Source organism: Diprion similis, chromosome 9 (assembly GCF_021155765.1).
Source record: "Diprion similis isolate iyDipSimi1 chromosome 9, iyDipSimi1.1, whole genome shotgun sequence".
Taxonomy (NCBI): Eukaryota; Metazoa; Arthropoda; class Insecta; order Hymenoptera; family Diprionidae; genus Diprion; species Diprion similis.
In genome coordinates this window covers 10,821,285-10,892,653 of record NC_060113.1, presented here as the reverse complement: position 1 = coordinate 10,892,653, position 71,369 = coordinate 10,821,285, and the positions used below count along the sequence as shown (strand labels likewise).

At 41.6% G+C, this 71,369-nt stretch overlaps 6 protein-coding genes and 1 long non-coding RNA gene across 7 annotated transcripts in view; 4 read left to right on the top strand and 3 right to left on the bottom strand.

The window, feature by feature from the left end:
- The window catches only part of LOC124410342, a 14,969-nt gene extending 9,013 nt beyond the window's left edge, over positions 1-5,956 (bottom strand). The window contains exon 1 of the long non-coding RNA XR_006929596.1: positions 5,819-5,956. This is a non-coding gene — a long non-coding RNA (uncharacterized LOC124410342). The remainder of the gene's footprint in view (positions 1-5,818) is intronic.
- Positions 5,957-15,158: 9,202 nt separating this feature from the next.
- LOC124410188 lies at positions 15,159-16,667 on the bottom strand. The gene is made up of 5 exons (XM_046888358.1): positions 16,588-16,667; positions 16,312-16,492; positions 16,083-16,197; positions 15,308-16,035; positions 15,159-15,263 (listed from the first exon to the last, which is right to left on the bottom strand). The coding sequence occupies exons 1-5, from the start codon at positions 16,665-16,667 to the stop codon at positions 15,159-15,161; spliced, it is 1,209 nt and encodes a 402-aa protein (XP_046744314.1).
- A 10,760-nt stretch (positions 16,668-27,427) lies between these two features.
- LOC124410187 lies at positions 27,428-28,382 on the top strand. The gene is made up of 3 exons (XM_046888357.1): positions 27,428-27,641; positions 27,712-27,780; positions 28,149-28,382. The coding sequence occupies exons 1-3, from the start codon at positions 27,428-27,430 to the stop codon at positions 28,352-28,354; spliced, it is 489 nt and encodes a 162-aa protein (XP_046744313.1). The 3' UTR covers positions 28,355-28,382.
- Positions 28,383-29,539: 1,157 nt separating this feature from the next.
- Positions 29,540-33,228, top strand: LOC124410186. The gene is made up of 6 exons (XM_046888355.1): positions 29,540-30,295; positions 30,461-30,644; positions 30,762-30,916; positions 31,088-32,267; positions 32,361-32,613; positions 32,814-33,228. The coding sequence occupies exons 1-6, from the start codon at positions 29,540-29,542 to the stop codon at positions 33,226-33,228; spliced, it is 2,943 nt and encodes a 980-aa protein (XP_046744311.1).
- Positions 33,229-38,175: 4,947 nt separating this feature from the next.
- LOC124410185 lies at positions 38,176-39,396 on the top strand. The gene is made up of 2 exons (XM_046888354.1): positions 38,176-38,382; positions 38,536-39,396. The coding sequence occupies exons 1-2, from the start codon at positions 38,176-38,178 to the stop codon at positions 39,394-39,396; spliced, it is 1,068 nt and encodes a 355-aa protein (XP_046744310.1).
- A 17,970-nt stretch (positions 39,397-57,366) lies between these two features.
- Positions 57,367-59,093, bottom strand: LOC124410184. Its single transcript, XM_046888353.1, has 4 exons — positions 59,010-59,093; positions 58,188-58,897; positions 57,682-58,135; positions 57,367-57,528 (listed from the first exon to the last, which is right to left on the bottom strand). Exons 1-4 carry the CDS (start codon positions 59,091-59,093, stop codon positions 57,367-57,369), a joined length of 1,410 nt encoding a protein of 469 aa, XP_046744309.1.
- Positions 59,094-62,109: 3,016 nt separating this feature from the next.
- On the top strand, positions 62,110-62,490 carry LOC124410183 (thymidine kinase 2, mitochondrial-like). The gene is made up of 2 exons (XM_046888352.1): positions 62,110-62,155; positions 62,225-62,490. The coding sequence occupies exons 1-2, from the start codon at positions 62,110-62,112 to the stop codon at positions 62,488-62,490; spliced, it is 312 nt and encodes a 103-aa protein (XP_046744308.1).
- Positions 62,491-71,369: the final 8,879 nt, after the last annotated feature.

Below are 71,369 nucleotides of genomic sequence, written 5' to 3'. Positions count from 1 at the left end.
ACCCCGCATTACCTCGCTAAAGAGAGGGAAATAAGGCAATAGAGCTTTGAGCTTTTTAGCAAATGCAAGACAATAATAGCCATTAATATCATCAGTTTTGGCTTCATTATTTATCAATTCAGTGCATTCACGATACATGCTGCTTACCCATCGATACGAATCACTCCTCTCTAGATAACTAGAATTCAAAATTGGTTCATCAGCCTCGTCCTGATCAATACTTTCAGCAAGATCCTCATCACCCATACCCGGCAATGGATCACCTCGGATGTACGACGAGAGATATAATCGAAAATGCTCAGCTAACCCGCCAGCTTCCCCATTAGCGTTGAGAGCAAGGATGAAAATTGATTTGGCTATCTCAGTGAACTCATCGAAGTCTTCTTGCTTTCGTAAAATTGCTACCGCTCTTAGGTCAAAATTACGCACACCGTTTGGCTTGTCCGTTAAACATTTCCACCTAGCTACCATGTTAGACAAGTGGCAAACGTCGAGTCGCAGAAGGCAAGGTGGTACGTTGCGGGTGTCGAAAGGATTAGTCAACAATCGAAAACACACATCCAAATAGTGCTTTAAGCTGGGCTGTTTAGCAAATGCTTGAGCGACAGCTCCAAGAAGTGCTTTGTCAAAATCTGTCACAGTTTCCTTTGGTATAGAGGATGCAGATACCTGTGCAGATACTTGCTGACAGAATATCTTGAGCCACACCAGAATATCGTTCGTGCTTTGTGCGGCCGAAATCATTTGACATACCGGTACTGTTTTCTCGTCAACTTGCGGCACTATTTGATAAAGATATACATGCGGGCACAGGTCCCCATTGGGTAGCTTGATTTTTTTTATAAGCGAACCAGTTGCATCAATATAGACAGTGTCGTGGTAGTTGTAATAAACAGCTTCCTGCTCCCTAGTCCAATAGTACACAAACAATGGATCTAAACCGATTCGCTTGATCGCACCTTCATATTTAGAACTGTACTTCATCAGATGCAGACTTTCGTATACATCTGTTGATTCGACCGCAAGCAAATTGTCTTGCCTCTCCTGTTTTGCTTTTCGAAGGACGCGGCTGCTATACAAATTAGGAGGTTCTTCATCGCCAATCCGAGAAATGAGTCTGTTCGCTTCGTTCCTCCTCCATTCGCAAGCCAACGTATTGCCCTCTACTAACTGCTTTGAGACAGCAACCCTCTCGACTCCTTTCAATTGCCGTTTTTTGACATGTTTAATTGAGGGATCGAATCCCTCCATCAAACATTCCATTTTGACAACGTCACCACTCTGCGGTTCATTTATGATTTTTCCAAGAAAAGTAGAACTGCATTCAGGACACTTTCCGAAAACAGTAACGTAGATGCCGCTTTGTGAAATCATTGCGTTCTTGAAAACTAGGGCGCATGGAAGTTTGGTTTCGACTTGAACTTTTTCGAATATCGCGCTCGTCCATGCAAATCGTCTCATCATGTAAATTTCTCGCTTTCGACCGTTAGCAAACTCATACTCAACTGAGTCGGGCTGAATTTTTTTCCACACATGTGTTACATCGATCTTGAACTCGAGTGAATCAGCCATACTGATCTCTGCGGTTGAATTTGCAATGTCTGAAATGGCTGAAATATTTGCTTTAACGATATCATGAGCTATTATTACCTTGTCATGCATTTCGTAACGATTCATTTTTAGAATCGTGTGGATATTTTTTGGCGACACATTTTTAAATTCGGATTCAAGATCTGCCGACAATCGGAAAAAAATTTCAGAGCTGGGACGAACAACCTGACCATCGTCGTCAACTACATTGCGAAATTCTGGCTGCGGAAGCAGTTCCCATAATCGCATGATATGCGGTTTCCCGTTCATTTTGGCGTAAGATGGATCAGCAATCGCTAAGACGAAATCTCGGAGGGCTAGAAATGACTCGAAGACGCTGCGCTCTCGGTTTTATACCGCCGTATTCCCACTTTTTTCCTTCCAGCCCGGCGTACGCGCGCAGGAACAGTGGGGCGCGACAAGGACCTTGAGTGGTGGGGGGAGTAAAATTGTATATAAGTGCACCATACATTTGTGGCTCTTGACTTGAAAATGGCAGACATCCACCAAAACGGTGCTGTAGCCAACTTCCCATTACAGAGCTACGGTATGGCCCTCTGGTATTTATAGAAACTGATTGTGGGACCCGTACAGCAGCACTTGCGGACTTTCCAGACAAGCTTCCGCTATCACGCGACCGACAGTACATTTTGGCAGGTGTCATAGGTTACGTCGAAACGTACAATTTTAAATCGGTTGGTCATTACACTAGTTACGTAAGATCAGGCGAACGATGGTTATTATGCGATAATAGTCCAAAAAAGCCGAAACCTAGATGGGTGAACAGTGATGAAGAAATCGCAGCACCCATGTGCGTATACGTGATTGCATGAATAAAATTAATTCAGGAGAAAGATTGTTTGGTCATTATTACATGCACACAAAATGCAGCAAAACTTGAAAAAAAGAGAAAATAAATAAAATATAAAAAAAAGTATAACATATGCTACCCATAGTTATTAATTACATGCATGAATAATCGAACAGATGAAAAAATATTTGAAGGGAAGAAAAAAAAAAAATTAAAATTAAAAAAAAAGGTGCAATATTCTATACGTAGATGATAAGTACATGAATAATCAAACACATAAGAAGATATCTGAGGGAGAGAAGAAAAAAAATTAAAAAAAAAAGGTGTAATATGCTATACGTAGATAATAAGTACATACATAATCAAACCTTCACCATAATGCATGTATTACCATGGTGATTCATCAATATACTCACGAAAAAAAAAATACATATAAATTGAAAATATGGTAAATAATAAAAATAAACCGCGAGGATACGGTCCGAGCACTTCAAGTCATGATAAAGAGTTGTAATACTCACCTAGCACAACTTATGACAAGTCTTGAAATCGTGTTTTTCGGAAACCCAGGTTTTTTGGAAATCTTTTTCATCGGGTATACAGCGAGGATACGGTCCGAGCACATTGAGTCACGACAAAAAGTTGTAGTACTCACCTAGCACAACTCATCACAAGTCTTGAAATCGTGTTTTTTGAAAATCCAAGTTTCTTTGGAAATCTTTTTCACCGGGTAGACAGCGAGGATACGGTCCGAGCACATCGAGTCATAATGGAAAGTTCTAGTACTCACCTAGCACAACTCGGCACAGGTCTTGAAATCGTGTTTTTCGGAAATCCAAGTTTTTTTGGAAATCTTTTTCACCGGGTAGACAGCGAGGATACGGTCCGAGCACATCGAGTCATAATGGAAAGTCGTAGTACTTACCTAGCACAACTGAGCACAAGTCTTGAAATTTTCATTTTCGAAAATCGAGGTTTTTGGAAACCGTTTTTGCTCGGTGGAAATCAAGGAGACGGTTGAGCACTCTGAGTCGTTGTGGAAAGCCGCAGTTCTCATTTAGCACATCACAGCGGGTCAAAAATTCTCATGTAGAAGATGGAATATATATTTCGAAAATTATTTTTTGCCGTGCTTGGCGGAAAAGTCAATCGAGAACTCAGTTAATCGCAATCGACTAGTACAGCACAGAAAAAGTTTCGAAAATTCGAATTGATAAGATGGAATAGTTTTTCAAAATTGCCTTCCCCTCTTGCGCCGTCTCAGCGCCTGGCATAAAAATTTTTTTTCATTCTGAGCCGACGTTACATCCGAGCCTATTTTGCCTAGCAGCACACGTAAGCACAAATTGAGCTATATTGATTCAAATATAAATAAAAAAAAATTCAAATTGCGGTGCTCAATTTTGTTTTTCAAATACCGATTACTCGAAAATAGTTGGTGTTATCGAATCACGGTTTGCGGCACAGCGCAGCACAAATCCAGCACAATCCAGCACAACCATTGATTTGGAAAAAAAAACAAAACGGCGGTGCTGCCGTAAAAAATCAATTTTTCCGTATATTTGCTATGTTCTTCGAGATTTTAAGTTACAGAATACGGTACAATAAAGCACGAGCCTAGCACAATTCAGCACAACAATTACTTTTTGAAATTTTCAAAATCGCGGTGCCAACTACACGAACATCAAACCATCACGTAATATATTAGCGACACAGGCTTTCTCAAACGCTTGTAACGACCCGGGGGTTAAAATGGCCGTTGGAACGTCGGGTTTAACTTCCCTACGAGAGGCAATGGCCAAAACGCTCGAGGTGGAGGCCATGCGTAAACAATATTCTGGAGCGGGAAAACTCCGACAAGTTGAGGTGGTTGATAACACCTCTACAGAAAAAAGAGATAGTCGCTCGGAGGAGACCGAGTCTCTTAACCCGAAAAATAGTAAAAATTTCAATAATAATAGAAATTTAAGAGCTAAAAATAATCGCGGTTCTTTTCAGAACCAGAGTAGAAGACCCCAGTACGTCAATGAGGGAGTGGACAATGGGTTTACTACCCTCACTTGCATGTTTCGTAACCAAAAGGGCCATGACGTCAATCACTGCTTCGCGTTGAAACGCAAAGCAGAGACTCAGACGCAAAGCTCGAATTCAAACGCTTATAATTGGCAAAATAGAGAGGTGATCAGGGAAGATAATCCTCTACAGGCAGGTACCTCTTCTAACTTCTAACTCAGCAAAAAACTCTCTAACAAATTAACCTCTTAGGATTAACCTCTTTATCTGTGAAAATTATGGAAACATCGATATTTAGTGGCGATTGTTTCATCGAGGCTCATCGCAGGTTAGGAAATTTTCGAGATTTCGAGGCTCATTTACTCAGAAAAAGTTCTGCTCTTCTCGTTCAAGCGTTCGAACTCGGAGTAGATCTAATAGTTTATTTGCGAGTTTCCGCAGAGACCTCTTTTGCTCGGATCAATTCTCGTGCGCGCAAGGAGGAGTCGGAGATTCCTTTGCAACTGCTTAGAACTATTCATGATGTTCACCAAGGTTGGCTGGTTAGAGGCACTTTTTCTCCCTCTTCCGCCCCGTGATAGTTGTCAATGCAGAGGTTACAGCTGAACGGATCTATACAGACTTTACGGAAAGACTACTCTCCAATCCCTACTAGTCAACTCAACAGCAAAGAACACATGAAATTTGGTTTTATTTAGAGTCTCCCGCGTTGATTTTATTGTGCTGGGACGACATTTTGCTCTGTTATCCGGCGACAGAAGATTCAAGTTTTGTTTTGAAGGAGCTTTTGTTCTCGCGTCAGTTTTTGTTTCCTTCTAGAAGATTCTTCTTTGACTCGAGTTCTATGTCGGACCAGCTTTGATTTCTATTAAATATCTGAACGGAGCCACAATTATTTTTCATGGTCGACAAGTGATTATCTGATTTTCGTATTTTTTTAACCAATGTGTCAGATTTTACGGGAATTCCCAGGTCCCTTGACACAGCCTTTTTCCTGTCATCCCTGTTTCTTTCTGAGGACGCCCAGTGGTCAACGGCTCCGGATTTAATCAGATAAGGCCGTTCTTTTATCAAATATCTATACTTGTAATATTTAAATCCGAGTAATTCATCTTCAAATTCGCTAAGCAAATTTCGACCGTTCGACCTCCGTTCACGTCTGTCCTCCCAATTTAGGGTGTGCAGCTTCCAGAAGAATCCTGGAACCAGCTCGCCACTTTCCTTATTCCCGTTCCTCAGAGTGATGAGAATGCTCCTTTGGCCTGCGCCGATTTTAGACTTCCGCTCGAACCTCTCCTGTCCCCGTGGTCCTCTTCCCGGATCATTTTGGCTTGATTTGGATTTTCCTGATTTCTGGAATTTGGGAACTGGCCGCTCCTTCGGATTTTACACGAAGCTGAACACTACACACTTTTACACTGACCTTTGTGAAAACACGGCACATAAGATTTTAAGAGTTCAGTTTAATGCTCGACTATCTGCTCAAGGTTTTCTGTGGTTTACCTTGAGACTGTGGGCGAATGCCAGATAGCAGAGAGGGAGTCTGAATTTTCAGAGCCACAGCTCCGTCTCACCTGCAAGCACCGTCTGCTAGATCAAATTCACTATTGTTTCAATTTGTCAGAGCCAGGACGACTCTTTTCCTCGAGGGGGAGTAGTGTTAGAAAAGGTAAAATCACCCGTTTTACCCCCCCCTTTCTAATGATCTAGTAGCCAGCATATGACGCAATAAAACTAAGCCCTCGTGTGTCAAAAAGTGAAGACGGTTGCTGCGCCAACCGGTATTATTGTAAAAACAGATCTGTTTCAGACTTTGAGCTGATAACACGTTCTTTACAGCAAATACATTTTTCTCCAAGCATGTTTTTCATTTAGTGCTTTTCGATTGCTCGCCTGACTAAGCTTCTTACCCTCGTTTTTACTCGTTACGCTAAAGTGTAACAATATATATTGTAACACGGCGATTTGCACCGCGTTATATGACCTCCGATATCCCCGTTATCGTGAAAAGGCAGCAAGGATTATTGGCAGTCGATATGGTCATATATGTAATTTTAAGTTCTGTTACTAATTGCTTTCGATTTTGTTTCCCTTTCTTCCCACCTATCCCGAGATATCCTGAGAGATAAAGGCGGTGAGAGAGAGGAGGGAAAAGAGCAGCTACCGACAATCCGACACCAAGGGTACATCTACGAGGATGAAATCATCCTGGCAGGTGGCTCAACGTCTCGCAGCTAGTACCCGTGCCTTCCCCGCATACGTTTCCGAGAGCTACGAGGCTGCCGCCTACTACATCATCCACGGAGTCGAGAAATGCGAGCGAATCGGCTCGCTTGAACGACATGCCCACTTAGCTATTTCGTCGCCCTGGTCCGAAGAAATGAAAATTCGGCCAGATCATTCATGAGGGATGTCCACGGCCATAATGTGATGTTCACCAACAACGTCGGGAACGTTAAAGAGCCCCCTACTGGCTCAGTACCGCTGAAAGTACCGCCCACGTATCTTAAAGGGGTAAGGCACGGCGAAAGCTGAGTGTGCTGCGAGGCCTGCCAGAAGTCATGCCCAGGAGGTGCTGCCAACCGACGTCTCGCCAAAGAAGTTCTGCAGACAACGCCGTTGCGACAACGACGCTGCGCGGAAGAGTCCCCGAACGACTTACTTCTGGATCTCGCTTAGCTGTGAACAGACGTGCTTTTCTGTTCCTTACTACTTTTTTTGTCTGTAACGTTCTTTGTTCTCGCATTAATCCCGTTTCTGTTGTTACCGTACCTTATATCTTTTTGTATTTGATGTCAAGTGTTTGTGAGCCTGTAGACATTGTTAATTGCCAGGACTCTTTGCTTTTGTACGAGGAAGTAATTCCGGTTCTTCTAACGTAAGTGAGCTTTTGTTACCGCTCGAACCCCCGAGACGCAATTGCTTGTCTTTTGTCTTGATGACCGTTTGGGTCGTAATTTTCCGTATCTCGGGTTTTCGTGTGGCCTATTAATTTATTTAATGACCATTTCGAAGAGCCTAACTAACTACTAACATCCCTAATTTTGTTCCCGAATTTTTCTGTTAATTTTACCACGCATGGCCCCCTCTCCCCGCGTCTGCGTGGCGGCGGCGTCATTCTATTTTTTTGTGTTTTCGGGTAATTTAACCGCTATATCGTGAGGAAATATCGTTTCGATTATTGTTCTCGTTTAACTAAATATTGTATTTGATCTCGTTATCGTGTTACCGTTCATCAAAAATCGTATCTTGTATAATTGCGCAACAATCGTGTAATATTGCGCAATAGCGTCGGTTGCGGCCATCTTTGTGGCGTCGTTGTTTGAATCGTCCCCGCGCTATCTCCCGCTACCGCGTGGCGCTGAATTCGTTATATCGAAATATCGCGGTGAACCGAAGCCGCGCCACGCCACTGTGCCTTTCGAGAGCTGTCGAGTTACAAATCGAGCACTCCCTGGGTGGTTACGCCACCGTACCTTCTTCCCGTTGTGCGCCGCGTAACCGTAGGCTCCTCTTTAATGTAGATTCAGCGCGTGGGCAAGAAGCGTATATCTTGTATTGTTTTAAAATATCGTTACCGGTCATAATTTAATGTTAAGACTTTTGTTACTATTATTTTGTAATTAGACGAGTTCTTGTCTGGTGACAGCTGACGCTGTATATCCCGTTTTTGATTTCTTTGCATTATATTGAGTCTTTTGTTACCAGCTGTCACGTTGCGTTTGTTCCGTACCTTATTCCGTTAAGCTTTCTTGTATCTTACTTATCGAAGATTGTCTTTCAATTTTAGTTATCGATATTATTCTCGCGTCGTATTAACTTTAAGATTACTTGTATCTCGCTCATGGAAGATTGTTTATAGCCGTTTAAGTTACTATCCTTGTTTTGTTACGAGTTTATTTTTATCGTCCGTGTAATTCGATCAGAGAAGATTGTTTTATTTTCGTTAAGTTATTATTTCCGTTTCCTGTATCGAGTCTTTTAAATTATCCTTTGTTTTTGTCACCATTCTTCCTCAAGGACTGTGTACAACCTAGGTAATTTTGAGACCTACTTCCGTCCCCGTTAATAAACTAACATTTCGTTACCTTTACTCTTGGGCAATTTTTTTTATAATAGAAAAGTGTGTTGTCCGTTCACTATCCGGCCACTCCCCTCCGCCAAATACTGAGCTACCGAGTTCCCTTTTCCCTTTTTTCCCTTTTATCTTTCAGATTATCGTGGTACAGCGTACCTGGCGCCCAACAGATTTTCTTCCCGTTCATTTCGGAGAATTATTACTTTGCAGCCTGATTCACCGATTTAACCATTCCGTAATTTCGTGACGTATCGTAAGCCTCATTTGTCCTCATCCTTGCTGCTGACACGATCCTCTGTAGGCGTGCATCGATTGACGGGTCGCAATATATATTAGGGTGGGTCAAAAAAACCGACTATTTTCTTTTTCACTTTATACTCTGAAAAATCGGTTGCTATACACCTCTAAAAAATAGTCACCACATATGAGCTCTTAATTTTGATAGGACGGTCCTCCGCTTTATAGTTTCCCATTTGTTCCTCAGTATTAGAAACGAAAACCTAAAATATTATAGTACCAAAAATGAATTTGTTCATTCATTCAGTAAATGATGCAGTATTTTCAACTAAGTCAAAGAACCATTAGATAAAAACACGGAGATGCGTCCCCCCGATGATTGAGTTGACATTGAGTCACTTTGCCCCAAAAAACCATTGAAAAATTAGTTTTTGATTTTTTTAACAATGGCGCTCCTTCCCGAAAAATCTGAAAAAAATTGCAGAAAATCAAGAATGACGCATTGAACATACTGTGAAAAAAAGAAGCTAGTCACTTTTTAAACTCAATAAGAGATCGACAATTTAAACCTCAAAAGATTTTTCACAGCTCGAATTTAGTCCGAAAAAATTCGGAAGAATTCTCGATCATGTACATCAACATCCGCAATATATCTGATTTTTTTTCATATTTTTCAAAGTAAAAATGGCTCAGGAATCGCGAAAAAACGGAAATCCGCGTTATTCGAAGTTTCCAGCGTAATAATATAGATAGAGATTTAAAACTTGTGCGAACTAGGTTTTTGAGGTATCTCTAAAATGTGGCGTATAGCAAATCCACATTGGTTCAGGGGCATATTTCATATGAAACCCTGGCTAGGCCCTTCATATCTCTCCATCAAATGTTCGTTAAAAAATATCTCTCCTCATATTCTTGTAGGAAATTGAACGCTTTACAAAAAAGGTCTCACATAATTTTTCCGTAAACCTCACCGTTTGAAAGATATCAAAGGTTTAAGTTCGATTATTTAAAGACAAATTTCTGTTTTGCTCTGTGACGTCCCGATGCCGTCGGTCGTTGAAACAACTAAATAGCGTGTCCGCAGAAGGCACAACACCTGAACATCAGCAACACGCGATTGGAGCCCTGATTTTTGGTAGAAGACCCGGGCCCCCGCTACGAACAAGTACTAAATGGAGGAATGGACTGACAAGTGCCGCGAGTGATTTAATGTTTAATGATATAGGTCTTACCTTTGATCGATGAGAACTGCCTTTGATCCTTATGCTTCCCTGGAGCCTGATCGAATGAGGATTCCTTTTTGGGGGTTTAAGGGTAAACACAGTCCACAAAACACTTGTTGATTAAAGAGTATCAAAAGTAAAACGATGTATTGTTACAATCCTTTTGAAAATCGATACACTTGTTATATTCAAATATAATGTTTAAATTTAATATTTTTAACACTACGAGTCGAGCTTATGCTTTGATATTTAGAAGGTTTTGAGGAAACCCCTCTGAATGAAATATTAAGATTTTGAATATTATTTTACACGCATAATTATGAATAGTTTGAGAGTTGAATAAAATTAGTCGTTGATGTGGGATGTAAGTGAACTGTTTGAGAGTTATATTAAGAGATGGTTTTTGAATGTGACTGAACAATTTGAGAGTTGAATAGCGAGTTTTATTTTTGAATGCAGCTGAACTGTTTGAGAGTCGAATAGCAAGTTTTATTTTTGAATGCGGCTGAACTGTTTGAGAGTCCAATAGAAAGTTTTTATTTTTGACTATGACCGAACAGTTTGAGAACTAAACAGAAAGTGATTTTTGCCGCGATGCAGCTGACCGCTCCGGCCGCTGCAGGGTGGCTGTGCGCTTGCGCGATTTTTCTCTCTGCTGGCTGACGATGTTCACTTGGGCCCTTTGGTCATGCCAGAGTTATTTACTGTTTAGTCTATGCTGGTATTACTCTTATGAGCGGCGGTCCGACTCTGGGCTATGCAGGGAACCCAATATTTAAACATCTATAGAGTGTCATATCTTCAACTGCGCCATCCTCAACCCAAAGGACTGTATAGTACCACCCACCAAGTGTGGGAGTATCGTAGCAACAAAAGATATAGTAACTATTCGGAGAACTCGGCATCGAGTTGGTTATTAATTTTGGTTTGTAATTTCCTTTTGGTTTGGCGTGCCCATTTGAAGATAAGTTCATATGCCTTCAAGGCTTCTTACTAATTGTATTTATATAGTCAATAATATAAAATCAGGTTATAATATTATATTGATGTGTGCGTGTATTGGAATGTAAGAAAATATACTCTTTTATATGTATGTGTTTGTCTGAGGTATTATAAAGAAGGAAGAGAACAGCAGTTTAAAGATATAAAGGGAAACTTGCATAGAGGCAATTTTCCATTAGGCGGACGTCTCTCACGGGGACGTCACAGCTTATGAATTTTATAACTCGTTGAAAATTTTTTTTTATGAAATGCGCAGTACATGGTTTCGTAGGAAATTAACTGTTCTACAAAAATGGTCTGTTATGACTTGTCGATTAAATTAAGCGTTTCAAAGATATTCATCGTCAAACTCCAATGGTTGCAAATTTTAACAGTTTTTTATTATTAATTCAGAAAATTTTAATTCAGTCTATGACTTTCAGGGAAATTTATACGAATTTGAGTTTCTTTGGGTAGGGTTATTAGGGTCGCTGATTACGAATCCGTTTTCAGATTTGCAAAATTCGAAATTGCGGACACAATATGGCGGCCGTACACTTCAAATGACGGATTTTCTGACCGCAAAACGATTGCGATTGATTTGAAAGTATGGAAAAGATCTTGGGTTTTATGATTTGCGAAGGTCAAACAACTTTTTGCGGTTTGGTCTGCCATATTGGATCCGCCATCTTGAATTTCTAACATTTGAGTGCGGATTCGAAATCAGCGCCCCTGAAAACCCCCGAGTACCAACCGAGTACCTTTCGCTCTCGTCGAACGAGTTTTTGCACGTTTGGTCCGTCATATTGAATCCGCCATCTTGAATTTTCGAATTTTGAGTGCAGATTCGTAATCAGCGACCCCAAAAATCCTTGAGTACAAAATTTCAAGTCGATAGTGAGTAAGAAAGAATGTGTGCCGCTAAGGGTTAATAGCGAGATATAAATTTTTGTTTCTAATACTGAGGAACAAATGGAAAACTATAAAGCGGAAGACCCTTCTATCAAAATTAGGAGCTCATATTTGGTGAGTATTTTTTAGAGGTGTATAGCAACCGATTTTTCAGAGTATAAAGTGAAAAAAACATAGTCGGTTTTTTTTACCTACCATAATGTAGGTATATAATATATATATTGTGACGAGGTTTGATTTTCGCCGCTCTTGTTCACCCGGAGAAGTTTCCAAGAGTGAACCTAGTGCACAATGATTCAGCAACCCGCGATGCAATTTGCAGCTTACAAAAGCTATCGCGAAATTTTGTTGGGCACCTGGCGTGATAAACACGCCTCGAGTCTTTACCTTTGCAATTCCTCGGCTGTCCTTCTCTATGCCAGATAGCTCAGTACCGCGGAGAGGGGGTGGGTAGTTTTGCGGAGAGGAAGAACGGACACTGGACACGATACAGAATTCAACAAAATAAAATAAAATAATAAATTCAAAAAAAAAAAATTCGAAGCGATACAAAACAAAAGGAAAAAGAAACAGATACTCAATTCGCCTCCCGCGATTCCACAAACAAAATAGAAAGAAAATCAAATCTTAACTAGACTTAAATCTACGTGCGCTAGTCGCGTCCCTTGTCTCAACGAGATTAACAAAACAAAAATCAAAATACAGAAAATCTACAACGATACGAACACGCTACTCGTGATCGTCCTTCCCTTAATTATAAATATCGGCGCTATTCGTCAAACCCAAACAGAATTATCGCGCTGATCGCAAAACATACCCTATAAGTAACTCGACAGTAATTCTTACTTAACAACTTAAATCATAGCGATTCATCGCGACGCATCCGAAACTTCACTATCTTCCAAAATAAATCAAATAAGGAAACAAGAAATAATAACCCAGCCAAACGAAGCGCTCACACGAGCAGTAGTATGCAGGTTCTGGACCACCGCGTGTGCGTGTGTCCGTGTGAGGTGTGCGTGCATCTGTGTGACCGGCGTAAGCTGACTTAACGTGGATATGCCGGTTCTGGACCAACGCGTGTGTGTCCATGTGTGTGTGTGTGTGTGTGTGTGTGTGTGTGTGTGTGTGTGTGTGTGTGTGTGCGTGCGCGCGCGCGCGCAGTTCTCAACCCGCGGTTCTCAACCCCCGTTAGTGTTATCATCAGTGGGTGATTACCATCGCAGTGCGGGTGTGGGTGATTACCATCAGAGAGTGCAATGGTGAGTAGAACTCCCGTTTACGTCTGGTCAGCTGCTCGATCACGTCTGGCCAGCTGCCCAATTAAGACGCCGAGGCGGATTTTAACTTCCACATAAACCTGTCGTCCAAAATTACCATGTTTTCGCGAAAAACTTACAATGTCGCCCGATTAACCCCTTCGCATAAACCTGTCGGTTTTTCGCGATTTAGCGCATCCCAAAATGACACGATCCCCAAGATCTTTTCATCCCACCCCAGCATTATCGTTCTATAAAAGCAGTTCGCCAGCAAAAATCCTCAGTCCTAAAATCTCCTTCATCATGTCAGACTTTCATCTGAACAACAACGTCGGTGTAGTTGCGGCTCAACTCGACTGGACTAACCTTAGACGGCTGACCGGCGAGCCTCTGCGAGAACACTTTGCCCAGCAGTGAGCTCGAGTTCTTTGCGGCACAGTTAGTGCCGTCCGTGAAAAAAATGTACCAGGCTACATTTGCCTGCGATGTTTCGTCGTCCAGTGACTATACACAACGCCTTAAAATCATCTACCATCAAAATCGCTTACAAAACATCACTTTTTGCAGCGCCAACATCGAACACTTCGACAATAATGTGCTATTCCACATCTCGTTCGTGAAACCTGACTCGTTCACGTGTCGAGTTTGTGGAGATAGTTTATTCGAAACAACCCGGCCAACAGAGGGTTGTACCAAGTTCAAAGAACTGATGGTCGAATTGGAACATGTTGCTGAAAGTATTAATTTTTACTTTTAATTCAACGTCGGAACACGCCTCCAACACCGCACTCGCACATTCCCTGATTATATAATGACTGCAGTATCATTTCCGGCCGCATGCTCAAAGGTCATCAACTTCCGCCTCCTGATAGTCAATTACCCTGCCATTAATTTTCGCAAAATGCAGGTTTATAATTAGTCATTTATATGCTCTGCTTCCATATGCAACAGAATTGCATTGTATGCAGAACGTTCTCAAGTGAGTTATTGCTCACAGCCCATCATTGTTTCATACTCCCACCACCATTTTTCCCTGTATATAAAAACTTCATCATACACCGCCTGAAGTCACAATCACTCCGCAAGCTGAACGGTCTCCACGCAAGCTGAACAATCTACACGCAATGGCTGAACTGCAAGAATTGGTAAATATACACCGCGCCGTCGACGTTGATCGCATTCTAACCAATGAATTATATTTTGTCACAGACAAACTTACTCGAACTCATTTTTCGGAGACTTTGGTTTGGGTCAACTGCTACCCGAATGGGATGTAATACCGGAGAACGAGCCGAAGACTGGTATTCCCGAATCCATCAAACTACTCACCGACACACATTTCTGTTCTCTCAACAACGACGTCGGCAACGGAGAGGTTACCGTCCAAATTAAAATCTACAATACCAAGGATATTCTACGAACTGACAAGACTGACTGGTGGCGAACCGCTCTGTCCAACATGCAGTTCACAACCAACCGAAGCTCTCCCGAATATCAGCTTTTGGGTGACCTGACTGCGAAAGTTATCTCCCGAATCCGCGAACTCCCCGGCAAAAAACCTGAACGCAAACGCCGAACCACTCAAAAAAACAAATTTAAACCTTATTGATAAAAAAATGTATTGATGGAATAAACAACTTTATTAAAAATATGATCAAGTTTTTATTTTTCAGTGTGCATTTATTTCATTCATCGAAATTACTCTTGTCCTGAAATTCATTGTACTACAATCTCATGAGTTGCACGTTTTGAAACGCACAAATCCCTGCATGAAAGCTGCAATCAACGATCTTCTTGTCGTAGGATTTCCTCAATATTTCAATCGCTGGACAGCCCAGTTCCATCATATCCACCGCTTTCAAATTTTCCGCATATTCCTCCAACCAACAAATTTTTTCCAATCCCTTGACAAGCACCAACGGCGTTCTGCCCAGGAGATCGCGCATAATCCTTCTCAAGATGCCGTAAGTTGTCAAACCATCAGTCCACTGGAATCCATGATGATTATGCGTAAGATACTTCATTTGATGGCGCAGTTTATTCGACAACAGGTTTCAGGCGTATGGATCTCGAAATATGTCATGACTCATAGTCTTTGCTACGTTCTCATAAAATGCGACTTCTTTCACTACGAATTTATTCCTAACGCCGATAAATCCCTGCACATCCACGAACATACAATTCATTACAGCAATTTTCGAACAACGTTCGTTTGAGGTGTGTACTCGACGATTCGATCGTGCAGTATGAGACAATATGCAGCCATACCATCCTCTATATCCGTTTCGCTCTCAAATTCTATTCGTATGTCAACTGGAGCACTTTTTATAGATTCATTTTGTCGCGAACAATCTATCACTATTATTGGTGCATCCTTAATGTAAGTTTGCATATCCAGAATGGGTCTATTCACAGTTCCATAATACGAATACTGGAACTTAGCATACATATCGTACAGTAGAGCAAATTGTTCATTTTTACGGCTTACGTTTCGATTTTCATATGGATATGAATCGCTGTTCAGAAATAGCTTAACGTTGCGTAAATCGCAGTGGTCGAAATAACTCGCATGATTCTTCACGTTTTCCTTCCAATTTCTTTGCAATGCAAATATCACATATCTTGGTTTTTCCAGTTGCGTTGCTATTTTGATGGGCCAAACTTGCATTTTAGATTTCGGTAAATTGGGATATTCGTGCAACGACCAAGATCTGAAGCACATCTGTATCGGTTGATTTTTCTCCAATATTCTCAATAGCGACAGCTTTACAACATCCGATGGCATCACATGCGGTATTCTCCATTGTAATTTTGTTATTTCCAAACGCATGTCTTCCGCAGCCGCACCAGTTTTGTAGCAATTTTTATCGGTTCTGCTTCGTATGATAATGAGCTCGTGTCGAGCGTTAGTAACAATTTTCTTATAATCTTCTGCGCAACCCAGCACGGATTCAACGGAATACACAGGCTGAAATCACCCGTGTGATGGTTGCTTTTATATCCACCATCCTTCCATCCAAATATTTCCATGGCATTTTTCTTACTCTGATCCAGCGAAATATAATTTTTCAACGTAGATGTTATTCCGACATTCTTACAACGATCAATTTCCACACCATCGTATTCGTAGCGTATTTTATCGAAGAAAAAACACGGACAGTTTTTTTCCAGCTCAGAATAAATTTGATAATTTCTCGCACCCGCAACAATTTTGAAAGCTTTTCCCTGAATGTAGATGAAACTCTCACTCGGCAGCACACACAAATCCTGCTGTTGTATCAAAATGCATATCTCGTCGTTATTGTTGTAGGAGGAATTTGCATACGGATGATGTGCGTACACGATCGCCTGGTTGATGCTGTTGTCGTAGACCGGCGATGCATCGATTCTCAGGATGTTGGACATCATTTTCGAAGTTTAAACCCCAGCGAAATCAAAATAATCTTGCTTTTTCAAGTGAGCAAACTTACGGAATTTAGTGACCCTTTTGTATCCCTCGGCGATTCAGTACTGACCGAATCAGTGCTGGATGCTTGATTATATGCGTTGTTGTATGTTAGCATTTTCAATCTTCTTTCAAGTGAGGTCGTATAGTGATTTCTTTTCCTCTAAAATTGACCGGTGCTCCGCTCTGGTCAACTATACTCAGCGTTATGTTGTCAATCACGCGAACATTCACCGGCATGTAGATGATGCTCCGGGGCGATTCCGAAATTTTATAACCTGGTGGAACGTCTTGCGAAAATTCGTGTATCGTGTGAGCCTGCGAACTATTGCTGAATGCGCTATATGTTACGCTACACTCCACTTTAATGGAATTAACTTTAGATATTTTTATCGGGTTTGTCGACTCGTGCCATTCCCTTGCTTTACGTATCTCATCATTATCAAACCGTAACAATGGTGCTATCGAGTTATGATCCAAGAAATCAATGTCCCATCTACACCAAACTTCCGATTTAAGTGTATTATTGTTGGCTCGAATTATTATGTTTGGTCCTTCGATCACCTTTTTACCAGCGCTAACATTTTGTGAAACATCAATCACGTATTCCATATGTTTTTGCACATATTTGTTTACATCCTTAATGGTATACGACCCCGTCGGTATAGTAATTCGATTATTGTAATTATAACCCAAGCTGTTGCAGGTTTCATCAATTTTGGATATTGAATTGTATGATTGAAACGTGACCAGTTCCATTGAATACGATTTGCGGTGATTTAGAATTATTGGTGGAGAGTAATTCGCACTCAGGGTCGATGTATCACCCGTTAACGTGAAGGTTATAGACATGCTTCCTTCGCTGCGAGAAATTTCAAACACAACTCTCCGCAATTGGATGCGTTGTCAGACTGATGCCTGTCATGATTGTACCAGATAACATTCCTTCCACCGAAGTATCGCACAACTTCGTTCGGCGGTGGTAAATTGCCGAAACTGTCGTAATAATACACGTTGTGTCTAATTTTTTTATAAGCCACCCAATGTGTCCCTACTCCCGCATCACTATCTAAATTTATAATTCCGCTCTCGCGAACTCTGATTTGTTTCGGTAAATTGTTCCGCATGAAAACACCCCGGAAATGTAATATTTTCAGCATTTTGGCAAACTTCCACAGTTCACGGTCTGTAGTAACCCCTTGCGGAAGTTTCACGTTTTGGAGTTTTTTTAGCTTGTTAGTTGATTTCAAGAATAGCCCCCATCCTTTCTTGTGAGGTGCTAAATAAAGTCCCCTACCACGTCTACCCAATGCAATAGCCTCCATTGTCTTATTGTGACGTTCGTTTTCTTCCAATTTTTTAGCCGCGCTCGACGCATCATTCACTGCTTTAGCGATGCCGGCCGCCCCACCTGCCGACGATCCCGCGGCTGATAGCCCCGCAAATATGGGTATTAATAGCGGTGGAAAACCACCGTGCTTTGCAACCTTCAACACTCTGGGCAATTTAACATTCTTCTTATCCCCGCCAATTGCCTGTTTCGCTGCTTTAAGCGCTATGCGTATCGCGCTCCCTTTGTCTGTCGGTTTAAACTTTCTCACCGCCTGACGTGCGGATGTTATAGCAGCACGTACCCAGGGTTTTCTAATACCCATACCAAGTTTGACTTGAGCACGCATGGTTTTGTTAACTGCCCAACCTGCCGCACGTTCTGTCCACTTTGCTTCCTTGTCACGACTGCGTTGCAACGCTGCCTGAGCCAAACTTTTATCAGCCTCGTGTCTAAATTTTAGATCTTTGCTTTTCGCATAGGCAATATCATGTTCTCGACAGGCTTTGTCCAACAAATTCACTCCTGTTTGACCGCTGGCAAGACGCTGCTGCAAACGTGTTCCAGGACCGCAGAACTAATAACTCGGTAGATGTAGCTCAATGGGCAAATTATTCGTTGCGGTATTTAACATTCCACGTCCTCTGGGCATGTGTGCTATCAAGCGTCCGAAAAACAACTGATCAGTATGTAATCGCCCACTAAGACTCATGCAACAACATGAAATTTATAAAACAGTCCGTCACTTTACCAATCAAAAATTTGGACAACGACGTGCAACATGTGTCAAAAATTAATCGCCACGGTAAACTATTACCGACATCCGTAAGAAGTATTATTTGCGGATCGTCGAATTGTGGAAAAACCAACGTAGTTATCAGCCTTCTCATTAATCCCAACGGATTACGTTTCCAGAATGTATACATATATTCCAAGTCTTCGGCACAGCCAAAATATGAATATTTACGCAAGGTCTTGAATCGTGTACCTGGTGTGTCCTATCTTACCTATTTCAACAATTGTGACGTAACTTCGGTGGAGCAATCCCAGCCGAACACGATTTTTATTTTCGATGATATTGCCTGTGATAAGCAGGACGTGCTTAGGGAATATTTCTGCATGGGTCGACATAAATCAGTTGATTGTTTCTATCTGTGTCAAACATACACAAGGATCCCCAAACATCTGATTCGTGACGATGCAAACTTCATAATTCTTTTCAAACAAGACGCTTAGAACTTGCGGCATGTATTCGATGATTATGTGAATACAGATATGAAGTATGCGGAATTTGAAAAATTTCGCTCCATCTGCTAGCGTTCGAAGTATGGATTTCTGACGACTGATAAAAATAGTCCTATGAATTCCGGCCGATATCGCAGAGGGTTCAATGAATTTATCATAAAAACGTGATGTAACCCGCCTGAGGTAACAGTGTTACGTCTGAATGTGTGCCTATAACATCTTCAAGTATGCTGAAGACATCGAAATCCGAGACCGATTTGAAGCACAAGATAGTGGAAGCAAGCGATGCGGTAAGGAAGAAATATCAAGCATTGAAAACTGATCGCATAGCCGACAGCGAAGCGATGGAGAGAACTTCCAAACCGATTGTTGAGCCGCTGACTGCTATAGCAAAGGCATCTGAGTTCAAAGCGGATGCTATAAAGCCTGAAGTGTTTGCTGAAAATGATGATGATGAATTGGATAATAGCATGGCTTAGGACTATTACAAACAGACTCCAAACTCAGAATATCGCATACGAAAACCGAGCCAATCGCTTGTCAGGAAAGTGTTTCAACGCAGAGGGGGTCTGGAAAAATTTACACCCAATTCGCGTGAAAGCAGTGATATTGAAGATGACGCGAACGTTACGATTGAGCGAACTATTCCCGTCTTGCGTGAAACGGTTTACACGACGGCCAGTCACCGAATCTCATACGGAATCGCCGTGGTCGGCGTTGATGGAGCAGATGGCTGACCCTGATACTTCAACGCATATGGAACGCGCGTTCGAGGAAAACTTTGGCACTTTGGCCAAGAATTATGTGATGAATTCAATTCGCGATACGGCAAATACAATGGATTCGGTTTACGGAATCAGATTTGTCAATAATGATGGGGCCCCTGGTTTCATGATTGACTTTGAGCTAGATCATTCTAACGTTGAAAACATGCGATTCAAAACAACTCCGGGTATATTGGAACTCATGTTTGAGAAAATCCCCGACGAAGATATTTACACGGACGATGATCTTCGTAAATATCGCAACATCATAGATTCTACAAATGCCCACAAAAGAGGCTATCTAAAAACTGGTCAAGTATGCGGTAATGAATCCTACAAATATCGGAACATTATACGCAAGTTATTTCCAAGTCGGTCGGCACTCGGTGAAGGTCTCAACACGAGTAAACATATCGTGCGAAAGAATTCTCGATTGGAGTATACATATTGGGATGATCCAAACGAGTTGGTGGACAGGTTGTGGTTATTGAGTCGTTCCGAGGCTGCCGGTAACACGGCTCACACGAATGAGATTATCTCAATAGTGGAGGAATTACGCAAAGCTGATATTATTGTTTTAAGAATGAGTGGGGAGAAAATACAGCTGGTCAGAGAGCTACATGCACCGGCTCATCGTAACTTTAAGCGCCGACGAGTGATCGTGAAAGGCTTTAATGGCTTGTGGCAAGCGGATTTGGTCGAAATGCGGCAGTATGCCAAAATAAATCGGAATTTCAATTACATTATAACGGTCATCGACGTGTTATCCAAATTTGCGTGGGCTGTGGCACTGAAAAATAAGAGTGCTCAATCGGTTGTCGATGGATTTAAAGAAGTTCTTCAAAGCGGCCGTTCACATAAGAATCTTCAATCAGACGACGGTAAAGAATTTTTCAATGCTGAATTTAAAAAGTGAATGAAAAAGCACATCAACCATTACTCAACCTACAGCGCTATGAAGGCATCGGTCATAGAACGTTGGAATCGCACACTCAAGGATAAAATGTGGCGATCATTTAGCCTGAACGGATCATACAAGTGGATTGATATTATACAACAGTTGGTGGCGGAATACAATAAGAGCAAACATCGTACCACGGATATAGCACCGATAAAAGTGAATCGTAAAAATGCAAACCAGTTACTCGCAACAGTCTACAGCAACGTTAAACAAGTTAAGCCAGCAAAATATAAAGTAGGAGATTTTGTGAGAGTTAGCAAGTACAAGACGATATTCGCGAAAGGTTACACACCAAATTGGTCGACCGAAATTTTCAAGATTCAAAAAGTACGAAACACAAATCCGCGAACTTATCTTCTGATAGATCAGCAGTCAAACCCAATCCAGGGGGGTTTCTATGAACAAGAACTGGATTCCGTGAAATATCCCGACATATATTCAGTAGAGAAAGTTTTGAAAAGGAAAGGTAATAAGGTGTTTGTGAAGTGGTTGGGTCTGGATGAATCACATAATTCTTGGATAAATAAAGACAATGCAGGATAATCTCTGGTGTCGAATCTGTCAATATTATTGCGAATGAATTCATAAACGTCGCAAGATTTCATTTCATAAATGAGACTATCCGTATCGGTATACATTAACTGACAATTTGATTTCAACTTTGGTAACATAAAAAAATAGTAAAAGTCGTGAACGCGAATTTTGGATGAATCTAGAATGACCATTCCGGCGTACATTGGCTTGTTAAATATCACTTCGAGCCTGTTCAGCTCGCGATCGCGACGAAATTTTCATCGAATATACTCCGACTATGGAAATTTGGTCGCGATATGAGTGTTTTGGCACCGTAACGTCCATGCCATTTTTGCGCTAACTTGACGTCGGAATATTTACGAACATTTTCCATCGTTTCACCAAATACCGCGTTGTTCATCAGTTTGTATAGATTCTATTCGAATTTGTTGGCACTTTTGGCTCTCAACGCCGTGTTCAAATCAATATAACTCTTCAACGATGCTGATTGTTTGAATTGCAATATTCTATGAATTTTACGCTATATCGAACCGTTTTTCACACACTGTTGCAAAATACGATAATGTATAACATAACGTGTCTTGTTCTGCAACGTAGCTAAAAGTTTAGGAGTTTTCCCACCGGGCGGTTCTTGATGATTTGGACAAAAGGGTGAGTCTTGATGTAATACGTGAACATTGGCGGGGTATTCTAAATCTACCTCCAATATGTATCCATCATCAGACTCTTCACCGACGTGCATGAAATCAAAATCATGTACTCGATGCACCCATTCAAAATTTCTACAACGCAGGTACTGAGACATCGCCCGACCATATAAATTATTTACATCCAAGTAGAGCAATGATTTGGTTTCCAACTGTGGATTGTAGTCTGTCATGTATTTATTATTTGCTTTACTGTATCGATTCGAGCATTGACTCAATCCTCCACGCAAACCTCCTACAATGAACAGCAGCATATCAACGTCCGTGAGCAATTCCAGATGAATTTTTGTGTGGAAAAGCATGCAATCCCAAGTAAAACCAGGTAAAGTACAGTATTGTGCTGGATCTAGCTTATATATTCGGAGGCAATTATCGCGGAAATTTTGAAAGACGTCTGCAAGGAGCATGACGTCAATTTTCAGTGACAAATCACTATACTCGCCCAATGTTGTTACATTGGAACTGTGTCAAACGTTCTGTGCATGAGCATAGTCTTCGTCTTCAATATTTTAGTCGTTCAATACGTTATAAAATGATTCTTTCGAGGGTAATGAGCGTTCGTTCATTCGGTCAGCTTCGTTCACGTAATCATCCGGAAATATCCCTTTGCAGGTTAGAAGATTGAAATGCGAATCTGTGGCGTTAGGGAATTGACATTTCGAATTCGTTAAATTATTGTGCCGCAGGTAAGAGCTTAGTTCGGCTGAACTCGAACTCATATGCCGATAAGAATCGATGAATTGAAGTCTTACGGCGAGGCTGTGAAACGTCTGAGTGAATGCTATGTACTTTTCTTAGGTAATTGGTAGAACACTGAGCGAGGATGATTCAATATTAGCCAATTCACCGATTATGAAGTGCGCATCGTAACCACTCAAGTTGTGGAATACAACGTGTACGGTGTGATTGAGTTTGTAATTTAGATAACAATTTGAATGTGCAGGCCCGCGATATAGTCCTGTAACATGACAATGATCCTCCACGCGATCATTTAGATGCACAAATTTTAGCTCGCAAATGTGACATACTTCAGCCTTTTCGAATTCAGTCTGTTGTTGACCAGACAATTGATACATAGGTTTCTTTTGATTGAAGTATTCAGCTACCCTGACTGCGATTCCGTGTAATTGATGGGCTAACCATTTCTGACAATCGACACCTCGATAGGAATTGTAGTATGATAGCGACTCATCGTGACTACATTTAGAATAATAACCTACGCAATATGGTACATGTTTCTGATATACCTTCGCATGCGATGATTCAGAAAACTGTGAGGAATTCTCCAACAAACACTTAAGATCTGCGTCAACTATGTATGGTACTTGCATTTTGTTCGAGTAATTCTTAAACTTTAACTACTTGTTGGACTGATCTAAAAGCGTCAGTTTACAAGGTGTATCTGAACTGCAATCAAGCCTGTGCGCGAGCAATTTTGCTTCGGAGTGGAAGAAATGTAAACATCGATCACAAACATGGATTGCATGCGTACGTGCATTCAATTGACGATCGACTAGTCGCGATAAATTTTTAATCCAACAGAAGTGTGTTCTTTCATGAAGGAATTCATCGTCAAGGTTTTCACCGTGTAGCATAAGCAAGTTGATGTGTTCGATATTTGGATTTTCATGCTGACTGATGAGGAGTGGTAAGACTTGATGCCGCTTGCCCCGTTTCTCCAGAATATATACATTCACGGAAATATTATTAAGTTTTTCAAATTTCGGAATATTGTTTAATTTTGTGGGGAATTTGATGCCAGTGAAATTGAATACTTGATTGTAATGGGGGTAGGAAGTCACTCGATTCGCGTGTGAAGCAGCAGGATGTCGAGCGGATACGCAAGCCCAAGCAAAACAAGCCTTATCGGCATTTTGAACGTGAACCACGGCCTTTTCAACCTTAATATCGCTCGGCAAGTCTATTCACATCGAACCTATCAACGGCTCATACTTGTTAATGTTAACTAATAAATTATCTACACTTATCAAGGCCCAGCCACTATCGCGCTCCTGATATTCTTCATTTGAGCCAGTAGAGGTGATGCAACATACTCTTCGTACCATTTCGCTAGATTCGAAGTTGATCGGAAAGTGGCGTTCTTTGTATGGAAGAATTTTGTTTCGGATTTCACATCCAGGACAAAAGTTGCAGATAGCGTGGTGTTGACTTTCAGATGGTGATGCTGGCAAAGCAATGTGTTGAGTTTCTCGAAAATAACGGTGTATACAGCTGTAAGGAATAGTTTCAGATCGCTGATTCGAAAGTTGGTGATTACCCCGGTGATCAAACGCTTCTCGAACGCAGATTCCAAATCATCCCATTGAATGGCCGGAGCGTCGTGCGAGCCGCCTCGAATCGAATGGTTTAACACAGCACGTTGAGAGGTCAATTTAACAATGGTAGTCTGAATCCTTCGTTTATCGGCAAAACTGGTGGTTCGATCTCTGTTAAAGTCGTTGAGGGTTTTTAGAAGTTTAAGACTAATAGTGCTCCACTGCGAAGCGAGATCTACATTGGAGTCCGTAGTGAGTCGCTGGTATGCAATGTCCAATTTATCAATTACGTTATGAAACTCGTCGAACCAGTTTGTCATTGTGCCTCCAAACAAGTTGCGAAAATTATATGAACAGCACTCGTGATACAATGTACGATTCAACTCGCAGCTACTCTTCGCGCAAAGTATTATCAATTATGCTATAGTTCTCATTAGCAGCTCTAACGTAAATATATTCATCAACTACGGAGAGATCCTGGTGGAAAAAGTATATTGGTTCTCACTCGATGTCTTCGAATCTGTATATTACTGATGACTGTAATGGGATGCGTGGTTCGCAACGAGCTGGCTCGTCAGATTGCGTGAGCAGGGAAATGTGACACTTGTGACAGTATTGAGGAAAATCAATCAAGTTGTTGAACGTTGATTTGAAATATGCGGTTCCTAGAGATCGTGGTCTGATTGATTGGTCACGTATGACTTGTTCGTAGCACTGATGGCACACGTTCAGAAAAATTGGTGGATGAAAGAATCGATTATCACCTTGATATATGTCGCAAGCGTAGAACTGATATGCGACGAACTTGTAGTAATACATTGTGAGGATGCGAGATAGCAGTGCAGCTTTTTATATTGAGGTGAGGAGTGGTGGGGGAAGCCTTTCGGGCGGTGACAAAGCGTTGTATAATTGCATGGTAATAATGTATTGACATGGGTAACCTTTCCAATGGCGAGGGTGAAGCGAATGCGGTGGGGAACGGTATAAGAACGTCGTTGCGGAAAAAAATGCTAGATGGATTATCATGGTGGAACAAAATACGAGCGATTATGAGTCCGAGGATGAGCGATGCAGCAAACATGTACTTGTAAGATCGGTAGAAATTGGTGCGCTTACGAAACGAATGAAGAGAGTTTGCCTAGTGACTGCTGGGTACGAGACTGATGAACAGCTGTTGTGTCCAGGATGTGCGGATGCTTATGATATACCGGTAGAGGATGTATTAACATTCATACGTCATACAACTTATAGCAGCGCTGAAGATGCATCAAGTTGGCCAAATCAACCGCAGAATTGTGGATTGTGTAAGGATAGTTCGGATTTGATAATACCAAGCAGTATATGTATATATTGCGCATCGAAATAAAAAAATATTATAACACTATATTGTTTTTATTAATTTTTCACCCGGACTACAAGTTATTGAGCGGTAAAAAACCGCTGGAACATGATAATTTTTCACACGGGCTACAAGTTATTCAGCGGTAAAAAACAATCCCGCTAGAATATGACTACAGTATGGGGGGGGGGGGGGGGGGGGGGGGGACAAATTATTAATTTTGATCGGGTGTGGAAGTTCAATTCATTTTAAGTCTGGAGATATAATCCATCAATCGACGGTTCTCGTCCATAAGTTGTTGTATGATGGCAGTGTCGTCTTCAGGTTTTGATACATTGCGCTCCGGTTCGGTGGTGGTTGTTCGGATGGGAGTGAACGTCGTTGGGGGTGATGTCTGGTTCTCTGTTGAATTGTTACAATCTAGATTAAAATGATTCGTAAGTTTTTGAATGAGCGTATAATAAACTTGAGTTTCGAGTCGATTTTGATCGTAACGAGAGTTTGAAAGTAAGAGGCGATGGTGAAAGGTTTTTCGAATGACTCTGAAAAAATAATATTGGTATGGTATCAAATTTTTGATAGACCTTCTGCACTGAATAGCGGATAATTAGGACTCACCGGCGGGTTCGGCGGTTGTGTTAATTATTGGAGTGGTGTCGTTTGGCACTGAGCTGATTGTTGAAGCAGTAGTTGATGATATTACAGTTTCGGCTACAACGGAAATAGCTCACATTACGCAAAAACATGGTGAAAGACTTGCGTAGGCTGAAGATTGAGAATACTCACATCGTGAGGTGGTCGCAATGGTCGTTGTGGTTGGGCGGTGTAGAAGTTTGTGGGCAGTACCAAAATGTGCTGTGGAGGGTCATAAAAAAATTGCTTTAAGGTGTGCACAAAAAGGGTATAGTAATGAGGTAATAGCTACCTTCAGCAAAAGTCCAATTGAATTTCATCGTAGTTTCGTAAGGGTCGGTCCCTTCACTGACGTCTATGTGAACGACTTTACCATCACCGTGAGTAGCAGTAGTATGTTGGTTCTGGATCACCGCGTGTGCGTGTGTCCGTGTGAGGTGTGCGTGCGTCCGTGTGACCGGCCTAAGCTGACTTAACGTGGATATGTTGGTTCTGGATCACCGCGTGTGTGTCCGTGTGAGGTGTGTGCGTGTGTGTGTGTGTGTGACCGTGGTTCTCAACCTGCGGTTCTCAACCCCCGCGGATCTCAACCCCCCTGAGTGTTATCATCAGTGGTTGAATACCATCGCGTGTGATTACCATCAGAGAGTGCAATGGTAAGTAGAACTCCGTTCAGCTGCATCTGGCCAGCTGTTCAATTAATACACCGAGGCGGATTTTAACTTCCACATAAACCTGTCCTCCAAAATTACCTTGTTTTCACGAAAAACTTACAATGTCGCCCGAGTAACCCCTTCGCATAAACCTGTCGGTTTTTCGTGATTTAGCGCATCCCAAAATAACAGCGCATACAATGTCACCTGGCCAGCAGCCCAATTTCAATGCATCTACTCCCACCCGCCAACAAAGTTGCAGTTATTTCTAACAATGTAACGTGCACCTCGCGAATCTGCTATTTCTACATTCGCCTACCCTTATTAGCACACAGTCATCAGAGATGCACTTCCCCGCACCCGCCAAATTCATACTATAAAGCGCATAGTCTTGCTGCAGATGCTTACAGTCTAATTATTGCACCGCATCACGATCATGTACTCCGTAGTCACAATCTTCGGCTTCATCACCCTAGCGGCTGCTCGACCGCTCGGTGAACAAGTATCGTCGAACTTCAGTCACCTCGACGTCTCCTATCACTCCCCGGACGCCAGGATGCATGGTGATGGAAAAGTTGTACACATTGACGTTAGTGAAAGCATCGATCCTCACAAAACCACGATGAAATTCAATCGTACTTTTGCCGGAGGTAACTATCACCTCATTACTATACCCTTTTTGTGCACACCTTAAAGCAATTTTTTTATTACCCTCCACAGCACATTTTGCTACTGCCCACAAACTTCTACACCGCCCAACAACAACAACAATTTCGACCACCTCACGATGTGAGTATTCTCAATCTTCAACCCACGCAAGTCTTTTACCATGTTTTATGCGTAATGTAAGCTATCACCGTTGTAGCCCGAACTGTGACATCATCGACTACTGCGTCAACAATCATCGCAGTGCCAAACGGCACCACCCCAATAATCACCACAACCACCGAACCCGCCGGTGAGTCCTAATTATCAACTTTTGAGTGCAGAAGGTCTAGCAAAAATTTGATATTATACCAATCTTATTTTTTCAGAGTCAATCGAAAAACCTTTCACCATCGCCTCTTACTTTCGTACTCTCGTTACGATCAAAATCAACTCGAAACTCAAGTTTATTATACGCTCATTCCAAAAACTGACGAATCATTTTAATCTAGATTGTGACAATTCAACAGAGGACCAGACATCACCCCCAACGACGTTCACTCCCATCCAAACAACCACCATCGAACCAGAGCGCAATGTATCAAAACCTGAAAACGCCACTGTCGTCATACAACAACTTATGGAGCAGAACCGTAGATTAATGGATTATATCTCCAGACTTAAAATGAATCAAACATCCACACCCGATCAAAATTAATAATTTGTTCACCTCCCCTATACTGTAGTCATATTCTAGCGGGATTGATTTTTACCGCTCATTAACTTTTAGTTCGTGTTCCAGCCGTTTTTTACCGCTCAATAACTTGTAGTCCCTGTAAAAAATTAATAAAAACAATGTAGTGTTATGATATGTCTTTATTTCGTTGTGCAATATATACATATACTGCTTGGTATTATTAAATCCAAACTATCCTTACACAATCCACAATTCTGCGGTTGATTTGGCCAACTTGATGCATCTTCAGCGCTGCTATAAGTCGTATGACGTATAAATGCCAATCCATCCTCTACCGGTATATCATAAGCATCCGCACAACCTGGACACAACAGCTGTTCATCAGTCTCGTACCCAGCAGTCACCAGACAAAGTCTCTTCATTCGTTTGGTAAGCGCACCAATTTCTACCGATCTTACAAGCACATGTTTGCTGCATCGCTCATCCTCGGACTCATAATCGCTCGTATTTTGTTCCACCATGATAATCCATCTAGCATTTTTTTTCGCAACGACGTTCTGATACCGTTCCCCACCGCATTCGCTCAACCCTGGCCATTCAAAAGGCTACCCATGTCAATACATTATTACCATGCAATTATACAACGCTTCTCCCTCCACTCCCCTCATACAATATAAAATGTTGCACTGCTATCTCGCATCCCTACAATGTATTACTACAAGTTCGTCGCATATCAGTTCTACGCTTGCGACATATATCAAGGTGATAATCGATTCTTTCATCCACCAATTTTTCTTAACGTGTGCCATCAGTGCTACGAACAAGTCATACGTGACCAATCAATCAGACCGCAATCTCCAGGAACCGCATATTTCAAATCAACGTTCAACAACTTGATTGATTTTCCTCAATACTGTCACAAGTGTCACATTTCCCTGCTCACGCAACCTGACGAGCCGGCTCACTGTGAACCACACATCCCATTACAGCCATCAGTGATATACAGATTCGAAGACATTGAGTGGGAACCGATATACTTTTTTCACCAGGATCTCTCCATAGTCGATGAATATATTTACGTTAGAGCTGCTAATGAGAACTATAGCATAATTGCTAATACTGTGCGCGAAGAGTAGCTGCGAGTTGAATCGCACATTGTATGACGAGTGCTGTTCATAAAATTTTCGAAAATTTTTTGGAGGCACAATGCCAAACCGGTTCGACGAGTTTCATAACGTAATTGATAAATTAGACATTGCATACCAGCGACTCACTACGGACTCCAATGAAGATCTCACTTCGCAGTGGAACACTATTAGTCTCACACTTCTAAAAACCCTCAACGACTTTTACAGAGATCGAATCACCAGTTTTCGCGATAAACGAAAGATTCAGACTCTTATTGTTAAATTGACCTCTCAACGTGCTGTGATAAACCCTTCAATTCGAGGTGGTTCACACGACGCTCCGGCAATTCAATGGGATGATTTGGAATCTGCGTTCGAGAAGCGTTTGATCACCGGGGTAATCACCAACTTTCGAATCAGCGACCTAAAACTATTCCTAACAGCTGCATACACCGTTATTTTCGACAAACTCAACACATTGCTTCGCCAACATCACCATCTGAAAGTCAACACCACGCTATCTGCAACTTTTGTTCTGGATGTGAAATCCGAAACAAAATTCTTTAATACGAAGAATGCTACTCTCCAAACAACCTTCAATCCGGCGGAATGGTACGACGAGTATGTTGCATCACCTCTACTTGCTCAAATCGAAGAATTTCAGGAGCGCGATAGTGGCTGGGCCTTGATTAGTATAGATAATTTATTAGTTAACATTAACAAGTATGAGCCGCTGGTAGGTTCAATGTGGATGGACTTGCCGAGCGATATTAAGGTGAAAAAAGCGGTTGTTAATGTTCAAAATGCCGATAACGCCTGTTTTGCTTGGGCTTGCGTATCCGCTTGACATCCTGCTGCAACAAACGCAAATCGAGTAACTTCCTACTCCCATTACAATCAAGTATTCAATTTCACTGGTATCAAATTCCCGACAAAATTGAATGACATAACAAAATTTGAAAAACTCAATAATATTTCCGTGAATGTATATATTCTGGAGAAACGGGGCAAGCGGCATCAAGTCTCATCACTACTCATCAGTCGGCATGAAAATCCAAGTATCGAACACATCAACTTGCTCATGCTACACGATGAAAACCTTGATGATGAATTCTCCCATGAAAGAACACACTTCTGTTGGATTAAAAATTTATCGCGACTAGTCAATCATCAATTGAATGCACGTACGAATGCAATCCATGTTTGTAATCGATGTTTACATTATTTCTACTCCGAATCAAAATTGCTTGTGCACAGGCTTGATTGCAGTCCAGATACACCTTGTAAACTCACGCTTCCAGATCAGTCCAACAAGTGGTTAAAGTTTAAGAATTACTCGAACAAAATGCAAGTACCATACATAGTTTACGCAGATTTTGAGTGTTTGTTGGAGAATTCCTCACAGTCTTCTGAATCATCGCATACGAAGATATATCAGAAACATGTACCATATAGCGTAGGTTATTATTTTAAATGTAGTCACGATGAGTCGCTGTCATACTACAATTCATATCGAGGTGTCGATTGTCAGAAATGTTTAGCCCATCAATTACACGGAATCGCAGTTAGGGTAGCTGAATACTTCAATCAAAAGAAACCTATGTATTAATTGTCCGGTCAACAACAGACTGAATTCGAAAACGCTGAAGTATGTCACATTTGCGAGCTAAAATTTGTGCATCCAAATGATCGCGTGGAGGATCATTGTCATGTTACAGGACTATATCGCGGGCCTGCACATTCAAATTGTAATCTGGATTACAAACTCAATCGCACCGTACCCGTTGTATTTCACAACTTGAGTGGTTACGATTCACACTTCATCATCGGTGAATTGGCTAATATTAAATCATCCTCGCTCAGTGTTCTTCCAATTACCAAAGAAAAGTACATAGCATTCACTCAGACGTTTCACAGCCTCGCCGTAAGACTTCAATTCATCGATTCTTATCGACAGATGAGTTCGAGTTTAGCCGAACTCAGTTCTTACCTGCGACACAATGATTTAACGAATTTGGAATGTCAATGCCCCAACGCCACAGATTCGCAATTCAATCTTCTAACCTGCAAAGGGATATTTCTGTATGATTACGTGACCGAAGTTGACCGACTGAACGAACGCTCATTACCCTCGAAAGAATCATTTTATAACGTATTGAACGACCAAAATATTGAAGACGAAGACTATGCTCATGCACAGAACGTTTGGTGTAGTTTTAATATCACAACATTGGGCGAGTATAGTGATTTGTATCTGAAAATTGACGTCATGCTCCTTGCAGACGTCTTTCAAAATTTCCGCGATAATTGCCTCCGAATATATAAGCTAGATCCAGCACAATACTGTACTTTACCTGGTTTTACTTGGGATTGCATGCTTTTCCACACAAAAATTCATCTGGAATTGCTCACGGACGTTGATATGCTGCTGTTCATTGAAGTAGGCTTGCGTGGAGGATTGAGTCAATGCTCGAATCGATACAGTAAAGCAAATAATAAATACATGACAGACTACAATCCACAGTTGGAAACCAAATCATTGCTCTACTTGGATGTAAATAATTTATATGGTCGGGCGATGTCTCAGTACCTGCCTTGTAGAAATTTTGAATGGGTGCATCGAGTACATGATTTTGATTTCATGCACGTCGGTGAAGAGTCTGATGATGGATACATATTGGAGGTAGATTTAGAATACCCCGCCAATGTTCACGTATTACATCAAGACTTACCCTTTTGTCCAAATCATCAAGAACCGCCCGGTGGGAAAACTCCTAAACTTTTAGCTACGTTGCAGAACAAGACACGTTATGTTATACATTATCGTATTTTGCAACAGTGTGTGAAAAACGGTTCGATATAGCGTAAAATTCATAGAATATTGCAATTCAAACAATCAGCATCGTTGAAGAGTTATATTGATTTGAACACGACGTTAAGAGCCAAAAGTGCCAACAAATTCGAACAGAATCTATACGAACTGATGAACAACGCGGTATTTGGTAAAACAATGGAAAATGTTCGTAAATATTCAGACGTCAAGTTAGCGCAAAAATGGCATGGACGTTGCGGTGCCAAAGCACTGATATCGCAACCAAATTTCCACAGTCGAAGTATATTCGATGATAATTTCGTTGCGATACAGCTGAACAGGCTCGAAGTGATATTTAACAAACCAATTTACGCCGGAATGACCATTCTAGATTTATCCAAAATTTGCGTATACGACTTTCATTATTCATTTATGTTATCGACGTTGAAATCAAATTGTAAGTTAATGTTTACCGATACGGACAGTCTTATTTATGAAATAAAATCTAGCGACGTTTATGAATTCGCAACAATATTGACAGATTCGCCACCAGCGATTATCCTGCGGATAATATTTATAAAATCCCTCAGGTTAACAAAAAAGTTGTAGGACTAATGAAGAATGAGAGAAATGGCGAAATAATGACTGAATTTGTCGGATTGCGATCCAAAATGTATGCGACGCGAATGGATGACAATAAGATCGTGAAGAGAGCAAAAGGTGTGGAAAATAATGTATTGAACCATCAAATAACTTTCGAAAATTATCTCGACTGCCTTAACCAACACGAGAGTATTTCAAAAACGCAGCGGACCATTCGTTCGATTCTGCATAAAGTGTATTCAATTCGACAATTGAAACTTGCTTCAAGCCATCACGATGATAAGCGGTATTTACTACTCGATAGTACAGACACGTTACTCTGGGGGATGGTAGAAATTACACCATCTGTATAGAAATAATATTCATTTAACAAAAAATATAGACATGATGTGAATAAAACGACTCAATGCATTGTCTTTATTTATCCAAGAATTGTGTGATTTATCTAGACCCAACCACTTCACAAACACCTTATCACCTTTCTTCTTCAAAACTCTCTCCACTAAATATATGTCTGGATATTTCACGGAATGCATTTCTTGTTCATAGAAACCCCCCTGGATTGGGTTCGACTGCTGATCTATCAGAATATAAGTTCGCGGATTTGTGTTTTGTACTTTTTGAATCTTGAAAATTTCGGTCAACCAATATGGCGTGTAACCTTTCGCGAATATCGTCTTGTACTTGCCCACTCTCACGGAATCTCCTACTTTATATTTTGCTGGCTTAACTTGTTTAAAGTTGCTGTAGACTGTTGCGAGTAACTGGTTTGCATTTTTACGATTCACTTTTATCGGTGCCATACCCGTGGTACTATGTTTGCGCTTATTGTATTCCGCCACCAACTGTTGTATATTATCAATCCATTTGTATGATCCATTCAGGCTGAATGATCGCCACATTTTATCCTTGAGTGTGCGATTCCAACGTTCTATGACCGATGCCTTCATAGCGTTGTAGGTTGAGTAATGGTTGATGTTGTGCTTTTTCATTGACTTTTTAAATTCGACATTGAAAAATTCTTTACCATCGTCCGATTGAAGATTCTTAGGTGAACGACCGCTTTGAATAACTTCTTTAAATCCGTCGACAACCGATTGAGCACTCTTATTTTTCAGTGCCACAGCCCACGCGAATTGGGATAACACGTCGATGACCGTTAGAGTGTAATTAAAATTTCGATTTATTCTGGCATACTGCCGCATTTCGACCAAATCCGCTTGCCACAAGTCATCAAAGCCTTTCACGATCACTCTTCGGCGCTTAAAGTTACGACGAGCCGGTGCATGTAGCTCTCTGACCAGCTGTATTTTCTCCCTACTCATTTTTCAAACAATAATATTAGCTTCGCGTAATTTCTCCACTATTGAGATAATCTCATTCGTGTGAGCCGTGTTACCAGCAGCCTCGGAACGACTCAATAACCACAACCTGTCCACCAACTCGTTTGGATCATCCCAATATGTATACACTAATCGAGAATTCTTTCGCACGATATGTTTACTGCTGTTGAGACCTTCACCGAGTGCCGAGCGACTTGGAAATAACTTGCGTATGATGTTCCGATATTTGTAGGATTTATTACCGCATACTTGACCAGTTTTAAGATAGCCTCTTTTGTGGGCATTTGTAGAATCTATGATGTCGCGATATTCACGAAGATCATCATCTGTGTGAATATCTTCGTCGGGGATTTTCTTAAACATGAGTTCCAATATACCTGGAGTTGCTTTGAATCGCATGTTTTTAACATAAAAATGATCCAGCTCAAATTCAATCGGTGAGTCACCAATCATGAAACCAGGGGCTCCATCATTGTTCACAAATCTTATTCCGTAAACCGAATCCATTGTATTTGCCGTATCGCGAATTGAATTCATTATATAATTCTTGGCCAAAGTACCAAAGTTTTCCTCGAACGCGCGTTCCATATGCGTTAAAGTATCAGGGTCAGCCATTTGCTCCATCAACGCCGACCGCGGCGATTCCATATGAGATTCGATGACTGGCGTCGTGTGAACCGTTTCACGCAAGATGGGAATAGTTCGCTCAATCGTAACGTTCGCGTCATCTTCAATATCACTGCTTTCACGCGTATTGGGTGCAGATTTCTCCAGACCCCCTCTGCGTTGAAACAATTTCCTGATAAGCGATTGACTCGGTTTTCGTATGCGATATTCTGAGTTTGGAGTCTGTTTGTAATAGTCCCAAGCCATACTATTATCCAATTCATCATCATTTTCAGCAAACACTTCAGGCTTTATAGCATCCGCTTTGAACTCAGATGCCTTTGCTATAGCAGTCAGCGGCTCAACAATCGGTTTAAAAGTTCTCTCCATAGCTTTGCTGTCGGCTATGCGATCAGTTTTCAATGCTTGATATTTCTTCCTCACCGCATCGCTTGCTTCCACTATCTTGCGCTTCAAATCAGTCTCAGATTTCGTTGTCTTCAGCATACTTAAAGATGTTATGGGCACACATTCAGACGTAACACTGTAACCTCAGGCGGGTTACATCACGTTTTTATGATAAATTCATTGAACCCTCTGCGATATCGACCGGAATTCATGGGACTATCTTCATCAATCGTAAGAAATCCATACTTCGAACGCCAACAGATGGAACATAATTTTTCAAATTCAGCATACTTCATATCTGTATTCACATGATCATTGAATACATGTCGCAAGTTCTTAGCGTCTTGTTTGAAGAGAATTATGAAGTTTGCATTGTCACGAATCAGATGTTTGGGGATTCTTGTGTATGTTTGACAGAGATAAAAACAATCAACTGATTTATGTCGACCCATGCAGAAATATTCCCTAACCACATCCTGCTTATCACAGGCAATATCATCGAAAATAAAAATCGTGTTCGGCTTGGATTGCTCCACCGGAATTACGTCGCAATTGTTGGAATAGGTAAGATGGGACACACCAGGCACACGATTCAAGACCTTGCGTAAATATTCATATTTTGGCTGCGTCAAAGACTTGGAATATATGTATACATTCCGGAAACGTAATCCGTTGGGATTAATGAGAAGGCTGATAACTACGTTGGTTTTTCCACAATTGGACGGTCCGCAAATAATACTTCTTACGGATGTTGGTAATAGTTTACCGTGACGATTAATTTTTGACACATGTTGCACATCGTTTTCCAAATTTTTGATTGGTCAAGTGACGGACTGTTTTATAAATTTTATGTTGTTGCATGAGTCTCAGTGGGCGAATACATACTGATCAGTTGTTTTCCGGACGCTTGATAGCACACATGCCCAGAGGAAGAGGAATGTTAAATACCGCAATCAATAATTTGCCCATTGAGCTACATCTACCGGGTTATCAGTTCTGCGGTCCTGGAACACGTTTGCAGCAGCGTCTTGCCAGCGGTCGAACGGGGGTGAATTTGTTGGACAAAGCCTGTCGAGAACATGATATTGCCTATGCGAAAAGCAAAGATCTAAAATTTAGACACGAGGCTGATAGAAGGTTGGCTCGGGCAGCGTTGCAACGCAGTCGTGACAAGGGAGCAAAGTGGACAGAGCGTGCAGCAGGTTGGGCAGTTAACAAAACCATGCGTGCTAAAGTCAAACTTGGTATGGGTATTAGAAAACCGTTGGTACGTGCTGCTATGACATCTGCACGTCAGGCGGTGAAAATGTTCAAACCGACGGACAAAGGGAGCGCGATACGCATAGCGCTTAGAGCAGCGAAATAGGCAATTGGAGGGGATAAGAAGAATGTTAAATTGCCAAGAGTGTTGAAGGTTGCAAAGCATGGTGGTTTTCTACCACTATTAATACCCATATTCGCGGGGCTATCGGCCGCGGGATCGTTGGTAGGTGGGGCGGCCGGCATCGCTAAAGCAGTAAATGATGCGTCGAGCGCGGCTAAAAAATTGGAAGAAAACCAACGTCACAATAAGACAATGGAGGCTATCGCATTGAGCGGACGTGGTAGGGGACTTCATTTAGCCCCTTACAAGAAAGGATGGGGGCTATTCTTGAAATCAACCAACAAGCTAAAAAAAAACTCCGAAATGTGAAACTTCCGCGAGGGGTTACTACAGACCGTGAACTGTGGAAATTTGCCAAAAAGATGAAAATATCACATTTCCGGGGTATTTTCATGCGGAACAATTTACCGAAACGAATCAGAGTTCGCGAGAGCGGAATTATGAATTTAGATAGTAATGCGGGAGTGGGGACACATTGGGTGGCTTATAAAAAAATTGGACAGAACGTGTATTATTACGACAGTTTTGGTAATTTATCACCGCCGAACGAAGTTGTGCGATACTTCGGTGGGAGGAATGTTATCTGGTACAATCATGACAGGCATCAGTCTGACAACGCATCCAATTGCGGAGAGTTGTGTTTGAAATTTCTCGCAGCGAAGGAATAATGTCTATAACCTTCACGTTAATGGGTGATACATCGACTCTGAGTGCGAATTACTTTCCACCAATAATTCTAAATCACCGCGAATCTTATTCAATGGGGCTGGTCACGTTTCAATCATACAATTCAATACCCAACATTGATGAAACATGCAACAGCTTGGGTTATAATTACAATAATCGAATTACTATACCGACGGGGTCGTATACCATTGAGGATGTAAACAAATATGTGCAAAAACATATGGAATACGTGATTGATGTTTCACCGAATGTTAGCGCTGGTAAAAAGGCGGTCGAAGCACTAAACATAATAATTCGAGCCAACAATAATACACCTAAATCGGAAGTTTGGTGTAAATGGGACATTGATTTCTTGAATGACAACTCGATAGCGCCATTGTGAGGGTTTGATGATGGTGAGATACGTAAAGCAGGGGAATGGCACGAGTCGACAAACCCGATAAAAATATCTAGAGTTAATTCCATCAAAGTGGAGTGTATCGTAACATATGGCGCATTCAGCAATAGTTCGCAGGCTCACACGATACACGAATTTTCGCCATACGTTCCACCAGGTTATAAAATTTCGGAATCGCCCCGAAGCATCATCTACATGCCGGTGAGTGTTCGCGTGATCGACAACATAACGCTGAGTATAGTTGACCAGAGCGGAGCACCGGTCAATTTCAGAGGGGAAGAAATCACTATACGACTTCACTTGAAAGGAGATTGAAAATGCTAACATACAACAATGCATATAATCAAGCATCCAGCACTGTTTCGGTCAGTACTGAATCACCGAGGGATACAAAAGGGTCACTAAATTCCGAACGGTTGCTTACTTCAAAAAGCAAGAATATTTTGATTTCGCTGGGGTTTAAACTCCGAAAATGATGTCCAACATCCTGAGAATCGATGCATCGCCGGTCTACGACAACAGCATCAACCAGGCGATCGGGCATGCACATAATCCGTATGCAAATTCCTCCTACAACAATAACGACGAGATACGCATTTCGATACAACAGCAGGATTTGTGTGTGCTGCCGAGTGAGAGTTTCATCTACATTCAGGGAAAAGCTTTCAAAATTGTTGCGGGTGTGAGAAATTATCAAATTGATTTTGAGCTGGAAAAAAACATTCCGTGTTTTTTTTTCGATGAAATACGCTCCGAATTGAATGCTGTGGAAATTGATCATTGTAAGAATGTAGGAATAACATCAACGTTTAAAAATTATATTTCGCTGGATCAGAGTAAGAAAAACGCCATGGAAATATTTGGATGGAAGGATGGTGGATATAAAAGCAACCATCACACGGGTGATTTTAGCCTGTGTATTCCATTGAATACCGTGCTGGGTTTCGCAGAAGATTATGAGAAAATTGTTGCCAACGCTCGACACGAACTCATTCTTATACGAAGCAGAACCGATAAAAATTGCTACAAAACTGGTGCGGCTGTGGAAGACATGCGTTTGGAAATAACAAAATTACAATGGAGAATACCGCATGTGATGCCATCGGATGTTGAAAAGCTGTCGCTATTGAGAATATTGGAGAAAAATCAACCGATACAGATGTGCTTCAGATCTTGGTCGTTGCAGGAAAATCCAAATTTACCGAAATCTAAAATGCAAGTTTGGCCCATTAAAATAGCAACGCAACTGGAAAAACCAAGATATGTGATATTTGCATTGCAAAGAAATCGGAAGGAAAACGTGAAGAATCATGCGAGTTATTTCGACCATTGCGATTTACGCAACGTTAAGCTATTTCTAAACAGTGATTTATATTCATATGAAAATCTGAACGTAAGCTGTAAAAATGAACAATTTCCTCTACTGTACGATATATATGCCAAGTTCCAGAATTCGTATTATGGAACTGTGAATAGACCCATTCTGGATATGCAAACTTACATCAAGGATGCATTAATAATAGTGATAGATTGTTCGCGACAAAATGAATCTATTAAAAGTGCTACAGTTGACCTACGAATAGAATTTGAGAGCGAAACGGATATAGAGGATGACACAGCTACTTATTGTCTCATACTGCACGATCGAATCGTCGAGTACACACCTCTAACGAACGTTGTTCGAAAATTGCTGTAATGGATTGTATGTTCGTGGATGTGCAGGGATTTATCGGCGTTGGGAATAAATTCGTGGTGAAAGAAGTCGCATTTTATGAGAACGTAGCCAAGACTATGGGTCATTACATATTTCGAGATCCATATGCCTGAAACCTGTTGCCGAATGAACTGGGCCATCAAGTGAAGTATCTTTCGCATAATCATCATGGATTCCAGTGGACTGATGGTTTTACAACTTCCGGCAACTTGAGGAGGATTATGCGCGATCACCTGGGCAGAACGCCGTTGGTGCTTGTCAAGGGATTGGAAAAAATTTGTTGGTTGGAGGAATATGCGGAAAATTTGAATGCGGTGGATATGATGGAACTGGGCTGTCCAGCGATTGAAATATTGAGGAAATCCTACGACAAGAAGATCGTTGATTGCAGCTTTCATGCAGGGATTTGTGCGTTTCAAAACGTGCAACTCATGAGATTGTGGTACAATGAATTTCAGGACAAGAGTAATTTCGATGAATGAAATAAATGCACACTGAAAAATAAAAACTTGATCATATTTTTAATAAAGTTGTTTATTCAATCAATACATTTTTTTATCAATAAGGTTTAAATTTGTTTTTTTGAGTGGTTCGGCGTTTGCGTTCAGGTTTTCTGCCGGGGAGTTTGCGGATTCGGGAGATGACTTTCGCAGTCAGGTCACCCAAAAGCTGATATTCGGGAGAGCTTCGGTTGATTGTGAACTGCATGTTGGACAGAGCGGTTCGCCACCAGTCAGTCTTGTCAGTTCGTAGAATATCCTTGGTATTGTAGATTTTAATTTGGATTTTTTAACCTCTCCGTTGCCGACGTCGTTGTTGAGAGAACAGGAATGTGTGTCGGTGAGTAGTTTGATGGATTCGGGAATACCAGTCTTCGGCTCGTTCTCCGGTAATACATCCCATTCGGGTAGCAGTTGACTCAAACCAAAGTCTCCGAAAAATGAGTTGTTCGACGCGGCTGGTGGCTCATCGAGTAAGTTTGTCTGTGAGAAAATATAATTCATTGGTTAGAATGCGATCAACGTCGACGGCGCGGTGTATATTTACCAATTCTTGCAGTTCAGCCATTGCGTGTAGATTGTTCAGCTTGCGTGGAGAACGTTCAGCTTGCGGAGTGATTGTGACTACAGGCGGTGTATGATGAAGTTTTTATATACAGGGAAAATTGGTAGTGGGAGTATGAAACAATGATGGGCTGTGAGCAATAACTCACGTGAGGACGTTCTGCATACAATGCAATTCTGTTGCATATGGAAGCAGAGCATATAAATGACTGATTATAAACCTACATTTTTGCGAAAATTAATGGTAGGGTAATCAACTATTAGGAGGCGGAAGTTGCTAACCTTTGAGCTTGAGGTCGGAAATGATAATGCAGCCATTATATAATCAGGGAATGTGTAGAGGCGTGTTCCAACGTTGAATTAAAAGTAAAAATTAATACTCTCAGCAACGTGTTTCAATTGGACCATCAGTTCTTCGCACTTGGTACAACCCTCTGTTGGCCGGGTTGTTCCAAATAAACTATCTCCACAAACTCGACACGTGAACGAGTCAGGTTTCACGAACGAGATGTGGAATAGCACATTATTGTCGAAGTCTTCTATGTTGGCGCTGCAAAAGTGATGTTTTGTAAGCGATTTTGGTGGTAGATGATTTTAAGGCGTTGTGTATAGTCACTGGACGACGAAACATTGCAGGCAGATGTAGCCTGGTACATTTTTTTCACGGACGGCACTAACTGTACCGCAACGAACTCGCGCCCACTGCTGGGCAAAGTGTTCTCGCAGAGGCTCGCTGGTTAGTCGTCTAAGGTCGGTCCAGTCGAGTTGGGCCGCAACTATAGCAACGTTGTTGTTCACGTGGAAGTCTGACATGATGAAGGAGATTTTATGACTGTGGATTTTTGCTGGTGAACCGCCTTTTTACAACGATAATGCTAGGGTGGGGTGGAAACATCTTAGGGATAGTGTTATTTTGGGAAGCGCTAAATCGCGAAAAACCGACAGGCTTATGCGAAGGGGTTACTCGGGCGACATTGTAAGTTTTTCGTGTCAACAAGGTAATTTTGGACGACAGGTTTATGCGGAAGTTGAAATCCGCCTCGGTGTATTAATTGGACAGCTGGCCAGATGCAGCTGAACGGAGTTCTACTTACCATTGCACTCTCTGATGGTAATCACACGCGATGGTATTCAACCACTGATGATAACACTCAGGGAGGTTGAGATCCGCGGGGGTTGAGAACCGCGGGTTGAGAACCACGGTCACACACACACACTCACACGCTCACACACACACACACGCTTCACAAGGACACACATGCGTTGGTCCAGAACCGGCATATCTACGTTAAGTCAGCTTAGGCCGGTCACACGGACGCACGCACACCTCACACGGACACACGCACACGCGGTGGTCCAAAACCGGCATACTACTGCTACTGCTCACACTTAGCGATACGCGACCTACACGAGAGGTGACACTTTCTAAACACGCGAGCGCAACTTGACCCTGTGCAGCGGAATTTGGGCTGCTCGCAAATAACGAAACGAATGACTCTACTCAACATGTACAATAGCCAAAATTGACTCGATACGCTTTCGCAAAAAAAATTAAGCTACGGCCACCACACGAGGAAATCGGCAAACGAATTTCGAGTAATTTCGCAATCAGTCCTCAAAATGGCCAACCGTTACTCGGAGCGCCGTTCTAGTCCGTTCTCGAAATTTGTCCGCAGAAATTTAAGAGCGCTTACCGTTTTGCATCCAAATCAGAAATCCCCCAACTTGGCAGTCGGACATCCTTCGCTTTTCTGGGTCCTTGTTTTTTTTTTTTTTTTTGCTTCTTACCCAACTCGCAACTCTCAAAAACTCAATGCTGATTCTCTTTTCAATTCCCTTTACTACCACCGAAACTGTGCGGAGCCGAAATTCCAGCATAGCCTTCTCGTTTCCGAAATTCCTCGCATTCCATTGGGTGTTCGGTTACGCAATTCTTAAATCTAGCTTATCGCTAACGTAGGTTTCCGCTGTCGCGGATCGCTGATTGGCCGTCAGTCTCCCAGGTTCTCTGCCGTCGCCAATGACGTGTGGACCGTGCGGTTGTCGACGGGATGGTGTGTCGCAAGGAAGATAGGCTACGGTTCGCTGGTCAACAGCGGGAATCCCGTCCGCCTCGGTTTCCCTCGGGGCAGAGCTCTACGTTGGCGCTCCCTCCGTAGCCTCGTGTGAGATTCTCTGCTCGCGGTGTACCCTCCGTCGAGGTCCTCCTTCGTGACGGTCTCGATGTGGTCAGATTCGTCGTCCAATTCCCTGTTTGGTGTCGTATATGCTCGAAAAATAAACAAAAACAAAAAGAACTTGTAATGCTCAACTCGCTAGCCTGTAAAGTGTCCCCTCTCAGAGTTTCGGATGCGTGACCCTTGTCCTGGCGCTCTTTACGAACTGGTTAACGATATCGATCGCGAATTCCCTATTTAGATTCCGCCCAAGGTTCGGGAGCCACTTGTAACGAGCATTAAAAAAAAATGCCACGTTACAATATATATATATATATATACATTGTAACGTGGCATTTCAGAATGGCTCGTTACAAGGCTAAAAATCTAAAGGAAACTACCGAAAACGCGTCCCTGGCGGGGTACTCCAAGCAAGCTCGATACGATATAGGCGAAAAATACTAGTTACTAATATTTTCTGTACAAACTTTGTAATCCCGCGCTTTGGCGCAAGCTAAACAGGTAACGCGACCACGATCATCGAGGGATCAACACGTTTCTTTGATTCACCGAGGGATCGACAACTACCGAAAACTACAGGTCCAGCTACCGACGAATTCAACTACCGTTTCGTAATCATGAATCTCCCGTACAACTTTGAATGCCTACTTTTTCGGATGCCGTAAGTTCGACATCAAGGGCAGACCGCAGCCTGTCGTTCACCGACTTACCGGCCAGGAGCCGGACCGAGCCTTAAACACTACGTCCAAAGTTGATAAAGCCCTCGTCCTGAGGATCGACGCAGCCTCCCTGTCAGTAAGGGCTACAATCATTGTGAGTCATGGTCCACGGACGATGAGGTGCTGTAAGCCGCCGTGTGACTGCATGGTCTTCGTGATATATCGTGGGCAGTTGGCCACTGCCTAGACGACGAAGCCGGTGGAGGCAAACAATGTGGAGTTGCACTCCATCCGGTAACCTTCCGGAGGTAGCCTACGTACCTGCCTTCGTGGAGGGAACCCCCAATGACAGGCAACCTGGACCGTACGACGCAGCAGACGAAGAAAAGTACGTGTGATGTCAACTACGCTCATCTAGCGGTAATCGTCGATAACGCGTAGCCGATATTCGCCAGAGGAATGACCCAATTATGGTGGGGATTGAATGACCACCGAAGGGGAAGAAGAATCACCTGACGACACCGGCGAGATCGCTGATCCGGACTCCGAACTCTGCCTATTCTACGCTCAACCCGCCAGGAGACAGCTTCGCTACCACCTCGCTCTCGTTTAGTTAGAAATCCTCAACCTTATCGCTTATTCCTCTGCCGCTATCGCTATCGTTACCTTTTTCGCACCCACTACCGTTTTGATCTTTTAGCTTCACTCCTTCCTTTAGCTTCAATTCCTTCCGTTAACTTCACTTCCTTCCTTCTTCGCTTTCTTTAAGTTTAATTTAATTTAAAATCAGTGCCTAATCTCGTCACCGACTAAGGTAAGGCTTTCGCCTTTATATCGTACCGTTACGAAGTTGCTCTAATTTCTGTTTCTCTTATCGTATCTTAATTATCGTTTTGGTTGCATCGAATGATGCCAGTATCTTTGTGAATCATGGTCCACGGACATTGAGGTGCTGTAAGCCGCCGTGCGACTGCATGATTTCGTTTCGTAATTAATTTCCGAAAACTATCGTGAGCGACCTCGTAACTACCGAATATCTTTTGTATTTCTGAATTTTCTTTGCTTAATGCTTATCTTTCGTATCTCTGATTTTCTTTGCTTCTCGTAATTTTATGCTAGAAACGCTTGTGTAATTTCTACTGTCTATCGCTATCGCTATCTTTACTTTTCTTACTAGTATTGCCTATCGCTTTGTATCGTATCGCTTGTTTTATATTATTTGCTTTGTGCATGAAATTTCATATCGTATATTGAGCTACTTGGAGTACAGCTGAGCGTAGATTAAGCCGCTAAATACTACCGCACCTTTGTTTTCTATCGCTTATATTGATTTACATTTCTTATTACCTTGTAATATTTTCTTGTTTCCCGAATATCGTACTTCTGTGTTATCTTAAGTTGCTTATTGTAACCAGGTGTATTTAGTGTATTATTTTTACTCTGCAATCCCTTCTCTAAACCTCTCAATCTCGTATAACTTTTGTATTTTCTCTAGTTATCGTAATTTCGAATTTCCTTGTTAATTTAATATCGTAATTTTGACTGTTGTAATTATCAAATCGCTTGCTGTGAATAATTCTTCCGTATAAGCTTCCGATATTTGTGAATCGCATATCACTGTCAATCTTTCTCGCTAATTACCATTTGTCGTAATTTAAATATTATTTTCTTGTCACTATAGTTCTAAGCTACCGTCAATTCCGTCAACTACCGATTTTCGCTAAAGTTTCACTCTTGCTTTAATGTAACAATTCTCGTAGTGCCGCTTCTGAAATTTGGGTAAGATCACGTCGCCCAGTGACGTCTAGTTTAGGTAGACTTTTTGCATTATATCGCTTCTCTCGACCTACGATTAATTTCTTTTGCCAACTATCATTTTGTGCGAATTATCGCTTAGCTTCTTTAACCGAAAATCTTGTAAATCACTCTCGTTGACTAAGTATCTTTTGTTAACTTTCTGTAACAAATTGACTAATCTACCGCTTATGAACTGATCAATAATATACGACTGATTGGCTTGTTAATTTACTTGATTCGAGCTTATTTCTTGATCTCTTTATTTTCCTTATTTCCGTAACTGTTGTAACTGCCTTTGGATACCGCCACTCTACCAGTTCGTGTGAGTACCTGAGCCTAGCCAGCCATACAACGGGTTCTCTAATTATGATTATCGTATCGTATCTTTCCCTTTCCTCTAAGAATTGACGCTGAAGCGTCTGGCGCCCAACGAGTATCTTTTCGTATCTCAAATATCGTATCGAATAATTGGAGAATCGCACCAAAGTGTTAACGGTAAGTCCTCGTCAGAGGGTAACAGAATTTAGCGTCACAATATATATATATATATATATATATATATATATATTGTGACGCTAAATTCTGTTACCCTCATATATATATATATACCGGGACCATCTCTAGAAACTAAACAGGAACTGCGCATGCGCGAATTTAAATCCGCCGTCCGTGCAGTCTGGCCACCCCGAGACCCTGCTGTCAAACTCTGTTTCTGTCGGCGGTGTAGTTCACATGCATTTTTGAGGTTAGAATCTCAAGTCATTGAGATAGTCACCCTCGGAAAGGCTTGGGAAGCATTTGTTATTGAAAATTGATTGTTCAAAGAACGGTCGGAATTTAATGCTGATGCTCTTTGAAAATTCGTCCTATTCGATTGAAACAAGAAATCTGTTCAAATGTTGGGTGCTTGGAAGAAACGAAGCAGGTAGGTGGGGACAATTTATTCAATCATTTTCATTACTTCGTACATTAGGAATAACAATGAAATTTTTTTCTTTCAACAGAAAATACAGCCAAAATAATAGCATCTCTGCTGTTCGCTGATGTCTTCTCTTCCCATTCAATTCATGACACATGCAGAGATCATCGGCCACTTTTGTTGGTTGGAAAAGGAAGTTGTAGATCTTACGGTTTCTTTCAATTTCAAATCTAATCTAAAAAAATCTAATCCGAAGAGTAAAACTCAGAAAAATTCTGTGACACAAGTTAAAAATCAACATTTTCAAAATGTGCCTCAGTGTCACAATTAACTTTGAGGATAATCATGTTTTAGAGTAATGTTCGGAACATTCATATGAAAATATTGACTTATCGGGTTCAACATTGTACCCCTTGTTCCTTTGAAACAAATGAATATCTAATTTTCACTGAAGTTCATAAAAATACTTACTTAAACCTAAATCCAATACAATATCTTGTTCATAGTGCTCCGAACATCATCCAGTAACATGAATATCCGGAAGGAATCCCTCTGTTGCAGAAACCGTTATAAGGTTCTTTGTTTTTAACTTGTGCCGCTAGATAACTTTTGCATTGCAGATTCCATTTCCAATTTTAGGATGAGATTTTTTGTTTCGAATAGTGTTAACATGGGATGCAGAATTAATTGTAATAAATGGAGATTCACAAACTCTCAGTTTCAATGAAGGACCATTGTAAGAGTATAAAATTGAATCTGGTTTCAAGCTTTCAATAAGTTACCGGATAACTCCCTGATAAAGATTCATCATAAAAAAGTTAGCCAGCAAGTAAGTCCTATTGTAGACAAAGTGATCATTTGTAACGTGTACTAGTCAGTGAATGCATTCCTCAGACCTTGCTGGGGTTGAACGAGGCTCAAGCACGGATGATAGCTGCAACTAGCTAGTCAGATGATACTGTCGAATAATATTGACTTTAAAGACATTTTCAACTGAAGTTATCCAACATTTTTAGATTGAGATTGGTTCAGTTTACACATCAAAATTCATCCTTGGAATCTGATTTAACACTTGAAACACTATTCATCTGAATTGAATACCAAGATAGTGAAAAATAAAATATCAAAACTGCCGAAAATAAAATTTGAAAAATAATTCGGGCCAATAATACTGCTTGGATTACAATGGTGCACCGAATGATTGCTCTGTAAAATTAGTTAGCAGCAATTGTTGAATAACAAACTTATTACTATTGGCTCGATAGATCTAAAATGATGGAATATTCAAACACCATGATCTGTAGCGTGTCGTGCTCTTCAATTTTGCCACGACTGATGTTTAGAAGGTGGCGATGACCAGAAGAAATTCCTTCGGATACCTGTTGTCTAATGGAACAACGGAACAACCAGGTTCGATGGTTGGAACGGTGGCACCAATCGAGAAACTAGGGTCCTAGCCACCAAAACGTTTTGACCATCAGGTAAGGTATGATTTTCATCCTATTATCCAAATTTGAAACTTTAAATCTGTCAGAACAAACGAATTTTATCATTGAATACATGTGAAAATATTGTAATATGCAAATATCATAGTATCAGAAATTTACTCACACGCTTCGACGCCTGACAACTTTAGTCTCGCTTCGATGATGGTTGTTTCCCACCTGAAAATATTAAAAGATATTATCATCAGACAAGAGCTTCTAATTGTTCTGGATACCACTAACTATCAATAAATTGCGACAGAAAAACGAATTGCTACTTTTTGTACTCCTAAGCTTTGTGTTTCAAGATACACTATTTCTTTTATTCCTTGTTACTGATTTTATTTTAATATTTTATGTTCATCGGCACTGATTACTGGCTTCCGGAGCACTGCACTGTAACAAATCTACTCTGGAGCAACCTTCTGCTGGGTTTCAACAATCCATTTATTTTTAATTTCATGTAAATAAAGAATCTGTTTAAAATAAACAATATTTTTACTTACCTGCCTCAGTTTGCCTAGACTCCCACTCGTTGATGACGTTCCACATTTAATTTCAGATTTCTTCTTTCAATAAATAACTGATCCAATTTCTGTAGCTTTTGATATTTGTTTCTCCATTGACGCCTTTATTGTGTCGATTAAATATCTTCTAACATCAACTACGGTATTGCTGAATGACACTTTTCTTAGAAAATTCACGATAAGTAGGAATAAATATCAACATAACCTCAATACGCTACTTTACGCGCGAGATATTCAGAGCCTTGTCACATTTCGTGTACGTTGGTCGCCTTGGTTAGCTGACGAAAATTACTCCGCGGGGCAATTTCGCTGACCAATGAAATTGAATCATTTGGCGCATGCGCAGTTCCTGTTTAGTTTCTAGAGATGGTCCCGGTATATATATATATATATTGAAACGGACTCGCGTTTCGAATATAATGTGGGTACGTGAGCTGAGTTCACGGAATCAATAAAAGGCGTTGTGTAAAATATTTGGAGGAAAATTGCTTCAATGGCAGTATGTGTTTCTCGTTTTAAATCTGAAACAGGACTGTTTTTACAATAATATCGGTTGACACGGCAACCCTATTCATTTTATAACATGAGAACGCTTATGCTTCTTGCGTCACAAGCCGACCACTAGATGATTTGAAAGGGGGGTGAAACGGGTGATTTTACCCTTTGTAACACTACTCCCCCCTGAGGAAAAGAGTCGTCCCGACTCGTACCAATTGAAGCAATAGTGATCCTGATCTAGCAGACGGTGCTCGAAGGTGAGTCGGAGCTATGGCTGTAAAGATTTGAAGACTCCCTTTTTAACCATCTGGCATTTGCCCACAGTCTCAAGGTAAACCATAGAAAGCCTTGAGCAGATAGCCGAACAAAAGTCCCAAAAATCAAGATTTTCACAATATTCTGTAATATGTGTTATAAAAGTTAGTGTAAAGTGTATAAGTGTTACGAAATCCTCTTCATGAAAGAATCCAAGGGTGTCACAGGATCCGGGAAATCAGGAAGGACTCGAGCGGAAGTCCAAAAGGGATCCTGGAGTTATGATACCACCACTGGAAAAAGGAGGAGGAAAGGTGGTGGGCCGGTTCTGGGATTTCTCCGAAAACAGCACACCCTAGATCGGGAGGACAGACGTGAGCAATGGTGATCGTACATTCCAAATTCGTTCAAAGAATTTAGTTAAAGAAAGATTCATTAATAAAGATCGTTTTCAAATCACTAAACGTTTATTTCTGTTAAAAGAAAAAAAACGATCTTATCTGAATCTGGAGAAGAAAAACCCGGCTCGTCGATCACCAGTCGTTCTCGGGAATGAAGAAAGGAATCACAGGAAAGATGTTGTGTCAGGGAACCTGAAAATGTGCTGACAAAAACTGACACAGGGATTAGAAAAATGCAAAAATCAAATAATCGCTTAACGACCTGAAGAATAATAATCGTGACTCCATACAGACTAAAAGAAATCAGAGTCGATCCGACACAAAACTCGATTCCAAGAAGAATCTTCTAGAAGGAAACAAAATCAAACATGAAAAACAAAACAATTCTGAAATTGAATAGCAACCCAAAGATAACAAATCATTACGATAAAGTTAGTTCAAGTGACTGGATCACCAAAATCTAGAGAAAAATGTCTTTCGTGTCAACCCCCTCGGCTTCAGCGCTCGTGAACGCGGGGATTCTCGTCTCCCAATTTTCGTGGGAAAACACTATGGAGATGTGGAAAACCCCGCGTTCCGGCAACGCTTCCTGGAAGACTGGAGCTTTGTTCAATGCGGCCGAGGAGTGGGAATTAGGGAGAGTGTTGAAAAGTAAAGTTATCGTACGTCGATAGGCTCACTGCGCATGCGTGAGCATAAGTTAGTATTAAGGCGCCGGAGCGCACTACTTGCGTTCCCGGTAATTTCTAGTTAGTTGGTCCGTGACCGTTGTCCACGAGACGTGTGCAATAAGAAGTTCCTATGTAATAAAGAGTATATATATAATAACAACAGGCTATGGGCCCAGGCAAGCAGCCTGCGTAACACCCGATTATCGAAGTCAGAGAACGATAGAGAGAAAACGGTTATCTCGAATTTTGTTTTGGTCGACACGTGGTCGCCATTGTAGTGTACCGGTAAAACGCGTACGGGAAAATAATCGAACGAAAATGGCGGAGTCAACTCTGATAAAGAACATTAAGAAGTTTGATGGCTCGAACTTTCAAGCGTGGAAGTTTCGAATGAACTCAATGCTTATCGCGAACGCGATTCAAGACGTCGTAACGAGCGTGCGAGTGATGCCGGCAGACGCAGATTCAGCCGATGGCAAAAAGTGGGTGAAAGACAACGCGACGGCCATGTGCATAGTTTCCTCGTCGATAGAGGATTCCCAGCTCGACTGTATGCTCGACTGCATCACAGCGAAGCAAATGTGGGACAAATTAGCTAGAATTCATGAGCAGAAATCAGTGTCGAACAAGATGCTCCTGCTACAAAAGTTCCACGGACATCGCATGGAATCAAACGAGTCGGTTGTACAACACGTTTCCCGGGTAAAAAACATGGCGTCTCAGCTCAAGGATCTGGGAGAAGCGGTTTCAGACACGGCCATAATGGCGAAGGTCCTTGGCAGCCTACCGGCAAAGTACAACGCGCTCCAGACAGCATGGGACAGTGTACCCGAAGAAAGACAAACCCTTGAGAATCTATTAGAACGATTATTGAAGGAAGAAAGAAGACTTGAAGGTGACGACGACGTCACTCGAGCGTTAGCCGCTGTTAATCTTGGCGGGAACAAAAAGAAAAAATTAGCCGCGAATCAAAACAATAACAGTGAGAAAAACCGCGAAAGTAGAAATACGAGTGTCGAGTGTTTCTATTGTAAAAGGAAAGGACATCTTGCTCGCGAGTGCCGGAAAAAGAAAAGGGACAAAGACAATACCGGTGAAAACCCTCGTGAGTGTGCGTTCGTCGCTTCGACAAGTGAACAAAAACAGCAACAAGTGAAATCGGAGACGGCGCCGAGTAGTGAGGTCGTAGAAAGACTCACAGCAGTCGACATAAGCGATGTCTGGATCACCGACAGCGGTGCGTCCAGGCATATTACTTACCGACGGGACTGGTACAGTGAGTTTGAACCAAGCAGTGATGAGTCTATCTTGCTCGGGGACAATGGCGTGTGTGACGTTACCGGCAGTGGCACTGTGCTTATCGATAGACTAGTAAACGGTAGATGGTGCGAAGCTCGAATTGAAAACGTGCTCTACGTTCCGAAGATTCGAAAGAACTTGTTTTCAGTCGGCGTATGCACTGAAAAAGGTTTCGATGTGTTGTTCAAAGGTAAACTAGTGACAATTAACCGTGACAGTGAAGTTTTCGGTGTCGGTGTGCAACAAGACAATCAGATTTACCGAATGCTCTTTAAAGTGAGAAAACCAAGTGTTGCGAGAGAAGCAAATGTGTCAACTGTCAACTTGCGTGTCTGGCACGAACGAATGGGACACGTAAACAATAAAGTTTTGCGAGAAATGACGCAAAAGGGGCTAATTCGCGGTGTGAAATTAGCGGACATTGACGATTTCTTCTGTGAATCGTGTGCCTTCAGAAAAGCACACAGGCTGCCGTTCAAGAAGAACGAGACAAAAAGAACCTCAAAACCGGGAGAATACATACATTCGGACGTATGCGGACCATTCTCAACAGAGTCGATCGGTAGGGCAAGATTTTGCATAACCTTTAAGGACGACGCGTCAGGATTCAGGTACGTCCACTTCATGAAACACAAATCCGATGTCTTTGACATATTCAAGAAGTACGAAAAGTTGATCCACAACAAATTCGGCAAGCCGATGAAGGTGTTACGTACGGACAACGGTCTAGAGTATTGCAACCGTGAAATGAAACCTACGTGAAGCTGGCCTGCAACTTAAGATTTTTGAAATAATTGATATACCAAAAAATTGCTCCCGATTTGCTCTTAATTGCTCCGTACTTTTTATTAATTGCTCCCGCATGGATCCAGAGAAAAACTAAAAAAATGAAAACCGAAAAAAAAACTGAAATCTAGGGAAATTCTTTAAACGCGGTTTTTGGCTAAACGGAAGGGATTTAAAGGATCTTCTGTGCGGCAAAAAATTGCTCCCCGTATGCACTTAATTGCTCCACCGTCAGATTTAATGAATTCGCATTCGTTATCGAAAAAAAAAGGAAAAATGCAATGTGACCATAAAGTAGTGGGGGGTGGGCTAACTTCACAACCGGCTTGAAACAAGCCTGACGAACAAAAATTAAAAAATAATTATACTAATTAATTGCTCCTGATTTGCTCCTAATTGCTCCGTAGTAATCAAAAGTAGGGTTATGTTGTCATCGTGCTTGAGAATCATCTTAAAACTCCGCGATTACGAGGGAGCAATTAGAAATAAAGGTGGAGCAAATTAAAACTACACAAATTCAGTCATTTCCTGATTTATTTTATCTATACATAGACGCGAATATCTATTTTCTACTCCTAATGACGAAGGCTGACCAAAAAGTAGGGTTATGTTGTCATCAAGCCTGTTTATCATGTTAAAACTCTGCGATTACGAGGGAGCAATTAAAAATCAAGGTGGAGCAAATTGAAGCAACAAAAAAGCAATCGTTTTCGATTTATTTTATGCATATATGCCCAATTATCCCTTTTTTACTCCGTATAACGGAGTCCAATCAAAAGTAGGGTTATGTCGTCATCGAGCTTGTTAATCATCTTATAACTCTGTGAATACGAGGGAGCAATTACAAATAAAGATAGAGCAAATTGAAGCAATAGCAAAGCAATCGTTTTCGATTCATTTTATGCATATATGCCCAATTGTCCCTTTTTTATTCCGTATAACGGAGTCCGATCAAAAGTAGGGTTATGTCGTCATCTAGCTTGCTTAATCATTTCATAACTCTGCAATTACGAGGGAGCAATTAGAAATAAAGGTAGAGCAAATTAAAGCAATACAAATGCAATTGTTTTCTGATATATTTCATTCATATAGACGCAAATATCTATTTCCTACTCCGTTCCAGCCATTTTCCCCTAGATTCTTCTTCTTTTCGGTTTTTTGTTTTTCTCCGGCTCTATGCGGGAGCAAATAATGGAAACTACGGAGCAATTAGGAGCAAATCAGGAGCAATTAATTAGTATTATTATTTTTTAATTTTCGTTCGTCAGACTTGTTTCAAGTTGGTTGTGAAGTTGGCCCACCCCCCACTACTTTATGGTCACATTACATTTTTCCTTTTTCTTTTCGATAAAGAGTGCGAATTCATTAAATCTGATGGTGGAGCAATTAACTGTATACGGGGAGCAATTTTTTGCCGCACAGAAGATCCTTCAAATCCCTTCCGTTTAGCCAAAAACCGCGTTCAAAGAATATCCCTAGATTTCAGTTTTTTTTCGGTTTTCTTTTTTTCAGTTTTTCTCCGGATCTATTCGGGAGCAATTAATAAAAAGTACGGAGCAATTAGAAGCAAATCGGGAGCAATTTTTTGGTACATTAATTATTTAAAAAATCTTAAGTTGCAGGCCAGCTTCACATAGGTTGAAATGAAGCGATATCTCGAGGCACGTGGTATCGAGCTGGTAAACACGGCACCTTACACTCCCCAGCAGAACGGGAAAGCAGAGCGCGACAACAGGACAATCATCGAGAGTGCGCGCACGATGATAACGGCAAAGAAACTTCCTCTATCGCTATGGGCGGAAGCAGTCGGCACAGCAGTGACCGTGCTCAACCGAGTTCTGGCTACCGGTAAAGAGAAGACACCATACGAGATATGGTTTGGAAAACCACCTGATGTGTCTCATTTTCGAGTGTTCGGAGCAGATGCGTACATGCATATCGACAAACAATTTCGCAAGAAATTAGATCCGAAGGCCACAAAGTTGATCTTAGTTGGATATCAGAACGACTCGATGAATTACCGTTTGTATAATCCACAGAATAAGAAAATATCTGTATCCAGAGACGTCGCATTCAACGAGAAGTCGCAACTTGGAGCAGAAAAATGGGAAGAATTCAACTACATTCTCCCAGCGGACGAAAATGAAGATGTGGCAGAATCCGTCGAGCAGCAACCGGAGGAAGAACGCCAGGAAGCTCAGGAAGAACCTGAAAGAAATTAACAACCAGCCAATGACAGACAACTACGGGACCGTGCAAACATCCGACGACCCGTAAGGTATGAGCTCGACTTTGCTGAATATAATCCGCCAAACAAATTTCAGGAGGCGATGAACAGTGTCGAGGCAGAAAGTTGGGCCGAGGCGATTCAGGAAGAGTTCGACGCGCACGAGCAGAACGAGACTTGGTCGATCGTACCAAGGAACACTGATCGAAAGCCCATAGATTCGAAATGGGTGTTCAAGGTCATACGAGACACGTCAGGCGACGTATACCGGTACAAAGTGAGACTTTGTGCCCGAGGATTTCAACAAAAAGAGGGACTCGACTACACGGAGACCTTCAGTTAAGAGTTCTATTGGCTATGGTAGCTGAACAGGACATGGAACTCACACAGTTCGATGTGAGAACAGCCTTTCTTCACGGCAAGCATCACAACGAGAGCCACTGGCAAGCGGTGAAACGAATCTACAGGTACTTGGTCGGAACAATGAAAGTCGGGGTAATGTATAAAAGCGGCGGGAGTAACTCGGAGTTGCAAGGGTTTTCAGACTCTGATTTTGCAAGTGACGTGGAGACGCGAAGATCTACCACGAGGTATGCGTTTTGTCTATCAAACGGGACTGTAACGTGGTTGTCCCAACGACAAAAACTAGTCACACTCAGCACAACGGAGGCAGAGTACGTCGCGGCAGCAGCGGCTGCGAAAGAGGCCATTTGGCTGAGGAAATTATTAAACGATCTCGGGTGTCCACCGGAAACTGCTACAGTTTTACAAATAGACAATCAAAGTGCAATCCGATTAATAAAAAATCCGGAGTTCCACAAGCGAACTAAACATATAGACATTAAGCATCACTATGTTCGCGAAACTGTGGAAAGTGGGGAAATATCGGTAGAATATGTCCCTACTGATCAGCAGTTAGCTGATATATTTACCAAAGCACTTCCAAAGAAACAATTTCAGCATCTATGTAACGGTTTAGGCATAAGCTCCTTGACGCACTCAAACGGCGGGAGTGTTGAAAAGTAAAGTTATCGTACGTCGATAGGCTCACTGCGCATGCGTGAGCATAAGTTAGTATTAAGGCGCCGACGCGCACTACTTGCGTTCCCGGTAATTTCTAATTAGTTGGTCCGTGACCGTTGTCGACGAGACGTGTGCAATAAGAAGTTCCTATGTAATAAAGAGTATATATATAATAACAACATAGAGCTCGGAGATGGGCCTCCTATGCGAGAACTATTGGATAACCCGGTGAGCTATTTTCCAGTATTCAATTTTGGAATCTCGAGCGGAGACGTCAACCGTTCTTTACTGCTTTCTAGTGCGGACGAAAAGAACTTTCTCCGCCAGGAAGAGCTACCCGCGCATTCATGGGAAGACTGCTCAAATGCCGGATGTGTAAGAAGGACCTCCTCACAGTCAGAAGTACGGAGGGTTGTGCCGACTGTGAGGAGGTGAAGCTGGCCCTGCGAATTATCGGGGAAAAAATCTACGAGATTTCCATCCCATAATTATGAATGCCTTTTTATTCATTGCGTGTTCCTCTTCTCCCCTTTTTTTTTGCTTCTTGTTCAAATGAAAAGAGTTGTATAAAATTTCTTGTCCTACTGAATCAGATTTCAACTAGGTTAATTAATTTAATAATTGAATAACTTGAGAGTAACCAACCAATGTCCGTGAATCTCCCGAATAGCTCTAAGCGGTTACAGAGGAATCTTCGACTCTTCTGGGTTTCTGGGAAGACTTGCAAATAAACTATCAGATCTACTGCAAGTTTAAACACTTGAACGAGAAAAGCAGAGTTTTCTCTGAGAAAATAAGACTCAAAGTCTCGAAAATTTTCTAATTTGCAACGAGCTTCAATAAAACAATTGTCGTGAAAAAATCGATCTTCCCATAACTTGACAGGTGGAGAGGTTAAATTCGTCTCGGTTGACAGAAGCAATTCTCTCAATGTTTAACCTCATCAGATGTTCCAGCTCTCAGTGAGTTTGATTCAGATGGATGTCCATCTTCGAAAGGAGCAAGCAGGTCCAGGTGAACTACCTTTGTTTTTGTGTGAAGACCTCTTCGGATTCTATAAACAACATCGTTTATCCGGTTAACCACCTGGTAAGGGCCTTCCCAGTTTTGTTAGAGTTTCGGACATCGTCCTTTCTGTCTTCTTGGTTGGAAAAGCCAGACAGAATCTCCATGATTAAATTTTAAATCTCTAGCTCGTATGTCGTAGCGAGCTTTCAATTTATCCGAAGCCATAGAAATTCTTTCTCTTGCAAAATTATGAATTTCCTCTAGGCGCCGTTGTAAATCAGAGGCATAATCTGTCTGGGGCTGTGTTTGCACGGGAACAGGGCCTTTCTCTAAATCTGACGGGAGTCGAAGATTTCTCCCTGTAAGCATGGAAGCTGGCGTCTGTTTCGTTGTCTCGTGGATTGCAGATCTATAAGATAAGAGGAAAAAGGGAATCCAGGTGTCCCAATCTCTCTGATTCTGTTTCACGAAAGACGAAAAATATTGGACTAAAGTCCGATTCAAACGCTCTATCATGCCGTCAGATTGAGGATGGAGGGGAGTCGTGCAGGTTTTTCTAACCCCTAAAATCTGAGTAACCCCCTTCATTAAGCTTGATTCAAAATTTCGGCCATGGTCAGTATGTACTTCTAGAGGTACTCCGTGCCTACAGATAAACTCTTTAACGAACGCCTGAGCTACGGTAGAGGTTTCCTGACTGGCGAGTGAAACTACTTCGGGCCACTTGGTGAGATAATCAGCGATGACTAAAGCGTATTTATTCCCACTGTAGGTTGTAGGAACAGGACCGAGGATATCCATTGCTACCCTGTCGAAAGGAGCTCCCACGTTGTACACTTGGAGAGAGCTTTGTCCTTTATCTCGAGGTCCTTTCTTCGACGTGCAGACTTGACATCTTCGACACCAGTCTTCTACGTCAGCACGACAAGGTGGCCAAAAATAACGATCGCGTATCCTGCCTAAAGTTTTATTCGAGGCAAAGTGTCCACCTGCAGGAGAATCATGGTAAAGAGCAAGAATCTCTGGAACACGATTTCTGGGAACCAAAAGTTGCCACTTGATCTCTTTTAAGTCCGCGGTCAGCTGAGGATATTTCTTGCCAGTCCGGGCGAGTTTCCTCTTCTTTCCAAGATTTCACTTGAGACAAAGTAGAATCTTCATGTTGAGATTTTTTCAATCTTGAAGGTTTTCTCCAATAGAAATCTTTCGTATTGTAGGAGGAGGATCTCTGTATTTTTCAAGGCGAGTACATTGCCTACAATCTGTTGTTTCTTCGCAGGGCCTTCGAGAAAGAGCGTCAGCGTTTCCATGTTGTAAACCTGCTCGATGACGAATTTCGAAATCGTACTGTCCGAGCCTCTCTATCTACCTAGGTACCTGAGGGATGTAAACGAAAGTAACCACCTCAAAGAAGCATGGTCTGTTCTAATCAAAAATATCCTCCCGTACAAGTAATGATGAAAGTGGACTACGGTTTTAACAACAGCTAAGAGTTCTCTACGAGTAACACAATAGTTTCTCTCAGGCTTACTAAGGACTCTGCTGTAATAGCTAATCACTCTCTCTTGACCTTCCTGTATCTGTGACAAGACTCCACCTATCCCTGACAAAGAGGCGTCTGTATCTAAAATAAAAGGACGTTCGACCTCTGGATAGGCTAAAATCGGGGAAAAAGTAAGATTTTCTTTCAATCTCTTGAAGGCTTCTTGGCATTCCGGAGTCCAGTCGAATGGAATCTTGATTCCTGTGAGACGATGCAGGGGCTTGGCTATCGTGGCGAAACCTTTTACGAATCTTCTGTAATAGGTGCAGAGGCCCAAAAAGCTTTGAACCTGCTCCTTGTTCGTCGGTGTCGGCCAAGCAGAGACCTTCTCGATCTTGGAGGGATCGGCCCTCACTCCTTCAGCGGAGGAAGCTGACTTCTTTCTGGAACAGATGGCATTTCTATGGACTTATCTTCAGGCCTGCCTGTTTTAACCTGGAGAAGACTTGTTCGAGCTGGTCCACTTCTTCCTCAAAGTCCTTCTCGAAGACGATTATGTCGTCCAAATAAAAGAAGCCGTCCTTTTTGTTGACCAGGACGATCGGAGAACCCCAGAAGCTGGAAAAAGGCTCGATTACGTCGTTGGTCAGCATATCTTCAACGAGTTTCTTCACTTTTTCCCTGCCGTTGAGGGCGAGCCTCCGGGGAGCTTGTTTAATTGGAGGATTGCTTCCGACGTCGATCTTGTGTTTTACCGACGTACATCTCCCGTTGTCTCCGCTGTTGACTGCTAAAGAATCTGCGTACTTGAATAAAACAGATTTAAAGAATTCTTCCTGTTGCAAATTCAGCGTGGCTGACGATCTTTCGAAAAGATTTCCTAGATGCGGAGGGGGCAGATCTTGGTGATTGTCTTCAGAGAGTTCCACTTTTCGTACTTTTGGAGGAGTCCAGTTCACTCTTCTTTTCTTAGAGCAGAGAGGGATTTCGCGGCTGTTAGACGGCAGAGAATTCCTCTGAGTGGAAATCACGCAATCATGAGCTGTGAGGAAATCTAAACCCAAAATACCTTCATCCTCGATATCTGCGACAAAAACCTTGTGCGGAGAGTCGACACATCCAAAGAGGTTAATCTGCACGATAACCTCTCCTAAAATCGGGGTCGGGTCTCCAGTGGCTGTTCGCAAACATAAAGAGGGAACAGTCTGGTCATCGGATTTCAAAAGATGCGATCAAACAACGGTTACCTCTGCTCCGGTATCAATTACCCAGAGGCAGTCAACGCCATTGACAGTTCCGCGCGCGTGAAGACCAGACCGTCTTAAACTCCTCAATAAGAACTGAGTTGCAAAAGGGCTTTCTACTCTCACAACCTGCGATGATTTTCGCCCCCCAAATCATCTGTATCTAGTTTTTTAGTGGAGGTGAAGAAACTCGTTGAAGATATGCTGACCAACGACGTAATCAAGCCTTTTTCCAGCCCCTGGGCTTCTCCGATCGTCCTGGTCAACAAAAAGGACGGCTCCAAGCGATTTTGCATAGACTACAGGAAGCTGAACGACATCACCAAGAAGGACTCCTATCTTTTCCCCAGAATCGACGAAACACTCGATCTGATTGCTGGCGCAAGCGGGTTCAGTACCATTGATCTTCAGAGCGGTTACTGGCAGGTCAAGATGGATCCCCTGGACAAGGAAAAGACAGCTTTCGTCACAGGACTAGGAGTATTATGGCAATTTAAGGTAATGCCTTTTGGCTTAAGTAATGCCCCGGCTACCTTTGAACGGATGATGGAGACTGTTCTCAAAGGAATCACTGGGAAAATTTGCCTCGTTTATTTGGACGACATAATCGTTTTCGGGAAGGACTTTGAAGAAGAAGTGGACCACCTCGAACAAGTCTTCTCCAGGTTAAAACAAGCAGGCCTAAAGATGAGTCCAAAGAAATGCCATCTGTTCCAGAGAGAAGTCAGCTTTCTCGGCCACATCGTCTCCGCTGAAGGAGTGAGGACCGATCCCTCCAAGATCGAGAAGGTCTCTGCTTGGCGGACACCGACAAACAAAGAACAGATTCAGAGCTTTTTGGGTCTCTGCACCTATTACAGAAGATTCGTAAAAGGTTTCGCCACGATAGCCAAGCCCCTGCATCGTCTCACAGGAATCAAGATTCCATTCGACTGGACTCCGGAATGTGAAGAAGCCTTCAAGAAATTGAGAGAAAATCTTACTTCGTCCCCGATTTTAGCCTATCCAGAAGTCGAACTTCCTTTTATTTAAGATACAGACGCCTCTTTGTCAGGGATAGGCGAAGTCTTGTCACAGATACAGGAAGGTCAAGAGAGAGTGATTAGCTATTACAGCAGAGTTCTTAGTGAGACTGAGAGGAATTATTGCGCTACCCGTCGTGAGCTCTCAACCGTTGTTAAAACCGTGGTCCACTTTCATCATCACTTGTACGGGAGGAAATTCTTGATTAGAAGAGACCATGCTTCTTTGAGGTGGTTACTTTCGTTTAAATCCCCCGAGGGTCAGATAGCTAGGTGGATAGAGAGGCTCGGACAGGACGATTTCGAAATTCGTCATCGAGCAGGTTTACAACATGGAAACGCTGACGTTCTTTCTCGAAGGCCCTGCGAAGAAATAACAGATTGTAGGCAATGTACTCGCCTTGAAAAATACAGAGATTCTCCTCCTACAATACGAAAGATTTCTCTTGGAGAAAACCTTCAAGATTGCAAAAGATCTCAACATGAAGATTCTACTCTGTCTCAAGTGAAATCTTGGAAAGAAGCGGAAACTCGCCCGGACTGGCAAGAAATATCCTCAGCTGAGTCTGACGTCAAAATTTACTGGGCTCAATGGGACTCTATTTTTTTGATAGACGGAATATTATACCGCAAATGGGAATCCGCGGACTTAGAAGGGATCAAGTGGCAACTTTTGGTTCCCAGAAATCGAGTTCCAGAGATTCTTGCTCTTTACCATGATTCTCCTGCAGGTGGACACTTTGCCTCGAATAAAACTTGAGGCAGGATACGCGATCGTTATTTTTGGCCACGTTGTCGTGCTGAAGTAGAAGACTGGTGTCGAAGATGTCAAGTCTGCACGTCAGAGAAAGGATCTTGAGATAAAGGACAAAGCTCTCTCCAAGTTTACAACGTGGGAGCTCCTTTCGAGAGGGTAGCAATGGATATCCTCGGTCCTCTTCCTATAACCCACAGCTGGAATAAATACGCTTTAGTCATCGCTAATTATTTCACCAAGTGGCCCGAAGTAATTCCACTCGCCAGTCAGGAAGCCTCTACTGTAGCTCAGGCGTTCGTTAAAGAGTATATCTGTAGGCACGGAGTTCCTCTAGAAGTACACACCGATCAGGGCCGAAATTTTGAGTCAAGCTCAATGAAAGATGTTACTCAAATTTTAGGGGTTAGAAAAACTCGTACTACTCTCCTCCATCCTCAGTCTGACAGCATGATAGAACATCTGAATAGAACTTTGCTCTAATATTTGTCGTCCTTCGTAGAACAGAATCAGAGAGATTGGGACACCTGGATTCCCTTTTTCCTCTTATGTTATAGGTCTGCGATTCACGAGACGACAAAACAGACGCCCGCTTGTATGCTCACGGGCAGAAATCTTCGACTCCCGTCAGATTTAGAGAAAGGCCCTGTTTCCGTGCAAACACAACCCCAAATAGATTATGCCTCTGATTTACAACGGCACCTAGAAGAAATTCATAATTTTGCAAGGAAAAGAATTTCCATGGCTTCGGATAAATTGGAAGCTCGCTACAATATACGAGCTAGTGATTTAAAATTTAATCCCGGAGATTCTGTCTGGCTTTTCCAACCTAGAAGACAGAAAGGAAGATGTCCGAAACTCCAACGGAACTGGGAAGGTCCATATAAAATAGTTGACCGGATCGACGATGTCGTTTACAGGATCCGAAAAACGCCTCACTCCAGAGAAAAGGTAGTGCACCCGGACAGTCTAGCTCCATTCGAAGAACGAACTCGAACGGAATTACCCGGACCTGGAACATCCTCCCAGGTTAGATCACCTGCGAATCAGTCCTCAGAAAAGTAACACGAACTTCAAGTCTTCCTGTCTTCTAGCCTTTAATTAATTGGGAACATAACCTTCCCTTCGGAATTTCACTCCATACGAAGAAGCCACTTTCTATCATCGTCGAAGGAAACATCGGATGCGGGAAGACAACCTTTACTAAGAGATTCTTGTCGGACCATCGGGTTTGCACCCTGTTAGAACCCCTCGATCAGTACCGTGATGTTGCCGGAGTCAACTTACGACAGTTGATGTATGAAGACCCGGATAGATACTGCTACCAGTTTCAGCATTACGCTTAACAGATTATGTACGATAGACATCTTCTTTTAACCTCTCGGCCTGTCAAAATTATGGAGAGGTCGATGTTCAGCGGCGATTGTTTTGTCGAGACTCATCGTAGGTCAGGAAATTTTCGAGATTTCGAGGCTCATTTACTCAGAAAAAATTCTGCTCTTCTTATTCAAGCGTTCGAACTCGGAGTAGATCTAATAGTTTATTTGCGAGTTTCCCCAGAAACCTCTTTTGTTCGGATCCATTCTCGTGCACGCAAGGAAGAATCAGAGATTCCTCTGCAACTGCTTAGAACTATTCATGAAGTTCACGAAGATTGGTTAGTTAGAGGCATTTTTTCTTCCCCACCTGCCCCCGTGATAGTTATCGATGCAGAGAATATGGCTGAACAGATCTATTTAGACTTTGCAGAAAGACTACTCTTCATCTCTACTAGTTAACTCAACAACAAAGAACACATGAAATTTAATTTTATTGAAAGTCCCTTTCAAATATGGGATATTTCCATAATCTTTCTTATTGAATCTTTCACTTCCTCACAAGATTCGCAAATTTCAGTATTTCTTTCCAAAGTTATCAATTCATCATTACAATCAATACATTGGGGTCCAACTCCTCCAAATGTGATGTGTATGCACAGTTCTTTAATTTCTTCCACCGAGACTTCGAAATGGAAACTAAAAAAAAAGAGAAATCGGAGTGTTGAAAGATAAAGAATCCTTATTCTGTCGAGAATTTGTCTTTAAGACTTACTATCTTAGTAAACAGCGTCGGCACCTTACGCCGCAGTCCCTCCGTATATGAAAGGCGTTTAGTTGTCCACACTTTAATTTTGCCCATTCTTCTGCAAATTTGCGTTCTATTATTTCAGCTGAAATTTCGTTATTATCAGAGATTAAAAACTTTTTCACTAAAATAGCAGCATTGATGAAGTTGTGTCCCGACATTTTTCGTCAGACTGGAGGATCCAAGTTTTGTTCTGAAGAAGCTTTTGTTCTCGCGTCAGTTTTTGTTTTCTTCTAGAAGATTCTTCTCATAAATCGAGTTTTGTGTCGGATTGGCTCTGATTTCTTTGTAGTTTGAACAGAGCCACGATTGTTATTTTTCATGGTCGATAAGCGATTATTTGATTTTCACATTTTTTTAACCCATGTGTTGGTTTTTTTCAGCACTTTTTCAGGTTGTTTTATGACAACCCGATTTTCCTTTACCTTCTCCTGGAACTTGAGAATGACTGAAAGCCCCGATTTTAAAGAAGCACTCAACGGTAATCCAGATGAGATCGTTTATTTTCTCTCTTTTAAAATGAAAATAAAATCTACACGATCCGTGCTTTTCCCAAATTCGCTTATCGAATTCGGATTGGTCTGCCTTCACTTACGCCTGTCCTCCCAATCTAGGGTGTGCAGTTTCCGGAAGAATTAAAGACCAGTCCGCCTCCTTTCCTCTCCCTCGTTCCCGAAGGTTAAGAAGAGGCCCCAAAAACTTTCTAAGGCTACCGCCGATTTTGGAGTCCCGCCTGAACCTCTCCTCTATCCCCGTGGTCCTTCAAGCCGATTCATTTTGGCCAACCCAATTTGGATTTTCCTGGATTCCGAAATTTGGGAACTGGTCGCTCCTTTGGATTTTACATGAAGCTGTACACTACACACTTTTACACTGACCTTTGTGAAAACACGGCACATAAGATTTTAAGAGTTCAGTTTAGTGCTCGACTATGTGCTCAAGGTTTTCTGTGGTTTACCTTGAGACTGTGGGCAAATGCCAGATAGTAGAAAGGGAGTCTTTGAATTTTTAGAGCCACAGCTCCGACTCACCTTCAAGCACCGTCTGTTAGATCAGGATCACTATTGTTTAAATTTGTACGAGTCGGGACGACTCTTCTCCTCAAGGGGGAGTAGTGTTACAAAGGGTAAAATCACCCGTTTTATCCCCCTTCCGAATAATCTAGTAGTCGACTTGTGACGCAAGAAGTATAAGCGTTCTCGTGTTATCAAATGAAGAGGGTTGCTGCATCAACCGATATTATTGTAAAAACAGTCCTGTTTCAGACTTAAAACGAGAAACACCTATTACCATTGAAGCAATTTTCCTCCAAATATTCTACATAACGCCTTTTTTTGATTCACGAAAGAAAAGCTCTTAATCTCGATTCTGACACCAGTGGAACAGACTCGCGTTTCAAATAAAATGTGGGTACGTGAGCTTAGTTGACAGAATCAATAAAAGGCGTTATGTAAAATATTCGAAGGAAAATTGCTTTAATGGCAATAGGTGTTTCTCGTTTTAAATCTGAAACAGGACTGTTTTTACAATAGTATCGGTTGATGCAGCAACCCTTTTCATTTGATAACATGAGAACGCTTATACTTCTTGCGTCACAAGCTGACTACTAGATCATTTGAAAGGGGGATAAAACGGGTGATTTTACCCTTTGTAACATTACTCCCTACACTACTACTACGTAGTAGTTTTTTGTAGTATTCGTCGAAGTACCTGCCTGAGGATTATCTTCCCTGGCTATCCTTTGATTTCGCCAATTTTGAGTATCTGAATCCGAATTTTTCGGCGGATCCTGTGCTTTGCGTTTTAACGCGAAACAATGATTGGCATCGTGGCCTTTTCTTCTACAAAATAAGCAAGTAAGAGCGGACCTATTATCTACACTTTCTTTAGCGTATTCAGATTTTCCGCCTTGTTGCCGAGAAGAGCCACGACTATTTTTGTTGTAATTTCTGAAATTTTGATTATTCTTTTGACTACCTTGTCTAGTCTTTCCTGAGCTTTTTTGTGTCTGTTCGGTCAAGGTGTTTTCGATGACTTCAACTTGTCCGACTTTGGCTACACCTAGATATTGTTTTCCTAAAGCTTCGATTTCAAGAGCTTTAATTATAGCTTCTCTAAGAGTAGAAACGCCTGAAGTGCTGACAGCTAATTTAAGGCGCCGCTGACCTGACTTGAAAATATTAAATCGTGACGTCATAAATACGTGCAGCACCTCTGAACGTTGAACGGTGAACTAAGGCCGCTGATTTCATTGGCTTGTTCTGTTAGATCCAACCAATGATGTCAGTTACAGATCGGAACATACTTCTTGTGGACCATAAACGGGCTGCTGTCACATGAAAAACGCCGTTACGAATCGTGCCATATTCACAAAAAAATAACTGATAGTATAAGTTTTCCCGAATAAAGTAAGTGCTTTTGTACGTGGCTAACTGTCTGGCGAGGGTGAAAGAAATTGTGAAACAGTGCAATCAGTGAATATTCAACATGCAGTAGCTCCGATCGGCCATGTTTGTTTTGGCGTGATTTTGTTCACTTCATTATTCTTTATTATAATCATTATCAGCGATTTGCAGGACCAATGACTGAGTTAGCCACGTACACTTTTATTCAAGCTTCAATTCAAAAATTTCTCGAGTAAAATTCGTGCTTCCGTTCTCGCAGGATTCGTAATGGCGTTTCACCCAATTTTCCTGCTTCTGACGTCACGAAATATATATATGACATGCCAGGTCAGCGGGGCCTTAACTTCAGGGACATTTATGGCTTTAACAAAAGCTTCGACTGCTATGAAATTTCTTAAGGTATCTCCATCTGGGATAGCCGTTCGAGCTCAACTTTCGAAATCTTGGCCAAGTGTAGCCAAGTCTTCGTCTCGTCTTTGTCGTCTGTTTTGTAGTTGGGTTAAATAGAGCTTCTTAGAATGCTCACTACCAAATCTCAACCTGAGAGCTGAGCCCAATTTGTGGTAGTTTAATCTCTCAGAAGGAGAAAGAGTTGACAAGACTGAAACTGCGGGACCTCGTAAACTGACAGCTAAATTATTTGCTTTTGCAGTCGAGTCCCAAAGATTATGATTTGCTGCTGCTAAAAAATGGTTTTCAAAATCAGTCCAAGAAATTTGACCGTCAAAGGTGGGTGGTTTAATTGGAGCAGAAGGCCTAGAAGTCGAGAAATGTGACATTTCTTTAACAGGGTTTGGAATAGTCTCGTGATGATATCCAGGACCGCTCAGAAAAGAGTCGTCTAAGTTTATTTGTGGGGCTACAGGACGAGGGGAAGGCACAGGAAAAGTGACTTCCTCTAGAATTCTTCGTCTAGCTATTGGAGATAATTTCGCATCTCTATGAGAAAAATGGACAGACCTTGGTTCTGGGTTAGGTTCTGGGTGAAAAGAACGCGGGGAAGGAACAGGAGTAGGTCGGGCAAAGGCGGTCGGAGCTCCAGGGCCGTTTGTCTGTCTCGCCTACTGAAGGGCTGAAACGGTGGCTCGCAACAGCTCGTGGAACTGGGTGTCTGGCCGCGTTTTCTGTTCTTGCTGTTCCGGGAGGATTTGGAGAAGCTGCTGATGTTGTTGGGCAGCAGTCTGTAGTTGTTGGGCAGCAGCCTGTTGGTGAAGAGCGGCAGCCTCTTGCTGATGATAAATGATTTTCATCAGATCAGTTTGAGTGACCGGGCTCTCACACGGCGCTGAAGTCGGTTCAGGAGCTCGCTGGGAATCACTCAAAGGAGGATTGTCTCCGCAGCTTTCCCGGCGACGATAACGAGTTACTCTGCTGGTACTCATTATAATCACGCACTGAATTGATTTACGAAAGAAAAGCTTGAAATCCCGATTCTGACACCAGTGAAACGGACTCGCGTTTCAAATAAAATGTGGATACGTGAGCTTAGTTAACGGAATCAATAATTTACCTATATGAACCTGGCACCCCACTTTGCGATTTTTTTTTTCGTAAATTGAGATCGATTGTGCTTCGTTTGTACTTGTTCGTACCTGTTTGTTTTTCGTTTGTACCTCAAAGGGAAAAAAGATATAGCGTTTTCAAAAAATGAACCGCACCTCACTCTCGATAATTTCGTTTTTTCCAACGGGGATCGCTTCAGAATCGTTTGTACCCGTTTGTACCACCTTCAATTTCGTTTGTACCTCGACCCAAAAAACGCTAGAGCCATTTTTTGACTTTCAGAAAAGCTAACTCTTCGGTTTCCGAAGATAATCAAATTCTGCCAACGGAGATCGGTTGAGGATCGTTTGTACCCGTTTGTACTATCTTTTTTTTCGTTTGTACCTCGACCCAAAAAACGCTAGAGCCATTTTTTTGATTTTTAGAAAAGCTAACTCTTCGGTTTTCAAAGATAATCAAATTCTGCCAACGAGAATCGCTTCACAATCGTTTGTACCCGTTTGTACCACCTTCGATTTCGTTTGTACCTCGACTCAAAAAACGGTGGAGCCATTTTTTGATTTTCAGAAAAGCTAACTCTTCGGTTTCCGAAGATAATCAAATTGTGCCAACGGGGATCGCTTCAGGATCGTTTGTACCCGTTTGTACCACCTTCGATTTCGTTTGTACCACCTTCGATTTCGTTTGTACCTCGACCCAAAAAGCGCTAGAGCCATTTGTTGATTCCCAGAAAAGCTAACTTTCATATCTAATAATTATGAGATCACATGACTCGAAATAAAAATATAATAATATTTTGGCGTCTGAAACGCCTATGATAGGAAAATAGTATGTGCGTATGATGATGTCAAAGTACGATTGGTACACTGATATCTAATAATAATGAATCGCATAACTTGAAACAAAAATATGATAATATTTTTGCGTCCACAACGCCTTGGATCAGAAAAGAATATGTTCATACGATTATGTCAAAGTACGATTGGTACACTTATATCTAATAATTATGAATCGCATAACTGGAAACAAAAATATGATAATATTTTGGCGTCCACAACGCCTTGGATCAGAAAACAATATATGCATACGATTATGTCCAAGTACGATTAATACACTAATATCGAATAATTATGAATCGCATAACTCGAAACAAAAATAAAATAATATTTTGGCGTCCAAAACGCCTATGGTAGCTAATCCAGCCCCCCCCCCGCCCAAACTTTTTTTGCAGCTGATGTACTTGTTCATTTTTTATCTTAATTTTCCCGTACATAAAATAGCACATGTATATTTTGTTCTTGAAGAAGTGTTCTCATCGTCGCTAATAGTGGTTTTCTCTCAAAACTCAACCCATTATGGATTTCCCATTTCCCTGTGATTCTCCGAATGTTTGCTATATAGTGACCAACAGTACTTGCATCTCTATTCGATAAACCACTGTAAGTAATAGCTGATACCAGTTTATATTCGCTGTTGCAAAATTGTAGTTCGATCGGAAGTTCACGTAAGGTAAATTTCATGGGCCCATTGGGAAAACCTGACCTAGTCGCCAGCTCCGACCAGGATAGACATTCAATATCTATCACAAGATGATGTCCACCAACTATATCGGTGATAAGAATATCTCCACAATTTGGACATTTGCCGGTCGACCGCTCTGCAACAGCGTTTTGTAGTCCTTTCATACGATTTTGGTAAAATGGCAATGGGTGGACGTCAACCACGGGATGGACTTTATGGTTCTTGAAACCGCAATCAGCGGCACATCGTTCGCTCTGTTCATAGGATGGCCCCTTTGTTAATAGGTAATGGGAGACGATGGATGCGACGTTACCCTGACAGTCGATTTGTCCATTTTCTGGCTTCACAATATTACTTAAGAGTGCTGCTCATCGAGCGTAAATTTTTTGAGTAATCCCATTGACAGACAGATCTTTTACAAAATCATAGGTCGGGTTACTTGATTCGTCTACCGGGACCATCTCTAGAAACTAAACAGAAACGGCGCATGCGCCAAATGATTCAATTTCATTGGTCAGCGAAATTGCCCCGCGGAGTAATTTTCGTCAGCTAACCAAGGCGACCAACGTACATGAAATGTGACAAGGCTCTGAATTTCTCGCGCGTAAAGTAGCGTATTGAGGTTATGTTGATACTTATTCCTACTTATCGTGAATTTTCTAAGAAAAGTGTCATTCAGCAATACCGTAGTTGATATTAGAAGATATTTAATCGACACAATAAAGGCGTCAATGGAGAAACAAATATCAAAAGCTACAGAAATTGGATCAGTTATTTATTGAAAGAAGAAATCTGAAATTAAATGTGGAACGTCATCAACGAGTGGGAGTCTAGGCAAACTGAGGCAGGTAAGTAAAAATATTGTTTATTTTGAACAGATTCTTTATTTACATGAAATTAAAAATGAATGGATTGTTGAAACCCAGTAGAAGGTTGCTCCAGAGTAGATTTGTTACAGTGCAGTGCTCCGGACGCCAGTAATCAGTGCCGATGAACATGAAATATTAAAATGAAATCAGTAACAAGGAATAAAAGAAATAGTGTATCTTCAAACACAAAGCTTAGGAGTACAAAAAGTAGCAATTCGTTTTTCTGTCGCAATTTATTGAAAATTAGTGGTATCCAAAACAATTAGAAGCTCTTGTCTGATAATAATATCTTTTAATATTTTCAGGTGGGAACAACCATCATCGAAGCGAGACTAAAGTTGTCAGGCGTCGAAGCGTGTGAATAAATTTCTGATACTATGATATTTGCATATTACAATATTTTCACATGTAATCAATAATGAAATTCGTTTGTTCTGACAGACTTAAAGTTTCAAGTTTGGATAATAGGATGAAAATCATACCTTACCTGATGGAGAAAACGTTTTGATGGCTAGGACCCTAGTTTCTCGATTGGTGCCATCGTTCCAACCATCGAACCTGGTTGTTCCGTTGTTCCATTAGACAACAGGTATCCGAAGGAATTTCTTCTGGTCGTCGCCACCTTCTGAACATCAGTCGTGGCAAAATTGAAGAGCACGACACGCTACAGATCATGGTGTTTGAATATTCCATCATTTTAGATCTATCGAGCCAATAGTAATAAGTTTGTTATTCAACAATTGCTGCTAACTAATTTTACAGAGCAATCATTCCGTGCACCATTGTAATCCAAGCAGTATTATTGGCCCGAATTATTTTTCAAATTTTATTTTCGGCAATTTTGATATTTTATTTTTCACTCTCTTGGTATTCAATTCAGATGAATAGTGTTTCAAGTGTTGAATCAGATTCCAAGGATGAATTTTGATGTGTAAACTGAACCATCTCAATCTAAAAATGTAGGATAACTTCGGTTGAAAATGTCTTTAAAGTCAATATTAATCGACAGTATCATCTGACTAGCTAGTTGCAGCTATCATCAGTGCTTGAGCCTCGTTCAACCCCAGCAAGGTCTGAGGAATGCATTCACTTACTGGTACACGTTACAAATGATCACTTTGTCTACAATAGGACTTACTTGCTGGCTAACTTTTTTATGATGAATCTCTATCAGGGAGTTATCCGGTAACTTATTGAAAGCTTGAAACCAGATTCAATTTTATACTCTTACAATGGTCCTTCATTGAAACTGAGAGTTTGTGAATCTCCATTTATTACAATTAATTCTGGATCCGATGTTAACACTGTTCGAAACAAAAAATCTCATCCTAAGATTGGAAATGGAATCTGCAATGTAAAAGTTATCTAGTGGCACAAGTTAAAAACAAAGAACCTTATAACGGTTTCTGCGACAGAGGGATTCCTTCCAGATATTCATGTTACTGGATGATGTTCGGAGCACTATGAACAAGATATTGTATTGGATTTAGGTTTAAGTAAATATTTTCATAAACTTCAGTGAAAATTAGATATTCATTTGTTTCAAAGGAACAAGGGGTACAATGTTGAACCCGATAAGTCAATATTTTCATATGAATGTTCTGAACATTACTCTAAAACATGATTATCCTTAAAGTTAATTGTGACACTGAGGCACATTTTGAAAATGTTGATTTTTAACTTGTGTCACAGAATGTTTCTGAGTTTTACTCTTCGGATTAAATTTTTTTAGATTAGATTTGAAATTGAAAGGAACCGTATGATCTACAACTTCCCTTTCCAACCAACAAAAGTGGCCGATGATCTCTGCATGTGTCATGAATTGAATGGGAAGAGAAGACATCAGCGAACAGCAGAGATGCTATTATTTTGGCTGTATTTTCTGTTGAAAGAAAAAAATTTCATTGTTATTCTTAATGTATGAAGTAATGAAAATGATTGAATAAATTGTCCCCACCTACCTGCTTCGTTTCTTCCAAGCACCCAACATTTGAACAGATTTCCTGTTTCAATCGAATAGGACGAATTTTCAAAGAGCATGAGCATTAAATTCCGACCGTTCTTTGAACAATCAATTTTCAATAACAAATGCTTCCAAAGCCTTTCCGAGTGACTATCTCAATGACTTGATATTCTAACCTCAAAAATGCATGTGAACTACATCGCCGACAGAAACAGAGTTTGACAGCAGGGTCTCGGGGTGGCCAGACTGCACGGACGGTGGGTTTAAATTCG

Bases quoted from the DNA above. Each gene is read 5' to 3' on its own strand.
- LOC124410188 (XM_046888358.1), bottom strand. From the start codon at position 16,667: ATGCTAACATACAACAACGCATATAATCAAGCATCCAGCACTGATTCG. The intron at 16,036-16,082 runs GTGATTTCAGCC...TGGGTTGCGCAG, and splicing joins TAAAAGCAACCATCACACGG to AAGATTATAAGAAAATTGTT. The intron at 15,264-15,307 runs GTTCGAAAATTG...GTGGATGTGCAG, and splicing joins ACACACCTCAAACGAACGTT to GGATTTATCGGCGTTAGGAA.
- LOC124410187 (XM_046888357.1), top strand. From the start codon at position 27,428: ATGTACTCCGTAGTCACAATCTTCGGCTTCATCACCCTAGCGGCTGCT. The intron at 27,642-27,711 runs GTAACTATCACC...TACCCTCCACAG, and splicing joins CAATCGTACTTTTGCCGGAG to CACATTTTGCTACTGCCCAC. The intron at 27,781-28,148 runs GTGAGTATTCTC...ATTTTAATCTAG, and splicing joins AATTTCGACCACCTCACGAT to ATTGTGACAATTCAACAGAG.
- LOC124410186 (XM_046888355.1), top strand. From the start codon at position 29,540: ATGCCAAACCGGTTCGACGAGTTTCATAACGTAATTGATAAATTAGAC. The intron at 32,268-32,360 runs GTTATGTTATAC...TCAAACAATCAG, and splicing joins TACGTTGCAGAACAAGACAC to CATCGTTGAAGAGTTATATT. The intron at 32,614-32,813 runs GCTCGAAGTGAT...CAATATTGACAG, and splicing joins GTTGCGATACAGCTGAACAG to ATTCGCCACCAGCGATTATC.
- LOC124410185 (XM_046888354.1), top strand. From the start codon at position 38,176: ATGTCCAACATCCTGAGAATCGATGCATCGCCGGTCTACGACAACAGC. The intron at 38,383-38,535 runs GTGAGAAATTAT...TCGCTGGATCAG, and splicing joins CTTTCAAAATTGTTGCGGGT to AGTAAGAAAAACGCCATGGA.
- LOC124410184 (XM_046888353.1), bottom strand. From the start codon at position 59,093: ATGATTTGGGGGGCGAAAATCATCGCAGGTTGTGAGAGTAGAAAGCCC. The intron at 58,898-59,009 runs GTCTGGTCTTCA...TCCGATGACCAG, and splicing joins TTATTGAGGAGTTTAAGACG to ACTGTTCCCTCTTTATGTTT. The intron at 58,136-58,187 runs GTTAAAACAGGC...CATCTGTTCCAG, and splicing joins CTCGAACAAGTCTTCTCCAG to AAAGAAGTCAGCTTCCTCCG.
- LOC124410183 (XM_046888352.1), top strand. From the start codon at position 62,110: ATGGAGAGGTCGATGTTCAGCGGCGATTGTTTTGTCGAGACTCATC. The intron at 62,156-62,224 runs GTAGGTCAGGAA...TTCTTATTCAAG, and splicing joins TTGTTTTGTCGAGACTCATC to CGTTCGAACTCGGAGTAGAT.